The 68,896-nt window shown below is 51.4% G+C and overlaps 2 protein-coding genes across 4 annotated transcripts in view; both read left to right on the forward strand.

The window, feature by feature from the left end:
• Positions 1–1,101: 1,101 nt before the first annotated feature.
• On the forward strand, positions 1,102–21,205 carry LOC102088949 (hexokinase HKDC1). 2 transcript variants are annotated; one of them, XM_005512758.4, is made up of 19 exons: positions 1,102–1,310; positions 1,438–1,637; positions 5,384–5,546; positions 8,146–8,294; positions 8,383–8,502; positions 9,286–9,381; positions 10,417–10,516; positions 11,142–11,325; positions 11,884–12,039; positions 12,806–13,039; positions 13,240–13,544; positions 13,849–13,997; positions 14,085–14,204; positions 15,901–15,996; positions 16,087–16,186; positions 17,157–17,340; positions 18,081–18,236; positions 18,928–19,161; positions 20,657–21,205. In XM_005512758.4, exons 2-19 carry the CDS (start codon positions 1,575–1,577, stop codon positions 20,799–20,801), a joined length of 2,754 nt encoding a protein of 917 aa, XP_005512815.1. In that variant the 5' UTR covers positions 1,102–1,310; positions 1,438–1,574; the 3' UTR covers positions 20,802–21,205. The 2 variants fall into 2 exon arrangements, with proteins under 2 accessions (XP_005512815.1, XP_064924041.1); XM_065067969.1 differs by lacking the exon at positions 1,102–1,310 and having other exon boundaries at positions 1,348–1,637.
• A 14,838-nt stretch (positions 21,206–36,043) lies between these two features.
• Positions 36,044–68,896, forward strand: part of HK1 (hexokinase 1) — a 33,442-nt gene continuing 589 nt past the window's right edge. The window contains exons 1-18 of one of the 2 annotated variants that reach the window (XM_005512757.2): positions 36,044–36,213; positions 42,841–43,003; positions 47,187–47,335; positions 51,451–51,570; positions 53,988–54,083; positions 55,270–55,369; positions 55,465–55,648; positions 55,731–55,886; positions 57,491–57,724; positions 59,146–59,450; positions 59,834–59,982; positions 60,082–60,201; positions 61,354–61,449; positions 62,326–62,425; positions 64,600–64,783; positions 66,007–66,162; positions 66,810–67,043; positions 67,663–68,896. The exon at positions 67,663–68,896 is cut by the window's right edge and continues 589 nt beyond it. In XM_005512757.2, the coding sequence (XP_005512814.1) occupies positions 36,151–36,213; positions 42,841–43,003; positions 47,187–47,335; positions 51,451–51,570; positions 53,988–54,083; positions 55,270–55,369; positions 55,465–55,648; positions 55,731–55,886; positions 57,491–57,724; positions 59,146–59,450; positions 59,834–59,982; positions 60,082–60,201; positions 61,354–61,449; positions 62,326–62,425; positions 64,600–64,783; positions 66,007–66,162; positions 66,810–67,043; positions 67,663–67,807 (2,754 nt within the window). In that variant the 5' untranslated portion in view covers positions 36,044–36,150 and the 3' untranslated portion in view covers positions 67,808–68,896. Of the gene's footprint in view, positions 36,214–36,437; positions 36,614–42,840; positions 43,004–47,186; positions 47,336–51,450; positions 51,571–53,987; positions 54,084–55,269; positions 55,370–55,464; positions 55,649–55,730; positions 55,887–57,490; positions 57,725–59,145; positions 59,451–59,833; positions 59,983–60,081; positions 60,202–61,353; positions 61,450–62,325; positions 62,426–64,599; positions 64,784–66,006; positions 66,163–66,809; positions 67,044–67,662 lie in introns of those variants that run through there. The other variant, XM_065067966.1, reaches the window with a different exon arrangement.

Raw genomic sequence — 68,896 nt, forward strand, 5'->3', positions numbered from 1 at the left:
TCCTTTGCAGAGGCAGTTCCCTTCCCCTCCTTCAGCTCTTTTAATCCTTCCTCGTGATCAGAGGCTGAAGACGTAACCCGTGAGCGCGGCTGCGGCTCCGCAGGGCCGTCTCCTGCTCGGGCCGCCCTGGCGCGCTGTGCCTGTGCAGGCAGCTGCGTGGAGGGAGCGCTGCTTTGTGTGTCTGCATTACCGTCCCGGTCATACGGCCCAGCATGACGACCACTCATACTTTTTTACAATAGCATGAGGTCGGATCCACTTCAGGCTTTGAACTGATACAGCCTGAGATCCTTTTCTGCTCACTGGCCGCTTCTGCCGCACTCGGGTCTGCGTAGATCGTTTCCCACTTCTGCTCAGTAGTTCTTTGTGTTTCCTCCCCTTGCTTGTCACCCCTCCTCCCATCTCCCTCTTCTCCGCCTGCCCCGGACCTGTTTTTCTAATTCATCTAAATAATTTTTAATTGTAATCTTGTTCTGCAGAGTTTTGGGTGGCAGTTTTCTGCCAGTGCGGTCAGTTTGCTCAGTTCCAGCTGAAATGCAGTGGGGGAGCACACCCGAGTGTAGGTGTAGTTTGACAATAAGCCTCTAACTACCCCATGAGAATGCTCTTTTAAATAAACTCTTCGTGTGGTTTTCTTTCAGTGGTGTTTCCATAGTCCCTATCGCTTCATACACTGACAAAATCCTGGAGAGACCTGTGCATTCAGAATGCACTTTTGACAGTGATGGTTAAAGGCTGTGTCACTCGGCTCCGATGGCTGAGGAAACTGCTCTTGCTGCGGGCACTCTGCCGCCTGTTCAAGGCATTACCAGGCGAGCCTGTCTGATACCAGCACTGCTGGCTGCCAGGTACATCTGTCCCCTCCCGAGGTTTGCAACACCGAGGATCTGCGTTGCCTGAAACTTTGTCTTCAGGAGGGCGAAGGAGAATAATCTCTACAAACCCTCTCTGGAAACCGCGTGAGAAGTGTTTCAGTGGGGGCAGGGGTCTGCGTCTGTTCCTCTGCGCGGCCGGGGCTTAATTGGAAAAAAGCCGTGGATAAGGGCGCACTGTGTGGAACTGGAGCGGCGTTAATTCATGCGGAAGGGCTTGTCTCGCAAGTGGGAGCGCTGCGCAGAGGAAGGAACCTCCTGGAATCCCCTCCAGCTTCCAGCCTCCCGCAGCACCTCGTTGCGTGCTGTGCGGTGGGAGCCCGTGGGCCCCCAGGGGCGCCGCGGGGCGAGCAGCGCGGGCTGCGCAGCCACTGCGTGGCCGAGCGGTAACGGTTCCGAGGGGGCAGGAACAGAACCTTCAGCTTGGCAGCTCTCCAGGTGCCTGCCCTGGCACAATGAAGTGTGCGGCTGGGGAGGGAGGGACTCCGGGTTGATGGGGGCGTGATACAAAGAGGCAGGAGTTTAATCATTGAACCGATCACTCTGGATGGACTCAATTTCCCAGGAACTCCACTATCTCGCCCTCGGGGAAATGCCTCAGCTGAAGTACCTCTAGCTCCAACTTTGTCAGAGAAGACCTGTTGCTTTGGAGTTACTCACAGCAGCTCTGTCGCTACTGGCTCATCCATCTGCTTCAGGACAATGTTTGCCGTCCACTTGCTAGCTTTCCATTTCGCAAAGCTAAAAGAGGATCAAATCAAAAAGGTACGTAAGATACACTGTTAGCTGATTCCTGTTTTGAGAACTGTATTACTCTGGTACTGTGGGGTCTGCAGTACTGAACGCAGACTAGATAATGGCATTATCGACTAGAGCCCTACCGCCAGATGGGGTAAGAAGTACTTGGACCCCGAATTGTCTGATGAGTGTGAAAATAGGTCGAGTTAGTGCTTTTCCTCGCACGGTTATAAGTTTTCTTTCAGTAATGGAGTAAATGATCTTCAGTAAGGAAAAGTGGTGCTTGGACGTTATCTGGCAGGGTGCGGTGCAGTCCAGAGGGCAGAATGGAACCTCTTGCTGGATCGCTCTGCGAGTGCAGTGAGAAGGACGGGATTTCTAAAGCTGAGTAGGAATCCGAGTCACCTTGTGGCAGGGACAGGGAGAACTCTTGGACTCCTCGGGCCAGGTCTTCTGGGACTCAAGAAACAGTTGCAACTAGTGTTGGTGTGGGAGAAGTGCCTGTGCCTCCTCTCTGCTTGTCCAAACCTGGCTGATAACTGATGTTTATAGATGTGACCTTTAATTACAGTCAGAAAAGCTCCAGATGGCCCAGACCTGAAGCCATCAGTACTGGGAGCGAGCTGGCTAATGGTTGCTCTTCCCCAATGCTCTGTTATGGCAATGCTGCGATGAGTTTTTGGCTCTCCATCATCAGACTACGTGGGACCTGTAAGCTTCTTGGGTGAGAGGTCCTCTGGTTTCCAGACACGTCCCCTGCGGGTCCTCCGTCCCCCGGCATCTCTGGGTGCCGTGTGGTGGCCACTGCCGCCAGGCTCTGTCCTCTGTTTTCCGCCAGCTGTGGGGCTGCCCGCAGACGCGTGGCCGTGCAGGAGAGCCGAGGTCCCGCCTGCACCACCCGTCAACAGAGCAACAGGGGCTCGTCCTCCCTGTGCCCTTGCTTGAACATGGAGTGTTCTTAGTGGGGCTTCTTCCACTAGTTCTGCCTTGAAGAGAAGCTTTCCAGGAGAGGTCCTGGGCTCTCAGCAGTCAGATGCCTCCAGCTTTGTCTCCCAGTCACAGTCCTTCTATTCCCCAGGGTTTAACATGATCAGAAGAGGGCCCCAATGCCCTTTCCTTGTGTAAGGATCTGATCTAAGATCTTTCATCTCCACAGCGCTATTTATTCATGCTTGTGGCCTTGTGGAGCAGTGCTCAGGTGCAACGGGCGGCTGGGGGACTTCCCTGAAGTGAGGGGGTGCTGGAGGGATTCTGGCAAAGCCATTTACAAAGTGAAGTCTTTCTGCTAGGCGCAAACTAGCCCCTCCTGACAGCAAGAAAACCTCTTCAGAGGTGTCTTTTAAGAGGCCCAGGGGAGGATGTTTGGAGCAGAGGTGATTTTTCCCTAATTAGAAAGAAAGAATGTCTTCCCACCTTTACCTCCCTGGGTTTATTTGCTCCCTGGTGGCAATAACAAGCGCCTCCCTGCCACGAAAACAGTGCTGTTCCCATGACTGAGGCAAGACAATTAGAAACAAGGGCTGTCCTTAGGGAGGGAGGGAGCAGCGAGGCAGAGTTTGCTGGTGCATGGCCTGGCCGTCCCTGTGTTTACAAGCAAATGGAATGTGAGCAGGTCCTTAATCTGGTTGTAAATCAGAGTCAGCAGCTTTTCCTGGACTCTGCCTTAGCTAGTTCCTCCAAGAGGACTGTCTGCTTCTGTGGTCAGGGGTAAAAAGCGTGGGGAATGCAATTTCTAGGGGAGCAGGAAGCTCTAGTGTATGTTCTCTGCAGACAGGCACGGTCATTTTTATTACTGTTCAGGTTTTTTTTCCATGGGGACTTCTGTCACAAGGCTGTTTGGGTCTATGTGACGGTACCCAAGTGCTGTGTGTCTCCAGTCATTGGATGGTTTGTGTTTCTGTATGCCCAAAGCAGCAGTGCTGGTGCCCGGGCCGAGGCGGTGGGTCCTGCTAAGTGATGTGGGCTCAAAAGAGCCTTGGAGGAAATCAAGAGCTTGTGCAAACCAGGGCTGCAGAGAAAGACCTAAATAATGTCCTGTTCAAGGCACAGCTGTATCCTGAGGCAGCTGCTGCTCCTTGCCAATTGTGTCTCGTAGTGTAAGGCGTTCCCCTCTGTGTATGTTCTGCTGTCAGGTAAGTGCTGGAGTTACTTTCAGGGTCCTGACTTTTTCAGGTGGGTCATTGCTGACCATCAGTTTAAAATTGGACTGTGGATAGGTAATTATTTTGTGCCTCATTGATATAGGTGACCAGTGCAAATTACAGAAGAGGCCAGTTTATCTACAAGCTGCGTTCTTCTCATTTTACACAACACTACCTTTTAAGTTCTGCCTTGTTGCTGGTGGGACTTGTTTTATGTGTGTTCTCCCAACCCTCCAGACCTTCCTATGTAAATGGGAGTGACGAAACGCCCTGAACAGTTGAAGCAGCATAATAATGGAGCCCAAGGTGCAAGAGCTGAGTGTTTGCACTGGCGAAGCGTTGGAAGCTGTCCCACCTCTCTCCCCAGCCCACCGCCCCTGGTCCTGACCCGCGTGTGGTGGGGAGCAGGATGTTAACAGGGATTACCTCCCAAGGGACGTCCGGCTGCTTGGAGCACGTTTGTTCGTACAGCACCCAGGTCTGGCTCCCCAGCAGAAGAGCGTTCGGGTGCTGATGTGTTAATCCTTCATCGTACGCAGCTACATAGTTCCTAGGCCACCTTACAGCCGCGTATCCAGCCCTGCAGGTAAATAAATGTCAGTCCAAGCAGAGTCTCATCCTGAAGAAGAAAACCTTACATTTTCCCCTAGCAAAGCAGTACGGAAACACTGGTTGTCTTCTCTATCAGTTTATCTGAATGTGTCTCCTACTTCATAGATGGTTTTGATTCCCTTTAAATTCAACTGGCTTTTATTTTGATTGTATGCTGTGAGTTATTGTAGGTCCTTAAGAAAGGATATTGGCTGCACCCAAAACTGTGTTTAGATGTAATCCTGAAACCACAAGAGAACGGAGGGTGGTCGGGGTGAGGGGCAGGCCCTGAGCCCCAGCCTGGCGTCCCTGCAAAGCTCGCTGTCTGTGGGGTGAAGCGGTGGCCGAGGAGATGTCTTCAGGCTGTGGCCGACACGGTGTCTTCTGGACCTGGCTCGGGAGGTCAGATTCTCACCAGGTCGAGATACTTTGCAGTTTGAGTTCATTACATGTACAGGACAGGATGGTGTAGAAACAGCTTGTCAGGGTCTCAAGCAAGTCTTGTGGGCTTATGTCTATTGGCAAGTTCCTGAGCCATCGGGAGACATGGCTTGCTTTTTGACAGTAATTCACCAAAGCTGCATTAAACTCTTTCAACACAAAGTTCTCTGTAAATGTTCTGATGATGTCCTGGAGTTTGCTTGCAGTGGCGATTCAGGTGCTGAGGTCAAAAACCCACTTGTAGAATCAGAGGGGTGGGCTTTGCTCAGCTGGTGGTGCGCTCACCGTCAGCTTGTTATGCACGTGAAAGTAATTCTTGTGTCTCCTTGGGATCCGTTCAGCCTCATGTCTGTCGGGTGGGTGGGAGTGAGCAGGGTGATTCTTGCCCAGCACAGTGCAGGGGTGCTGCTGACATTGAAGGTTTTCCAGCTCCTTCATTTCCAAACTGCACCCTCGTGGTTAGAAAACCAGTGCAAGTGGCTGGGGAGCTCCTGCGTCTTCTCTGCTCGCAGGAAGCGCCCCAGTACGCACAGGAGAGTCCTGCAGCGCTGAGCACGGAGCAGCCTGCGTGCTCCCGGGTGACACCTTTCCTCTCCCCAGGTTGACAGGTACCTGTACCACCTGCGTCTCTCTGACGACGTCCTGCTGGATGTGATGACTCGCTTCCAGGCCGAGATGGTGAGGGGCCTGGGGAGAGACACGAACCCCACGGCAACAGTGAAAATGCTGCCGACGTTTGTGCGTTCGCTTCCCGACGGCTCGGGTGAGTTCCCCCGCTCCATTGCAGCAGTGCTGCTCTGGGGAGGCGATGGGTTGTTGTGGGCACTCGGGGACAGCACAGCAAGGAGACAGGGCAGGCAGTGGCTTCGAGTCGCTGCCTGTCTCGTGTTGGGAAAGCAGGCATGTGTTGAGGAGGCGACAGCTTCTGGGGGTGCTGGCAGAGCATTTTCTCCCCCTGCGCTAGGTGGTTTTTGACCTGGTGCTGCTTGTTTGAGGAAAGGACTTAGAAAATGCTCAGAAGACAGCCAACGTGCCAGTGCTTAGTGCCGGCCTTGCGGCAGGAGCTGAGGCTGCACACGGCAAGGGCAGCCCCTGCAGCCCGGACCCCGCAGCGCAGCGTGCCGGGAGCGCGGGCAGCCGCGGCGTGGCGGGGCTGGAGAGCAGCCAGTCCAGCCCACCTGCTGAAGCAAGTGCCCCCGAGCAGGTGGCACAGGAAGGTGTCCTGGCACTATAACCGCTCTGGGCAGCCCGGTCCAGTGCTCTGTCACCCTCAAAGTAAAGAAGTTTTTCCTCATGTTCAGATGGAACCTTCTGTGCTTCACAATCATGTGCCCCACAGAGCTACGGGGAAGGCAGGATGCCCTGAAGTGGCAGCAGCGCCGTGTTCTCAAAGCCGTGATCCTCTCCTGGCTTCTGACAGCTAACTCTGCACTGCTTTCTCTGTTGCCCCCAAAAGTGATCCCTACCTGCCCTTCCTTGCCCTCTGCGCTGGGAAAATCCGCTTCCCGATGGGGTCTGCCAGGAGCCAGCCTGTCTGCCGCTGAGCGGGACCCTCGCTCCCTCACAGGTGCCCCCGGGATTTAAACAGAGAGGGGCGGGGTGCCATGGTGTCCCCTGGGAGGATGTGGGGTGAGGCGGGATCTCAAAGCCTCTCTTGTTTGGAGAAGGGTGCTCATCCAAACACCTCTCCTGGCCCCTGGCAGTGCAGGCTGACAGAAAATGGTGTTTTTCCCAGGTTTAACCAATTCTCTGAATTTGTACCGGACACTGTGTCTGGCCTAGGTCAGAGCTCCGTGTATAACAGCGGTTCATGCAGAAAACTTCAGAGAAATGTTTGCTTTTGTACCTCATTTCCACAGGACTTTATTTCCCCCAAAGTAATTTTCCTACAATTAAATGAGACATAATGGCTTTAGTGGCATAAGGGGAACATTTGGACATCCCTTGAAATGAGGGATGTCTGACAGGAATCACATACAGCCCCCTCAAACCGCCTGGCTGGAGCTGGGCGCCCTTCCTTCTGCTGCTGTATTCATCAAAGAAAAAGAAATATTAGCTTAACCGTTGCTATCTCGGTGACGGTCACTGACCAGTTCTGAGGTCTGACATGGCATTGGCCTGTCCTGAAGTGGCAGGGACTCCGTGAGGTCAGGAGACCTGGAAATTGCATGGAAGGTCATCAGCGTTGCGGGACACCGCGCTCCTCAGGGCCAGCTTTGGGCAGCGCTCTCGGGCCTGTGCGGCCCCTCCCCTGCGTCAAGGGCGCGCTGCAGGCAGGCTGGGCCGCGTCTGATCGACACACTGCCTTTGTTTAGCCATCGCTTCGATTTTTCTATTTTTACTCTCTTGCAAAATCCTTTTTGCTTATTTTGTTTCCAGAGAAAACTTCCAGCTGGTTTAAACACCTTAAACTTGGCTGGATTCTCCCATCTGCAGTAGCAATGAACTGTCAGACATTTCAATGCCCTCAGCGTTGCTGCCTGAAATGACCTATGTGGAGCATCATCAGTTTTTCAATCATTTAGAGATTAATGGTGTGACTAATGTCACAGTTTACTGAGTAACCCCGTTTGCCTCCTCACCTTTGTGATACCTGACGGTGGTATTACAGGTAGAGTTTCCTGCTTCCTTCCCTTTCAGGGACAAATTTGATAAAGCCTGGTCAGGTGTTTGGACCGTGGAACAAAGATCACACGAGGCTGCGCACATGCCGCTGTGTTTTCCTGCAGGGCAGGACCTTCTCCTGCGCGTGGGATGAATAGGTCGTTGCTTTATTGTAGCAGCGAGACCGAACTGTGGTTCCGTCTGGGATCCCCTGCTGGAAGAGAACGTGTTCGAGCTGAGAGCGGTGCTGGCAGAGAAGCAGAATGTTTTTCAGAGAGATGGACCCTGTGTGGTACAATTACACAAAAATTTGTGAACGGTTTAATGAGTTATCAAGTTTCAGTAACTTTTTAATAAATGCTCTATGTTCCCTCCACCTCCTGTCTGGACAACATCGAGACGGTACTTGGTAGTTTGTGATTGCAGATATACAATTATTTCGAATTGGGTCTGTCTTTTTGAAACACGCCGTACTTTTACAGAAACACCTAAAGGCATTTGAAGCACTCGTGTTGGTTGACTTTGAATGGCAGATTAGTCTTGCCCCACTTGGAAACTGGCATCTGCAGTAGGGTCCTGGGCTGTGACCTTCGGTGTGCCATCTGGGCCGTGACCTTCGGTGTGCCATCTGGGCCGTGACCTTCGGTGTGCCATCTGGGCCGTGACCTTCGGTGTGCCATCTGGGCTGTGACCTTCGGCGTGGCATCTGGGCCGTGCCTCTCGGCCATCCTGGTGACAGCTGCCCACTTGTGTTGCAGAGAAGGGTGAATTCCTGGCTGCTGACCTGGGTGGCTCCCAGTTCCGTGCCCACCAGGTGAAGGTGTCTGATGACGGGAAGCAGAGCAGCCAGCTGGAGAGCAAGTTTTACCCCCCGCCCAAGGAGGTCATCCAGGGGAACAGAGCCGAGGTAGGGCCTGTAGGACCTTCTGTGGCGGTGCTGTGCTTGGGCATGTGCCCGCTGGGTACAGCCTGACTGTCTCTCCTTTCTCGTGCAGCTCTTTGATTATGTTGCTCACTGTCTGTTAGACTTCATGGAGACCAACAACCTGAAGCATAAGAAGTTACCTCTTGGTTTTACATTTTCTTTTCCATGCAAACAGACCAAATTAGATGAGGTAAGATGCAAAAAGAAATATTATTGGCAAGCATAGATCCTTGCAGAACCTGGAGAAGCTCTTGCATGGGAGTGTTACCCTGTGGGTTTGTGTGGGGTCATGGTTACGTAGCTCTCTGAAGAAGGCATGGATGACCATTAGCATTTAATTGGACTTCACTATCATTCAAACACTCGTTGCTGATTTCAAGGCAACGTGATACTTAAGCTAAAGCTGTTCTTTTACTTAATCAGTGCCTAATTCCACAGTAACTGTGTGCCCTTGTACGAAAACCATCAGACTGTAAACCACATACTTTTGTGTCCTGAAACATGTTTCTTTTTTAATCGCTATCATTCAATTTCATTTTTACAGTTGATTCTAAATAGGGAAGACCTGTAGCTGAGCTGAGAGGCCACATGGGAAGTGAAGGGCTGGCTGCAATTGTTTTGTGGCCTCTTATTTATTTCCAGGGATCTGTGCTTTGGGTCTCAGCCCTGCAAATGCTTTATGCTTAACACTGTTTCTGATGAGCATCAGTAAAGCCACGCGTGGTTTAAACAAAGCACAGGGATACACATTTGCAGGATTGCGACTTAATCCACTGCACCCGTTCAGTCATGTTCGCGCTGACAGCCACCCCAAGGTGAGATGTTCTGCTCTGACTTGTTTTGGTGCACATTTTATTGATAGTGCATGGAGAAACACAGCAGGCTTCTCCCCAGGCTTTGGTCCGGGCTGACTCTGCGGCAGGTTTGTATGCTAAACCTGGAGCTTTTGGGTCACTGGGCCGTTACTTTGCAGGGAGTCCTTCTTGGCTGGACGAAACACTTCAAGGTCCGAGGGGTTCAGGACACGGACGTGGTCAGCTGTCTGCGCAAGGCCCTCCAGAAGCATAAGGCAAGTTTTGTACCTGCCAGAGGTGGACCTGAGGGGCCTCAGATTGTCCCCATGGGAGATCAGCTCTTGGTGCGTGGGCTGTTTTGGGAGCTGTCAAACATCACCTCACACTGGCACTCTGAGCTCTCCCAGGGCTGGCCCCTCCACTTCACTCTGCGGGATGGAGCCGTTAATGGAAATTAAGGTCAGCAGGAAGACGTGATCAAATCTGCCCTTGAACTAGTGTATGTCTTTGAATAGCATTGTTTTAATGTTTCAGAAAGCCTCATGTTTCATGTGCGTTGCTATTGGTAACACCATCTAAGCAGTACGAAGCATCTTTCCATGTCCTGACATCTTTGTAGTAAAGAGGAAATTCCTCTGCTTTTGCACATGGTAGAAGTCCAGCCTTGATTTTTGGTTTGCTTTTTTCTCTACGTCAGTCTCGCTGTAGTTAACAGGAACAAAGGACCTGAGAACTCCTGGGTGAAGCCTGCCCCCCGCTAGTGGTGGCATCTGACTTACAAGAATCCTTTGGTAACCTTGATTATCCTTTATCAAGTTACCTCAGCATGACAGACAAACGGCACCGCTCCGATCGCAAGGCGTTTTACTGGGGTGTGACGCTGGTGCGCAGCCTGGTGTTTAATAGTTGCAATTATATTTGTGTATTTTCTGCCCCATTTGGTGGGATCTGCCTGGGGGCAGGATGGTGTCCCAGCATGAGCGAGCTACCAGAATGCAGGGCATAAAAAAGATACGTGGGTGCTGGCGTATCGCAAAATTCAAACCGATAATGCGCTGCTTTTCTAGCAAAGGAGGGTGGATTGGGGCAAACCAAATCCTGCAAGCAGAGATCCTGGCTATCCGGGCGCTCAAGGATCCAGAGATGTCGGTTACTTTACTGGGTTTCGGAGCAGAGCTACAGAAGTCAGTACCGTGTGTTTCAGCCGAAGGGCTTTCCTGAGCCAGGCCCTCAGAGCGCAGCCCTGCCGCGTCTGCCCCAGGAGACCTCCTAAGCCTTTTCCTTTTAATCACCCGCCTTTATGCTGTCAGGACATAGACGTCGATGTTTTAGCGCTGGTCAACGACACCGTGGGAACCATGATGACCTGTGGATATGACGACCCGCGCTGCGAAGTTGGACTCATAGTTGGTAATTTTCTCTGTTCGCTAAGTATTTTTTCCCCGTCATTTGTTTGATCCTGACAACTCCGGACTGGAAGGGGGTGTCGGATACCGGAAAGAGCAGGAAGAAAATGGAAAAAACAATGGTGAGATTTTCAAGCCTGACTGCCTTCTGTGCAGCAGCTGTTTTCATGCTGATCACATTGCCGTCAAATACCACAGTCCCCATTTTGTCTGGGCTCAGTTGTGACCAGCATACTAAACTTTTCTGCTGACTCTATAGCACATTACCGTGTGTTTGTCCAGAGAAGGCTGAATTCCTCTCACGTCTGGTAGTTAGGATCACTTTCCACAGTGTCCCTGCTTTGTGCACCGTGGTGGCTTTTTCAAGGCGTGTAAAAGCATATTTGAAAAAGAAAAAAATGTTTTTTAAACAAGTCAAGCCTTAGATCAACTCCTAATGCTTTCACTTACTGTGAAATAATTATTTAACAAGTTCTGGTGGCTTGATATCAGCATCCTGGACCGCAGGGTATTTGTATTTTCTTCCAGAGACAGTATATTGGCTTATTCCCAAACACGTGGGCTTTGTCCCAGGTTTGCTTTTGTTTGGTGTAAGGGGTAACATCTCCACACTGGTCCAACTCTCACAGGCACCGGCACCAACGCCTGCTACATGGAGGAGATGCGGCACATCGACCTGGTGGAAGGGGACGAGGGCAGGATGTGCATTAACACGGAGTGGGGGGCCTTTGGAGATGACGGTGCTTTGGACGACCTCCGCACAGAATTTGATCGGGAGCTGGATCTGGGATCTCTCAATCCTGGGAAACAGCTGTAAGTGATGCCCTGGCAGATTTGCCTCGGCACTCTGGGTTCTATGAGCGCGTTTCCAGCGCATGCCGGGACCCCTTTGGAACAGGAGTTGGGTTGAGGGAACCTGAGGTGACTTATCCTGGTCCTGTCCTATCCAGACCTTTCCCTTCTGGGAAGTGCGGGTACCTCTCGCACCTCCCTGCCTCACAGGCCGAGGGATTGCTGCTGCGGTTGCTGCTGTGTTGTTAAAAATAGTGGTTGCTCTGGTGTGGTGCCACAGAGGGGTAAGGAAGGAGGAGGAAGGTAAACAAAGGGCATATTTGAGGCCTGGTTCATCAAAACTGCTTCTGCTGGCCGAGCTGCTCACAAGTCTTTTGAACATTCTCTCTAGTCACTTGAGGGGCTGTTGCTGGGTTGCAGGACCTCAGGATGGCATCCTGTCTACCAGTTAGCTCCCCGACGTCTTTTGTACATGCTTAAATGCGATCAGCCCCTGTACGAACATAAGATAGTCATACTTGAACCTGTAGCTCTGGCTAGCTGGTGAACACCTGTAATCCTTCCTGTGCTTCGTTCCAGGTTTGAGAAGATGATCAGCAGCTTGTATTTGGGGGAGCTTGTAAGACTTATTCTCCTAAAAATGACGAAGGAAGGTCTGCTCTTCAATGGGAAAGTGTCAACAGCTCTGCTCACGAAGGGCAAGATTGAAATGAAACACGTGTCTGCAATGGAGAAGTAAGAACCCCCAATGTGCTGTTTGAGAGTGGCTATTACTCTCTCACCACCACAGCAATGATAATTAACATGTAATAATAATCTGTGAGTACTGGGAACAGCTCTGAACTGTTCAACTTGATTTTGCTTTTACCTAGGAGAAAAGTTTGTATTTCAGTAAGTAGGAATTGGTGGAAGATAAAGTTTTAGCAAAGGACCACGGCAGCAGATGTATCAGCTAACCATCAAGATGCAGGGTGTTTAAAGTAACCCATGTGCAGATCTGAGCACGTGGGATGACGGGTGCAGTTCTCCGCTTCCGTAACGTGGGAATAGTGGGGTTGTGGAGATGTGGTGCAGTCTCTGGATCAGCTAACGGATGACCATATGCAAAACTGACAGATTCTGGGGTTTTGTTTCTGGTCATCACTATAAATCCAGGAATATTTGCTTTGTTGTAGTGAGAGAAGCTGTACGTCTATTCCCGTGCTCTCCTTCTGTGGACTAAACGTTTTATCCTGTTGTCTCCCTGGATAGCTACTTGGTTTGTCTCACCAAACACTGAGCTCTGGGAAGCAGCCTCTTAAAAGCCTGGTCTCACTCCCCACGCACTTTTGGGAATAGCGCAGGAAAGACACTACTGGTTTATGGGAACCAGTTATGATGGTGCTTGATGGGCTGTGCTCTGGTCTTCTCTCATTTCTTTTTGTGTCAACGTGAAGATATTGATTGACGTGCTGCATTAATGTCCTCGCATTAGATTATGTGTTCCTTTCCTTTGGGGTAGATACAAGGAAGGTCTGAGCAACACGAAAGAGATCCTTACAGAGCTGAACCTGTGTCCCTCTGAAGAGGACTGCGTTGCCGTTCAGCACGTCTGCACCATCGTTTCCTTCCGCTCAGCCAACCTCTGCGCGGCCGCCTTGGCAGCCATACTGACTCGGCTGAGAGAGAATAAAAAGCTGCTGAGGATGCGAACCACTGTTGGGATTGATGGAGGGCTCTATAAAACCCACCCTCAGTAAGTAACAAACGGGATTTAGTAATTGCTCCCCACATGTTGATGTTGCGAACAGGCTCCATCTGCATACGTGTGGCTTTTCAGAGAACTGCTGGCGTTGCTGCGGGGTTGGGGTGAGATCCACTGGAGTGTCAGTGCATGTGGAATAAACTGCACGCGAAGTGCCTGTGAGGGTCTAAAGAAGCCCTTTGTTCCTGTAGATATGCCAAGCGCCTGCACAAGGTGGTGAGGAGGCTGGTCCCAAACTGCGACGTTCGGTTCCTCCTCTCCGTGAGTGGCAGCGGGAAGGGGGCTGCCATGGTCACGGCCGTGGCGTACAGGCTGGCCGCCCAGCGCAGGAAAATCGACGCTGCTCTCGCACCGTTCCTGCTGTCCCTGGACACCCTCAGAGAAGTTAAGAGCAAAATGAGGACCGAGCTGGAATACGGGCTGAAGCGAGAGACGCAAGCCAGTGCCACAGTGAAGATGTTGCCCACGTATGTCTGTGGGACACCAGATGGAACAGGTGAAGTCATTTCCTGGTCACCTGAGGCGGTGCAGGGAAATTGCTTGTCTGTTTTCTAGGGGGAATATGCCAGTTATTCTGGTAAATGCCAGGGTGATATCTGTTGGCAAACCGGCGCTTTGTGCAGTGTTACCTGGCTGGTCCTTCAGCCCCATCCTAGCAGACTGGTGGGATAAATGCCATAGGGAGCCGTGTGCTGTCACTGGTCCAGATGAAGTTTCTCGGGGATGGACATAGTGGGCCATCCTGACTGGCAAACATGCTACAAGAAGCACCAAAATGAATTTCCCTTCTTCTCTTGCAGAGAAAGGAAAATTCCTTGCCCTTGATCTCGGTGGGACAAATTTTAGGGTTCTGCTGGTCAAAATCAGAAGCGGGAGAAGAAGATCAGTGCAAATGTATAACAAGATCTTTGCCATTCCTCTGGAGATCATGCAAGGGACGGGGGAAGAGGTAACCTGTAGCCAATGTTTGACTGGTCCAGCCAAGGCCCGTTGCATGGAATTACTGTGAGATTTACATGCCTTTTCTGTGCTTCAGCTCTTTGACCATATTGTGCAGTGCATAGCAGACTTTCTGGAGTATATGGGGATTAAAGGTGCTCGACTGCCTCTGGGCTTCACCTTCTCCTTCCCGTGCAGGCAAGCCAGCATTGACAAGGTAAGAACTGCAACACCAGTGGGTCAAGTGGCAGCTGGGCATCTGCTTGGTAAATGACATTATTTTGGGTGAGGGTGACTTGTTGGTTGGGAGATTGCAAGCAAAAAGCTGTTCTTCTCAATGTTTTCTTCCAAGTAGAACTTTACAAGGTTCATAAGATATACCTGTATGTATGTGCGCACACACACATGTGCACATCAGTCTTTGGAGACAGTATTTCACCTGCTTTATGGGGATTTTATTACTCTACTCTGCAAATTATTTGTTTCATGAGAAAGTTATCATCCTGTATGCATATGGGAGGTAGAACTTTCACCTCTTGTATCTGATAAGAGATGGATATTACTTACTTTTATTCTATAAAGATTAAGCCTTATGATAGGTAAATGACTACATGTTTTTAATAGCCCAAGAATTTCTTATGGTGCCTTAACTCCTCAATGGCCAGAGGGAGCAGACGCCTCCTCGGGGTGTTTTCCCAGCTGCTGCCCAGCTCTCAGCCGTGGGACTCCCGCGCTACTTCAGCCTCTTTTCCTGAGCGTCAGCGGGCAGAGCTGAGCTTGCTTGTTCAGCTTGGACTTGTGTCAGTTTGACTCCTATGGCTGATTGACAGCCTGTCTTCATCTTTCCAGATCTGATGCAAGAAAGAAAAATAGAATAAAAAAATCAAATTCAGGAAGAAATAATTCTCAGTTATTCTGATGCATTTATGAAGAGGGGCAGGGGAGGTTGTGCTGCTTAGTTCTAGTCAAATGTGTAGGACATTGGGGAAATGAGACTGTGTGATTTTATTGCATGTTTTTGTGTCCTTGTGGGTTTTGCAATAGCTTCTAAGTCTAGAAGCCAGTCTGTTCTCTCAATTTTCAGGTCCCAGTTGAGCGTATGGCAATAAGACTCGGCTGTTTGTGGGGGAATGGCTCAAAATGCTTCCCAAACCTATAGCGTACTATTTAGGTCCTGACAAGTGATGAGGAAACAAGTTCCAGAGCAGTGATGGTACCCTGAGCGGGACACACCTGCAGCCGGGTCCCGTAGCACGCTGCCCTGTTTGGTTTCTTACTGCTGCTAGAACTTGAGGGTGTTTTGAGAGCAGCTTTGTTCTCCCAGTTACTCTCCATTTCTTCTTATTTGGACAGTCCAGAGCCAGTTAACAAGTAGAAGTCTAGTTCACATAACTTGGAAAACTACTGTCAGGCCAGGCGTCTGTCCAAACAGAAACAAATTAGTGTTGCCTGGAGAACTAGGGTCATATCAAGTGTCCTTCAGTAAACGAGCCAAAAATTAACAGTAAGTGTTCATTAATATTTAATTATTCGCAGCAAAAGCATTTTTCAGTCTTTCCCGCCCAGACAATGCAGTGGCTGTGTGCGCAGAAAGAGCTGAGACGGGCAGGTTTTCCGAATGAGAAAAGAGCACGGGCACAGAGTGGGCAGTGTCTCGGTAAATAGCTGAGTCAATCTGGAGTCGCTGCTGTTAGCAGCTGAGTAACAAAGAGACGCGCACACGGTCTGCACTGGACACGCTCAGAAGCCTGTCCGGGAAAATCCATTACCTAAAGGAACAAAAGACCCCCAACAAGCCCACCTGAAAACCAAGCAAGGGGTGGGAAGGAGGGTGAAGACAAGAAAAGACCAATCCTTGGAACTCCAGTCTCCTCTCTGTCCTCACTTGTGGTTTTCTTCCTCCTCTGATTCAGGGAACGCTTGTAGGATGGACAAAAGGTTTCAAGGCAACAGACTGTGAGGGGGAAGATGTTGTTGATATGCTGAGAGAAGCCATCAGGAGAAGAAACGTGAGCTCTGATTTCTGCTCTTTTTGGTCTATTTAATGCACACCCCGTCTTCCTTTGGGACCCCGCTGCTGATTGTGTCTTGTCTTGCAGGAGTTTGACTTGGACATTGTAGCGGTGGTGAATGACACCGTTGGGACAATGATGACTTGCGGATATGAGGATCCAAACTGTGAGATTGGTCTTATCGCGGGTACGGTGACATCGAATTGGGCACTATAAGAAGGAAACATGCATGCAGGTGTCAGGCTTCGCACCCAGTTTTGGAATTTGTAAACCAGCATGTTTTATTTGGGTTTGATACGTGCTGTTACTAGTCACTGAGAGTTCTCGGTGTATTTGTATAGTATTTAAAAGAGAATGTGATAGCACCTGTAGCACACAGGATCCTCAATCTGTTGGACTTTTGATCATATCTCTGATGGTGCCTAAAAAACATGTACGCAGTAGAAGAATATGGGAACGGCAGATATAGCATGAATCCTCATTTTGGCAAGTGTATTGATATTTACTAGCCAGCTCGTAGGCCTTGGAACAAGAAAACATTTTTTAAATTGGAACGCGTTCTGTTTGGGCTTTCTAGGTGGTTCTGCCAGTGGATCCCTCCATGTTTTCAGCCAGGAATACATCTGAGCATGTAGGATCTGAAACCCTGGTTGGGAAATGGGGCTCTCCTGGCTGGCTAAGTGCACTGGCTATCTCGTTTTGTTTGGAGAACCGCTCTTTATATTAGTTAACGTAACCCATGTTGCAAGTGATGCGGACCTGTTCACCAAACCATTTCAGACTTGGCAGCTGCTCGGCTGGGCTTGCTTTCGGGAGCACGCCGTCTTCGAGACGGTGCGTGGTGCGACACAGCCAGGCTGGCAGCAGTGACCGACCAGTGCTTGCAAAGCCACGTCTGTCCTGTGACAGAGTCCTCGTTCCTCTGTGGTGGGAACTTCCTGAGTAGGACCTGTTTTACTTGGCAGTATTCTGTCGTGATAAATTGCAGCATTCCTAGCACTGCTGTCTAGCACTTGCTTCTGAAAGATACGGAGAGATCTTTGATATTTGGGATATGGAGGAGAAACCTTTAGAGACGATTGTTGCAGTCGTCTTCCCTGTGTTTCAGCTGCTGCTTCACCCTGCTGGTTGAAGCCTTGTCGTTTCTTCACTCCTAGGAACGGGCAGCAATGTGTGCTACATGGAGGACATGAAAAACATAGAAATAGTAGAAGGGAATGAAGGGAAAATGTGCATTAACACGGAATGGGGAGGATTTGGTGACAACGGCTGCATCGACAACATCAGAACGAAATATGATAAAGAAGTGGATGAAGGCTCACTAAACCCAGGAAAACAGAGGTAAATGTGGTGGTCCCCATGCTAAGACCCTGATGAAGTCAGTTTCCGACACACACTGGCTGCTTTTTAAAATGTACCGAATGAATGGATGAATAATCAGAAAGGAGATTTTAGTACCAAGTGTGATTAGTTGCGTGGTAAGCAATGCAGATAGCTGGACAAAAGCCAAAGACGTGCATTGTTTCTATTGTTTCTGTTAACATAGCACTGTTTTCACCTCAGGGCGGTTACCAAACAGTGCAGCTTTTCAGCCTTGCTGTGTCCCTCCTCTTGGGGTGTTTTTTCAAAGGTGAAATACACTTTGTGCAAGAGGATAAACTCAACTGACGGTTCTTCGCTTGGTGAAGATGGCATCGGTTATATATGAGTCACCAGTGAATACATGGGGGGACAAGGAGTTGTTTCACTTCAGTGTCGATTGTGCCATTAACACCATCTTCTGTTTAATAGTGCAGTATTTTTTCCCCTAGTTCTGTTATCTTTCAGCATAGATAAATATGTTGTAATTAATGTTTGCACTTGAAATCATAACAGCGTATTTTTGATGGCTGAAAGATGGAGTTCAGTGGCCATTGCTTTGCCAGTTTTACTGGTTTTCCGAGGGTTGACAGGGCACGTACCGCTGACACTGAGCACAGCCACCTCGCTGCCTGACAGGGCACGTACGTACCACTCGCATTGAGCACAGCCAACTTGCTACCTCTTTAAAAGCACGTTTTTTTTCTTTTATAACCTGACAGGTATGAAAAGATGACCAGTGGAATGTACCTGGGTGAAATAGTACGGCAGATTTTGATCGACTTAACCAAACAAGGCCTGCTGTTCAGAGGACAGATTTCGGAGTCACTCAGGAAAAGAGGCATATTCGAAACAAAATTCCTGTCTCAGATTGAGAGGTAAAGTTGTTAGATGTACATGGTTTAAATCCTTGAGGTCTTCTGTGACCTCCTTCAGTAAGTCAATCACAGCTTTCCTCTTCGCACACCTCCTCCTCCAGCCCCAGAATAAAGCCAAAAGTGAGGAGCTGGAGGAGTTCCAGAATTACTCTGTAGTTATGTGAGTTACCATCTCCTGTCCACACAGCTGTGTTATCTTGAATGCCTTGATCATCAAGCATGCTCATACTTGGAGTGTTTCTTTTAGGACTTACTACTTATTTAAATTTAAAAAGTCAGTGTTATATGAATACCCCATGAATATGTGCTTACCTGCATATCTGTGCATGATGCAACAGTGTTCCAGGCTATTGAAACTCTTTGTACTGTTGAAAACCTTAGAAGGCAGGGTCTGAGATCAAAAATCACCCAGTCGGGTGGCTGATCTGGCTCAGCTCCCTCCTGACTTTGGGAGTCTGGTGAATAACTGCTGCCCGTGCCCTCTGGAAATACCGTCTAACGTAGCAAAAGGCATGCCAGCAGTAAGTTTTCAACCCGAATTCAGGCTGGAATCTGCCTCAAAGAACTGGAGAGTTAGAGTTGGAGAGGTGGTCCCGGTTCCCCTGGGTCGTGGCCGGTGCCAGCGGCAGGCCCCTGGCGGTGCCGCCGCGCCGCCCTGACGCCTCGCTGCTGTTCTGTTTCCCTGTGCCAGCGACCGGCTGGCTCTCCTGCAGGTCCGGCGCATCCTGCAGCAGCTCGGCCTGGATGGCACGTGCGACGACAGCATCATTGTGAAAGAGGTGTGCGGAGCAGTCTCAAAAAGAGCCGCCCAGCTCTGCGGGGCAGGACTGGCAGCTATTGTAGAGAAGAAGAGAGAAAACAGAGGCGTGGAGCGCTTGCAAATCACCGTTGGAGTAGATGGGACTCTGTACAAGCTCCATCCGCAGTGAGTACCTTGGCACCACTTCCCTTTGCTGTTTGCTCATTTACACTGTGAAAATGTACGGAGCTGTACCAGCTTTCTGCTGAGAAGATGAAAAATGAGAAGGGATAAAGATATAACATGCTTTCCTGCATCCTTTTGTTTCCCTTGCCTAGCCAAAGGTTCAAAATTGCAAAGCCAAGTCCAGTTACCACTGGGAAACTCTCCTCTCTGGAGTGTTGAGCAAACTTACTCTTCTAATATTTATTTTAGAATCATAGAATCGTTTCAGTTGGAAGAGACCTTAAGGATCATCAAGTCCAGCCATAACCTAACTCTAGCACTAAACCCTGTCCCTAAGAACCTTGTCCAAACACCTTGTAAGCCCCTCCAGGGATGGTGACTCCAGCACTGCCCTGGGCAGCCTGTTCCAATGCCCCACAGCCCTTTCTGGGAAGAATTTTTTCCTAATACCCAATCTAAACCTCCCCTGGCGCAACTTGAGGCCATTTCCTCTTGTCCTATCACTTGCTACTTGGGAGAAGAGACCAACACCCTCCATGCTGCAACCTCCTTCCAGGCAGTTGTAGACAGTGATAAGGTCTCCTCAGCTCCTGTTCTCCAGCTGAAACCCCAGGTCCCTCAGCTGCTCCCATCGCACTTGTGCTCCAGCCCCTCAGCAGCTTTGTCACATGGTGTGCTGGCCACACCATTCCTCTGCACTCTCTCTTGTGCCTCAATGTTCTTCTTATGATGAGGGGCCCAAAACTGAACACAGGATTCAAGCTGTGGCCTCACCAGTGCTGAGTACAGTGACACAATCACTTCTCTAGTCTTGCTGGCCACACCATTCCTCATACCAGCCAGGATGCTGGTGGCCTTTTTGGCCACCTGGGCACACACTGGCTCATGTTCACCTGCTGTCAATCAGCATCCCCAGAGCCCTCCCTGCCAGGCACCTTCCAGCCACTCTTCCCCAGCCTGGCGCGCCCATGGGGTGGTTGTGACCCAAGGGCAGGACCCGGCACTCGGCCTCGTTGAACCTCAGACAATTGGCCTCAGCCCAGCGATCCAGCCGGTCCAGATCCCTCTGTGTGGCCATCCTGTGTGGCCATACACGAATGTATCTCACTTTTCCAGTGTTTTGAGGGATTTCTGCAATATCTGGGTGTCCTAGAGGGAAAGCTGTGGTGAGTTTTTTGAGTCGGGTCATTAATTTGTGAGCAAGCACAATATTAGATTTTGAGTTGTGAGAAGAGAGCCACCTCCGTGATCTCTAAAGACAAAGGAGAGGGGGGTGTCTGGCATAGCGCTGAACAAAACTAAAGTGGAGAAATAGAAATTAAAATCTGATTGTGTACAGATATTTGTCTTTTTTCCTTAATAGGAGGAAAAGCAAACAGAAAGGGATGATGTGGAGAAGATGTTGGCTGAGGTTATGGTTCCTTGCTAGTAAATAAAGATCTCAGAGCAGAAAACAGTTGCTAATGTTTTCTGTCCTTCTCTCTTTTCCTTTCAGTTTTTCTAGGGTCCTGCGGGAAACCGTGAAGGAGCTGGCGCCTCAGTGCGACGTGACTTTCATGCTCTCTGAAGATGGAAGTGGGAAGGGCGCTGCCCTCATCACTGCAGTGGCAAAAAGGTTGCATAATATTGGACAGAAGTGAAGATAAGAGGTCAGGTCGTTTCAGCACCGCCAGCCGTGTGCACAGAGACTTGCTGAGAGGCGATCCCAGGCAGCCTCGCGGGACGCCGTACAGAGGACTCTGTTTCTAGGGGCAGCTGGTTTTTGACCAACCAGGATTGTGCGTTTTTGTCTTTTGATAACTTTTGATACCTGGGAGAATGAAAACAAACCAACCAACCAACCCCAAATGTGTGTTTTTACAATGGCTTAATTAAGCTGCAGCACCACAACTGAATTTATCAGCAGTTTCTTAGGATTTGTGTGTGTTTTAGTTTCAGCTTGGCCTGGCCTGAGGAATATTGAGATCCTGCTGTTGCGCGTGTCTAGTGGACATGTTTGTTCTGTGCTTCGCTGGGTTTGCAATAAATCTGCAAGTAAAATAAATTGATGAGCTTTGGTCAGTGATGTTCCCCACCACTGCTACACTGGCTGTGAGTGTGTTGTGCTGTAAGACTTCCCTGAGGACAGGAGGCATATTAGTAGATGAATGTAAAGAAAAAAACCTAATTCCACAAACTATCCATTTATATCAATATATATTAGTGCATTTGAGTGCACATAAACCTAAACCAGTGCTGGATGGACCCGAGTGTGACTGATTCTTTTGGCACTGGGGGAAGGAGAGAATGTAGAGGCAGCTACCGAGTCCGCTACGTGTATGTCAGGCTACCTAGAGACTATCAGATCTGTTCATCTTTAGCTGCCAAAACAGCTGTGTAGAGAGAGGAAAAAAAAAAAAAGCCTTAATTTCTGAAATTCTCTTGTTTTCCCTCAGTTACCTCCTTGCCCGTTCATGGGAGGGTAGTTTCCATTTTGTGGGAGTTCATCCCTGTTTCTCGTGTTCTGCTGCCCGCGGCTCTGCCTGTCTGGTCTGTTGTAAGCAGGTCCGTGGTGTGCGAGCCTTCCCTCCTGGCTTGGGAGAACACCAGGTGAGCGGGGGCTTTCTGTGACCTGCCTGTAACTACTCCAGCTGTGCTGGAGGTGCCTTGTGGATGGGGCCTGTCCAGTTGCAGCCAAACTGGCCTGTTTCTCAAATAGCACCATTTTATTTGATGGCAGCGTGCCCAAAGGCATGTGGACCCCAGGAACGTAACCCGTGCCCTTCTGTGACCAAATGTCCCTCACGTGATTACCCATCTCAGAATAAACTGAAACGGTACAGAGGAGCAGCAGATCTGCCACCTGCTCTTCTCTGTTCTCAGGTATTCTCCTGTCTCCTCTAATCCTCTCTTCTTGGATGTTCGCTTCCTTTAAGGCCGGCAGCAGAAAGTGGGGCCAAGAAATGTACTGTAAGCCTGGTTAAGTCAAAAGTAACAGTGGTGCAGGGGGTGAGCGGTTGGGTTTGTGTCATCATCCGTAACAAGGCTGGCTGGTTTAAGTTTAGCAGTGGCAAGCGCAGAATTTGAAGCTGCAGAGCTTTTCTGGTTTGCAGTGTTCAAAAGAAGCACATCAACAGCTCCGTGTCAGATGGACTGGGTGGTGAAAAACACTGTCGGAAATAATCTTCACTTCTGAAGGGATTCCTTGTGGTGCTGTGCTCACCATACTGACAACTGGGAGACATAAGTTGTGAACTCATCTGATATTCAATGTTTTTCTCCTTTTATCAAGGAACTTAGTATTTTCCCTTTTTATTTAGAATGGACAGAGCTACAGAAGCCAGGGGTGGCTGTGCAGAGGGGCAGGGCTCTTTGAAGCAGAGAGGGTTTCCTGGTGATGAACAGTCTAAATTGGAGGGACTGGGTATAAAAACCCCAAACCTTGTGTCCTGGGGCTATGTGAGGCCTGGAACAGCTCTTCTGCATTGGCCGCTTCTCCCCTTGGCGCTCTGAAATCTTGTACTGTCTGTGCAGATTTGGGCTCTTTGGGACAAGTGCCGTGTGTTTCTCTGCACAAATTGCGTCTGTGGGTGAAGCGTGTCCCTGCGTGGCTGGGACGAGGTGACGTGACTTGCCCCAGGGTGGCCGCGTGACTGTGGTGCACTTCTATTCTAATGTCTGTTCTGCACAACCGGAATGAAAATCAGCAATAAAACAAGGCGAGCCCCACGGATCCTTGCTCTAAGTTTAAAAAGAAATCCTATGTTGCTTTGATTTTTATTTTTAGTCTTTTTTTGGATGCTAAATATTTACAGAGTCAGTTACACCTCAGCTTGCAGTTGACATTAGGCCCACACAATCGTACTTTTTTGCATGTGCAGTTTTTTCCAGCGAGTCCGTGGGTGCTGTGGAATCCGATCACGTGGGCCCGAAGCTGCTCCCACGTGGCCGGCGCCCCACGGGTCCCGTGGCGGTCCGCGGGGCCCGGGGCGCGCGCTGCGCTCGGGGCCGCTCGCCGGAATCGGGCGCTCCCGCCGGGGCCGGCACGCGTCTGCCGGGCAGAAGGAGCAGGGGCGCCCGGCAGCCTGCGGCGAGGACGAGCTGGCTGCTGTGCGTCTTATCCACAGACTTCACCCGTAAGGTCCCAGGGACCCTGTAAGCACACTGACACTTCGCTGGCTCTACAGCAGAACATCCTCCATCTGGGTAATGGTGCAGCATCGTGTTCCTGGTGATGGCGACATGTGGAAACTCAAGGACAGTTGCACGCTTAAAGTCTCCCTTGCGTAGATTTTAAGCTGCTGAACCAAACCCCTTTTCTGTGCATCACATGTAGTGATTTAGTTTAAAGCCCCAGCTTAAAATAAAAGTAGAGGCCTCCCATTAAATTTAACACAGCATATCGTACATCGAAAAATACGTAGTACAATTGGTCACGTGAAACTGTTAGTCACTTCAAAATGAGATTCTTCCAGTTTCACACCTTAGATGTGCTTTTCTGCTGCTTTTTGGATAGCTTTGTGATGCTTCCTTTCTGTTCTGTGGGTTTTGCCTCCAGTCAGTATGTTTGGTACTTCCTGAATTTACTGATTTTGGTTTGATTCTTCTTGAAGAAGTCAACACCCTTCTTCAGATCACGACCGTACATTTGATTTGTGAAGCTGGAAGATCCGTAAGTCACAGGTGTGACAGAAGCATTGCTGGGCGGATGCACCAAGGTTTGTGCTTCGCAGAAGCTCCTATAGGTGGTTGCAGTCACCCTTTCATCTGAGGAGGAAAGATGATCATAAATGTGTTGGTTTGCTGCTAGAGAGACATTTTGGAGGGTATAAGTTTGGACAGCGCTGGAGCTTGACTCCTAACGAGAAAACACGCAGTGGTGACCTGTTCCCTTTGTCGCTCTGACAAAGTTCAAAAGTAAATATAGGATCATGTGTAAATCCTTCAGAAATCCTGATTAGCATAATCTCCCTTCTCGGGAAGTCAATATTATATAGGATTAGCAGATTAGTGTAAAGGAGTTTGAGGCCGAAATGCAGGTAATACCAAAATGAAAGTACTGTTGTGATTAGTTTGTGTTTGGTGCAATGAGCTGGCTTTCGTTCGGGGTGTCCCAGGTGACACGTCACCACGGCGGGAGGTGGGAAGGGAGCGGGACCGGGACCGGGAGATGTGGTGAGTGTTGTCCAGCTGTAGCTGAATCTACAGTTTCTCTAGACAGGACCTTCACTGCCTGGATCATCATTGGGGGCTTATCCAGAGCGTTTCTCACGCTTGTCGGGTAGGTAGCTTGTCAAGTTGTATGTGTGTGTGTATATATATGTATGTACACACATATATATATTTATTTTACTTTATTTTTTATAATTATAAAAGCAGACTTATTCCTTTACATGAGTATGGATGGCCTGTTGTGGTGGGAGTGGGAAGGGAGATCAGATGTGTGCTTTGTGCCAGCACTGCATGCACTCCGTAAAGCTGGTGTAAACCGAGATACAAACACACCTAAAGTTAATTAATGTTTTCCCCCTTCTCATTGATCCTATCACATTGCATGTGCTGTGGGCGTGATGGGTCATGTCTGTCTGAGAGGGGAATGCCCAGATAATTCTGATCTGTTTAGCGTCCTCCGGATGCCAGCCCCTTCCCTGCTCAGCCTTAGGCTGCTTCTGCACTGTGTGTCCGCAGCCAAGGCACCGCCAGAGACAGTAAGAGCTGTGTGCGGTGCAGAAACAGAACAGATCCGGTAAGAAACGAAGATGCCCCATGAATCTGTTACGACATACCAGAACAACTTCACGCCGTAAGAGCGGGGAAAAGGGACAACAGCAGTGCCAGGTGTGATACACTGAAATGCTGAATTACAAGCACTGCTTAAGGACGTGACTGAGTGAACTGGTCCATCTTTTATTGTTCCGTGGGCAGGATAAGAGGGAGGCGATGGCGATACTGCTTTACCGACATCCATTTTCTTTGGACTTGGAGGCAAAATGTAGCTCCCAACCCCATCCTCAGGCATTTCAGAAATACCAGGGCTCAGTTCTCAAAACCACCCGTGTTGTTGATCCAATTTACTTTTCTGGAGGGCTGGGTTTTTTTGTGCTGATATTCCTGCTCGCTATTTTGGATACTCAGCTTGCTAAAGGCCTCTGTGCCCCCGGGAAGTCGCCGTTCCTGCAGCTCTGGCTCGGCCCGTGCCGAACCATGCAGCGCTGCCGGGCCACCTGTTGGCTGTGGGCCCGGGACGGCTGCCCGCAAGCCGCGGTGGAGGGCTGTCCCCGCGTGTCAGGCTGCGTGTGTCCCCTCCTGGGAGCGCAGAGCTCTGTCCTCTCCTGACACGGAGCTGGGGAGCAGGGGCACGTGCAGGGGATGGGACCTGTGGGTGAGCCGAGATCCTGGGGCGGCAGCGTCTCTGGCTGCGTGAAGCGTAAATACAGTGTGGCTAGGGTGAAGAGCAGCGGGGGTTGGAATGTAAGTGGTTAATGGGGGGTTAGCTGGGGATGGACAGCTTGGCTGTGGAGGGAGCTCTCTGCAGGAGGGGAAAATGAACGGCACGGAGGGCGAGCCTGCGAGGGTCCGAGCAGGGGAGCAAGGAAGATGCTTTCCCGGCATGCGTGTCCTGAGCACTTCAAAGTGGAAAGTTGCGGACGCTGATTTGGAAGCTGCAGCTGATTCTGGAAACAAATGGAAATCAATACTGGCATGAGAAAAAAACAAGTTGAAATGCCTGAAGGGCACATGTGCTGTGGCCAGCGATTCTGCAGGAAATGCACTGAAACCAGGGAGCGGAGGAAGCAGGACGTAAACACGGTTCCCAGCGAAGCCAGACGAATGGCGGGCCTGAGGAGCGACAGCGACAGCGTGCCGAGGACCTAGCGCTCCTTCCTCGGCCCTCAGCGCCGCGGCCGTGTTCACCGTGGGCCCGAGCCCGGCCGCGCTGGGCGAGTTGTGAAGGTGTTTGGCGCTCTGGGCTCGGGAATTCTGCTCCACAGACTCTTCTGTTGCTTTGAGGCTGTGTGCTCAGAACAAGTGAGCTGCGGGTCCAAAGCCCCGTCTGTTAGTCTGAAATTTGAATAACTGCGTGGTCATTAAATCTGCACAAAAAGGAATTGACTCTAAAAGCAGCTGATATGTTATCGCGATTAAAGCAATAGCAATGCCTTCTTTCATCACAATGAAGTTACATTGTTACAGAGCATAATTGACATTTTTTATTGAAAGATTAAGAAGAATTTGTTTACAGCTTGCGAACAAAGAGGTTTTAATTCAACAAAGTGCAGCAGGAATAAGCAGCAAGTGGCGTTGTCATCTGCTGGCCGGGCAGCGCTTCACTGCAGAATGCTGCGCGGAGAGAAGCATGAAGGAATTTGCAGCTCAATTTCTGCCCAGTAAAGCGAGCACCACGCTGGCAAATGCCAGAAAGCTAACAGGAGAGACCCTGAGTGCAAAGAAACACGGGGCTGTAGTTAACATTAGCACCTTTTGGGAAGACGCTACAGGTTTTGGAGATCAGCTTCATGCCGCCCGCTGTGCAGAGGTCAAGGTGCGGCGCTTCTGAGGATGGTTTCGCTACGGAGCCCTCGGGATAACACCTGTCAGCTCGGCTGGGCACTAACGTAGGTATCCAGGTTCTTTTTGTTTCTCTGGGTTTGTTTCTTCATGGTCTAATGGATTTAGGAGCTAAGTGGTACTGGCGTTTCGAAGTGGCATGTTGTGATTGGGAGGGGGTGCTGTGCGAGTGTTTGGAAAGCAGATCCAAATGAAGCACCATCGTCAAACAGCTGCAGAGAGGCTCCTCAGAGGTATTTGGAATCCCGTTTGTACTGGTGGCTGTGTCTTAGTGTGCAGACTGCTCTCCAGGTAAAGCCAAAGGGTACGTGAAAAAAGCGGGTTTATTTTTAAGCAAATTCCTCTTTTGCACTTGGAAATCGTTTGGATTTATTCTCGCAGCTCTGGTCGAGGTTTAAGGAGCCCAAGCTGAACCCCGTTGTTGTGAGCATGCGGTGCTGCCGAGAGGCGAAGATCCACGCTCATGCGGTGCAGACGAAGCTCCGCATGGGGGGCGCTGGCCCCGCCGCCCAGGGAGCGTCTGTCCAGCGCCGTGCAGCCGCACGGCCGCGCCGCGGCGGGCAGGGACGGGCCGCGCTGGTACGGAGAGCACGAGACCCCTCACCTGCGCCGTCCCTGCAGGTGACCTCAGTCAGGAGCCTCTGATGCTAAGGGCAGGTGGTGAAACAGCCGAGGGCATTTTCTGGATGTTGAATGTTGACCGGTCGATAGCCACAGGCGGCTGTTGCCGTTATCTGTGTAAAACAGAGATAAAACTTGTGATTAAAACACGTTTGTAGCAATGTCAGCTGTCAGAGCGGGAGTATCTGTAACCCGCTGGGGACAGAGGTGCCCAAGTGAGACCTGTTGGTGCTGCGTCAGGTCCCAGACGGGGCTGGTGAACTCATGGCAGCCGTCAAAGGGGCTACCAGGGATGAGCTGCAGTGGCCCGAGGTACCAGGGCTGTTGTGAGGATACTTTTGCTTTGCCGAAAGTTGCATCTTCCCCCAAGGAAGGAAGGAAGGAAGGAAGGAAGGAAGGAAGGGCAGAACAGGCGGGCTGGGGTTATGTGCTGCTGCTGGGTTGCCCGTTTAAAGCACTGAGAGGACAAGAAAAGCTTCTTGGTTTAAATAATTAAAAAGAAGCGATTCTCTATGGCCCACCTCTCATAGCTGTGCTGTGAAGCCAGACTCGCAGGTTTACTACCAGGAATGGGTCGGAGGGATGGAGAAACCTATTTCATTACAATAAGAACCTTCTTTCTGACTCCTACGTGAATTTTTGAAAATTGTTTATTCCTGCTCTACTTTTGTGTGTGTGTGAAAACCTGAGAATTAAAATAGGGGTTCAGAATCTCTTGTGGGTTTGTATTTGATCTGATGTGCTGGGTCGACCTCGTCCGGCTGCCTGACGCCCTCCCAGCCACTCTCACTCCTCTTCCTCAGTGTGACTGGGGAGAAAACAGGAGGAAGGAGCTGGTGGGTGAAGATGAGGACAGGAGATCACTCACTGGTCACCATCACAGGCAAAACAGGCTCCACTTGGGGAGTCAAAATAGATTCGGATGGTGAGAAACAAAGGCAAAATTAAAATGTCACCTTAGGGTTATTAGTGTGCACCAGCGTGGATACCGGCCCCACTGCAGCCTCCCCATGGGCACTCGGGAAGACCCGAGAGAGCCAGAGAGGACTGAGGGATAAAATACTGGAGAGGGGAGAGAGGGGGACCCCAGACAGGCCACACAGAGTTTCTGGTCCTTCTCTAAGCTGTTTTGTGATGGCAGCTTGTAAAACTGCAGGAGCCAACGTCTTCCCCAGAGGCACTGTTTCCATCTGCCCCCAGCCTCAGTGAGGCAGGTCAGAACCTGGGCCAGAAAAAGGAGTCAACGGATTATCACAGAGCAGCTCAAAATCTGCAGTTGCTCCTGGATGATGCTCAGCATCGGTGACTGTCTCCTTGTACTGATTATTAATGGGAATATTTTGTATTTTTAAGGTTTGGTGGGTTCTTCTGGTTAGGATAACAAACCTTTAGGAGGACTCAGGTGCTTTACCACGCAGCACTTTCTTGCTGAGCCCCGTTCCCTGTGTGTGGCAGGAATCCCAGGGCACTGCTGTGTCTTGGAGCCGTTCAAAATCTAGAGCTCTGCCCGCACATTCCCCATTATTCTGAGTCACGGTCGTGGTCCGCAGCCTGCATGGCCCCGCTTTCCCTCTCCTTTGGGGGGATGCTGTGGCGCTGCGGCTGCTGTGTCCCAGCTGCTGGGTGGGTTTCTAAGAGAAGGCCTGTCTGCGGGGTGTGTGCCTTTCAAAGACACCCTGAGGTTGGGAGGGGGACATGTGGGCACCTACAGCTCTGCTTCCGTTCCTGTTGACAGCCCTGTGCGATGACGATGTGACATGGCAAGAGGCGCCATGGCCGTGCGGAAGGAGCCGAACGCCCTGGACATGCCCGGCTGCTGCTGCTCCCCGCTGTGCAAAGTGAGTACCTGCCTTGCGCCCCTCTGGGCTACAATGGGGGGGTCATTAACCTAATTTTGGAGAGAGCTGCATACCATGAGGATATTAACCCGGCCTGCACAGGGGGCGTTTACACTGGGTCTTGCTGGAGAAGGAGCATGAACCAAAAGCCTCTTCAATTAATGTCTGCACCCCTGTGGCTTGGGAACTAGTGACGCAAACTGATCTTTGCGATCATCAAATGCTGGATCAAGGAGAAAGGTGTATGCTTAGTGGAAAATGGCCTCCTAGCCTGTGTTGAGAGGTATTGCCGTGTTTTGTGGTAGTGGAGAGCTAAAAGAGTGGCAGGTGCCGTTCTTTATGCTGAAAGTACATGCTCTTCACTACAGTTTTACTGTCACATAGCACAGATGGGTAGTTAAAAGGCACCGGTTTGGGCTCTGCCGTTCAGAGCTCTTGGGGCGGTGCACGCCCGTGCGCAGACACCGGCTGTTGGCCGGAGGGTGACTGCGGTTCATGGGCACCACCGGGTTTGTAAGCGACTGTGCTGGAGCTGATTTGGACAAACGAGATCTGCGACCTGCGAGGAGCTGGCGGCAGGCTGGGGAAGCTGTCTCTATGCAGTACACCAAGTTAGGTTATATTTTCATTCATTTAAATAGTTGTAACTGCCTCATCGCTTCAGCGAATTTCTGGTTATGCAGACATCCTTTAATTGGTGTTGAACTGCCTCTTCTCAAGACAAAAGATTTGAATCAAACGACTGCAAATACTTTAAATTTAGCCCTTAACTTCTGAAATTTCAAACCAGTTTGCACTCTATATTTTGCCCTTTCTTTTGGTGACGTTTCTTTTAACGTGTTTTACTAGCACTGGAGATTTAGTGGAGTATCAGAAATCCGCATTTGTGCCCATTTCAGTTTGCTGCAGGCAAGAGATGTCCTAAGAAATTAAAACATCCTCCACCTCTGGGCCAGGAACGGCAACTTATTGACACTAAGTTCATCACCATAACACCACCGCCCTTCTATTGCCATATAAACCGAGTTTGTTGATATGGTTATGTGTGCATATAAATATATGTGTGGGTATGGTCTGTTTTACGTGTACATGATCTGCAATAATAATGGGTATGGTCTGTTTCACGTGTACCCGATCTGCAATAATCATGTACTACCAATGCACTAGAAAAACTGGTTGCTCGATGGGGCAGTTCTCACCTCAGAGGAATAACCCATTAAACTACTGCAGGGCCCCGAGGCGAGTCAGAAAACAGGATGGTAATTGCTTTCCTCTGCAGACATGTAAATGGGCTGTAATCCTGGCACTGGGGAGAGAGAAGCTGCTGCGGTGAATACCCGGGACAGGAGGGGAAGGAGAAAGAGATGGGTTGGGATGGATGGCGCTTCCATTTCGTGTTTAGTGTGTAAGGAAAGAGCAAAGTGAGTGGACTTGCACGCAAGGTGCCCAGGAATGTAGGCAGGCTGGGTCTGTGCTGGAAAACCACAGTCGGCTGGAAAACCTCTGGCTTAGTTCATTGTAACTCGCATTAATACAAGACCCAGCGCCTTGCACGGACAGGAGTGCGTTGTGTTCTGCCTCGGCTGCTGGCTCGACGTCGCTTTGACCACGGGTGTCCTTGGCCGGGCGGGCGGCGGCAGCGTGGCTGGTGGCAGCGTGCGTGGGCACGGGAGTGTGCCCGCGCTGCCGTCGCCGGGCCGGACGTGTCACCGCGGCTGGGGACTCTTCTCTGGGGGGACGCCTGTCATCATCCACAAAGCGTTTTAGCACAGCACGGGGGTCACTTTCTCTGCTGGCAATGAAACCGGTTCCCTGCAGAACTGCTGCATGTTGGAGCTCATGCTGGAATGAGTCCAGCATGGGACAGTATTTGGGCTTTCAAGTTGTTTCTATACAGTATAAAGTACCAGGAAACAGGTTCCTCTCCATACAGCAGGGAGACGCCTCCTTGTCCCCCTTCACCTCCGGGCAGCAGGGGCGGCTTGGACACAGAGCTGCCCGTCGCCCCACGAGCCGTGACCCTCCAGCTGCGCTGCCCATAGTGTCCTCTCATGTGCATTGAGGTTTTTTCTGTCTTAAAACAACGCACAAGAAACCACTAAAGATCACAGGGGTTTTAGCAGCCTCCTCAGCTGCACAGAGTAGCTCTGCTGTGCGATGCAGAGGTTAAGTCTGGTGGTGGTGTGACTCCAGGGGGCTGTTTCATCTTTTTCCCCGCGAATATGAGGATTTGGATAGAGTCCTTTGTGGTGTAGCTCATGCAGCCCACAGATTTTGGAAGTTATTGGTTAACTAAAGGTTGAGTAATTGGGTTTGCCCCCAGTTTGGTGAAGCTTGCCGTCACCAAGAGGTTCCAAAAGAAATTGTCAGCCAGGCCTCCTACATAGTGGGGCTTCATCGTAGGCCTTAGGGTTTGGACTTGTGTTTATCTGCTTTCTGGTACCGTGGAGGTCATGCTCTCTGCATCCCTCTGATGCTGAAGAACAGCGACTACTTGAAAGAAATAAAAGCAAACACAGCTGCCCGGTGTTTAGATGTGGGGAGCTGAGACAGGGAGCATCTCCATCTGCCCCAGCAGCCTCTGTTCCCATTGAACCAGTGGACCACGCTCCTCCTTTGCTGTCTTGGCTTCCTTCTCCGCTCCCCTCATGGCCACAGTCTGGACATGGCCGTTCGTGACCCTCAGTGGTGCAGTACGCAGCTTCCAGGTGTCGCTGCGCTGTCTTTGGAGATCTCTGGGATTTCAGTCTTGAAAGCCATAGCCCTGGGTAGCATCGTTTTGCCCTCAAACAAACGCTTAGCTCAGTGAATGGTGCTAAATGGTGCTAAAATCCTTCCAAAGGGATTTTTATCCCTGCAGCAACTCCAACAAAACAGGGCAGACCCCCTGTCAGCCTCGGTGCGTGTGGCAGGGCTGGGTGTTGCCCTCTCGGGAGGCAGAGGACAAGGGTGTGGGACATTTCCTGCGTTATCCCCAACGCTGCGCCCAGTGGGTGCCCTGTCCCCTGCGCGGGGACCTGGCGAGGCCGGTGTGTGCTGTGCCGCTGCCGCAGCTCTGTCTGCATGTGGTGCGGCCTTTTCCGAGCGGAATGAGCTCCCCTCGAGGCATTCCTGGCTATTTTATCTCCTCAACAGGGGAAAGGTGAGATAAAGCATCCCGGCCTGGCTATGTGGCGGTGCTGCTTGCTGAGCCTGCTGGCAAGGGGAAATCGCATGGTGCGTTTAACCTCGGCTGGCTGGACTGCTTATCAAATCGATAGCTCTGCTGCTTGTAGATTTTCTTAGTGGCTTCTGCACCAAGTTGGGCACAAATGAGCAGTGATTTCTTTTGCAAACACGTAGTTTCCTACCCTGAAATGGGAGCTTCAAAGGCTACTGAAAAATTCCCTTGTCAGAGGTGCTGTCACCAACTGGGAACTTACTGTTTCTCAGTGATGGCATTTTCTTTTACTTCGCTCTGAGTATTGTGGAAGGAAAATGCCATGTGGGGAAAGGTGGACTGGTCATTTTCCAGACACTTAAAAGCAAGAATAACAAACACAACTACACCTTTGTTGTTTCTTTACAGAAGTAGGAAGCACCTAGTGGCTGTGTACACCAAAACTACCCGATGGACATGGTTAAAACCAAAATCCCCCCATTGTACAGGAGTCAAATCTGAATGAGACTTGTATAGAGCAGTAATCATTTATTGAAGAAATAGACAAAGCAGGAAAAAACACACCCAAGAGACCTGATGCACCAAATCACTTCAGTCACTTAAAACACTTCAGTACAGCTAAACCTGGACAATAAGATTAGAGCACAATCAAAATAGCTGCAAGTTGTCAGGTGTCACGTTCAGCCTCCAGTAATTTGTCTTAAAGGACGGTGGCTTTCAAAATAGCCTGCAGGCTGCCTGGCAGCGTACATTAGGTGCTGGTAATTAATTGGCTGCTGAATTGATCTCTTCCAGTAAAGCAGAAGGGAAAAGCCAGGGTTAGATGGAAGGAGAGACTTGCCAAGATGAAGAGCTGGTAGGGCAGGCTGGGCTGGGCAGGCTGGGCTGGGCTGGGCTGGGCAGGGCAGGCTGGGCTGGGCAGGCTGTGCAGCCCCTCACTGCTGGCCTGGCAGTGCAGAGAGGGCTTGCAGATGGTTTAGGTGTCCATAGGGACATTTAGCCGCCCTTCCAGCTCTTTGGTAGGAGGAAAGCTCGTTCAGCCGGTGCTGGTTAGAACACCGAAGCTGGCCACGTGCTCTTACTTGTCCTTGCAAAGTGCCATTTAAAAATACTAGTTGTGTACAGAGCGCGGCTGTTTTGCCTTGGATGGACTGTCACTTTTTCTCTAATGGCTTTTAGGTTGTAGAGCTCATTTTTCTTTTTCTCCTGAATGCCACACGCAGCAACTGAAGACAAACCAGATTATTTGCAATATTTCTTTAACTGTCGAGTGAACCACCTCCTGTTTAAGTGTATAATTTGTTTGGGGGGTTGTAGTGTGGGTGGGTTTTATTTTCATCACACAGAACCAAGGGGGCTCCAGAGTAGTAATGTTTTGAACCTCTTGCTTTTTGTGGCTTAAAAAGAACCTGACTAGTTTTTTCTGGTGAGTTTGAAAGATGCTGTAATACAAATGGTCAGTGGAGCCAAAAGCCACCTGAAAGATCTGTGACATTTTTAGTTCACTTCTAAGACACCATTTTGGCAGGTGAAGAAGACAAACTTGTCCTCCTCTTGCACATTCTTAAGACAAGTGTCATGCTAAAGAGAAGACCATTCTTATTCATAAGGCCCTTCTTATTCACTTGGATATTTTGGAGTTCCCAAGCTTTTATCTGGCCCATTCAAATTCCTTGAGAGCCAGAGGAGATGTTTTGAATTGCTTCATTTCGGTCAAAGATGAGTTGAAGAAAACATGAGCCTGTGTCCAAGCGTTTTAACTTAGTGAGCATTCCTGCAGCTGAGTGTTTCTGTATTCGGGGGGTGTTCGGCTGTCTGAGCTGGAGCAGACTGGGAGTGGGGCTTGTAGCCTGGGGCAGGGGCAGCTCAAACACAGAGCCCGTGGGGGCTGAGGTGCCAGCCTGCGTTCACACCGGGCAGAGGGCAAACGTCAATGCAGGTGTGCACGTAGCGCCTTCGTGCTTTTACGTTTTCACCTGGGCCGCAGCGGGACGGTTTTTTGGCGAGGACGTCCCTGGTGCTCAGGATGCCATTGGCCACGCTGGGGAACGGGAACAAGGGTGTTTTTCGGCGTGGAGTAGAAGGTCTGCCGTCTCCTGGCAGTGGTGGCTGATGGTGCTGGGGATCCTGGGGTACAGGTTCAGCTCAGGAGCCTCGGGGTTTGTGCTTGTTAATGGGAAGGGGTTTGGGAAGATGTTTCCAGAAGGAGAACAGTGAATAACTGAGGCAACTCTAGCTGCTGCGTTTGATAAAGGTGAATTAGCACTGGACTGAGAGCAGAAAAAGGCTGCTAAACCAGCCTGGGCATTTTAGGGTAAAGGGACCGAAGAAGAGCTAGATCTGTCATACCTAGTGAAGCAAAAGCTGAGGATGCATATGGTTACTTTCCTCTGTATTTACAGAAAGTGAACATCTGAGAGTGAGGAGAGCAGTTTCAGCTGAAAGATAAGGTTTAGCAGGTGACAGTCGGATGGAAAACAGGAGCAAGCCTGGGCTGGGAATTAAAGCAGAAGAGGAGGGGCATGGCCGAACAGTGAATTATGCCTGAGTGGGAGCTCGGTCAGGCTGTGTGAGGGATGGGGCGACGCTGCCGGACGCTGTGGGATGGTGCCGCTCAGCTCCACGTTTCCGTGCCCCGCGAGCTGCAGCTGCGCCTGGTCACAGGGCGATGCTGCGGGGGGGCGCAGGCATGTTCGCTCGTTAGTTTGCCAAACAAACGAGCAGGAGTAACACATGCAGAGCAATGAAACGCTGGATGGAAATCTCACTGAGAATGAGCTTAACGCTAATGTGGTGAGGTGGAGAAGGAAATCCTGCCCAGCCGCCTGCAGTGATGAGGGCAGTCCAAAGGAGGATGTTCCTGCCAAAGCAGTGCTTGATTTTGTCTGGTGCAACCATTTAATTAAAGTAGCACTGGAAAGGAAGCTGGAAATTCCAGAAGCAGGTTTTTAATCACTTGGACTTTGATAAGACAGTCTGTGCAATTCATGCCTCCAGCATCACTGCTGTTTGCATAGACGTGCGCTCCTGCCCCCGTGGACGGACGGGGTGCGGGCACACACCCCGTGGGCTGCCAGCATCTGCGTTTGGCCTCCGGCTCTCGGAGGGGCACTGTGTCTCTGTTTATGTGCGTGGGGGGAGCTTTCAGAGGCTCTGCAGCGCTGCACGTCTCCTTGGGCGCTGGAGAACGCACCCCAAAGTGGCAAAAATGTGGGCAGTGCACAGGGAGGAGAGGTCCTGTCCGCCAGTCTGTTTGATGTGGGGATCTTGTGGGTGGAATATGAATGTGGAATCCCCCAAATACAACTGCCGTAGCAATTGTCTGCTTTGGGGGGCTCCCTGCATGGCTCCCAGCGGCTCAGCCGCCAGCCCAGTGGCTCCAGGCTGGGTCCTGCTCCTGCTGGCAGGGGATGCTCCGTGTAAGCGGAGGTTCCCACGGTTTTGCTGTTTTCTCAAAGATTTCTGATGGCAGAGGCTTTTCTGGAGACACCTTTGGTCTGGTGTTTCGTTGTTGTTTGTTTTGTGCGTGCTGCTCCCGCACCGCAGCAGAGCTCGGGGCAGCCTCCGGCAGCCCGTCTGGGGTGCCCTGTGGGGTGCGGCGGCTCATCGCCCTCCTCTTCCTTCTCCTCCCCGCTCCGCCAGCCAGAAATCGCATCGAGAGGGCTTCGTGCCGCCACGTCCGAGCGGGGCTGCGGGCGGGGCCGGCCCGGAGGAGGAGGAGGAGGAGGAGGAAGGGGAGGCGCTGCGAGCGGCGCGGCCATCCCGGCCATCCCCGGCCGCCGCATCGCTGCGTGCGCGGAGCCGCCCGCTGCAGCCGCCAGGATGATCGCCGCCCAGCTCCTGGCCTACTACTTCACGGAGCTAAAGGAGGACCAGGTCAAAAAGGTAGATGGAAATCTCGCAGCGAAAGGCTGCGCCACCCCCCATCTGCCCCGGTTTTATTTTTTTAATTTTTATTTTTCCTGTTGGTTTTGTTTCTTTGTCCCCATAGCTGTGGGGGCAATGGGGATAAACCCGTTTTTGAGACCAGCCAGACGGGCCCCTCCCAAGCATCCCGGTGGCGAGCGGGGCGGAGGCCGCCGGGCGCGGGCGATGCTGCGGGTCAGGTCGCGGGATGGAGCTGGTCGGAGCGGGGCGGGAGCTGGGGGCTCTGCCAGTGGAACGGTGCTGCTGGCCTTCCGCGGTTTTCCTAGGCACCAGCATCCCTGCAGGGAAGACTTCATCTTCCCCAGGGTGCCTGTGGGCATCTGGCACTCCAGCAGCGGGTGACGAAGACGATGAGCAGGTAGTTTTTACATGATTTGAATTTGTGTGTTGCTGCAGCTTCTGGATTACAGGAAGTGGTTGTCAGTTGCGCTTAAAAAGAAGAAGTATTTCTGTGAGCCTCTTTTCCTTTAGCATTAGGTGGCTGCTGCTGTGTGGTTGTTATAGCCCTGGGATTTAGCACTGCCACAAGGAAACGGGTGCAGAGCACAGGATAAATAAAAACATGGCAGTTATGTCCCGGCTGAGCATATTGCTGAGCTGTAGGGAGCTGAGGGCTTGGGGCTACGGATGTGGGGACACCAGTTGGGAAAATAATTGCAAACATGACAGGGCCGGGCTGACGTCAGTAGCAGAGCTTCCCTGCCGCCTCCTCCTGCGGCCGTGCTGGGTGACCTGCCGGGGCGCGTGGCTGAGCGCCTCAAGGCATCCCTAAGGTATTTTTGGGAAGCCTCAGTGACAGCATTTGCAGGGGCGATTTGTAGTGGTCTCGGGGCTTGTCCCGGTGGGAAGAGAGCACCATTCCCTTGAGGCTTCTGGCTGTGCCTGGGGAGACCTCCGCTCCTGTGTGCCCTGCTTGAGACGTGCTCACCTGTGCCCACTCTGCTGGACAAAACCTGAGGCAGCACCCATATTTTCCACATCTTCTTGTGTGGTTTAGGTCTTTTGCTTTTCCAGCCGGCAGCTCTCACGAGGAGCTGAAAGCTGCGCCCAGCCTGCAGCTCTCTACATCTCCTGGCCCTGTGTATGTGGCTCTCCCTTTTCCCCAGGCCCCCTATTTTCCCTTTCCCGGGGGGTCTGTAAGTGCTGCTGGCGCCAGGCGTGCGTGCCCGGGTAAGGCCTTCTCTGTCTCGCTGGGCCTGTTATATTTAGCAACCCAAGATAAGCACACGGGTGCGCGCTGGCGGGGAGCGGCAGAAAGCCTGCGTGGGGAGGGCGCGGGGAGCGGGCGGGCAAGGGGCTGTTGCTGGGGTTATTTATCGCAGGCTGGTTTGGCACCGTGAGGCTGCTATTGTCTGACAGCACGGGAAATCATTAGGCCAGGGAGCTGTAAAGCATTTTTATGGATCCATCTGTTTTGGTCTGAAAAATAAATTAAAAAATCAAAAATCCAATTAAAAAGAAAAAAGCAGGCTACTGGTGTTGGACGACGTAAGACATCTTTTCCTGTTTATGTCCTTTTGGAACAGATATTGAGCCTTCTCCCTTCTGGCTGTCCTGTCGGCCCTGCAGCCCCTGGAGCCGTGCTCCGTTCCCGGGCACCCCCAGGACAAAGGGGGTTTGCTCCGTCTCGCTGTGCTGCTGGCGAGGCTGGCGCTGCATCTCGGCGTGCAGCTTGCGGAATACGTGCCTGCATGGCCGTGAGTCAGCTCCCTCCCTCTCCTCCGCTTCCGGAAGGGCAGCACTCGCTGCTGGCCCGTGCTGGCGGCCGGGGGCTGCCGGACAGAGCGCTGCCCCCGCTCGCCGCTCCGCCCCGGGGGCTCCTGGCTGCTCCTCCGCCTCGCTGGTCCATGGCAGCGACCAGCTCGACATGGGGTGGCACAGGTGGCAGGTCACCTTGAGGATGCTGCTGTGGGTCACCGGAGGGGTGTGAAAGGGTTAAAAGCACTGGCGAGCTGCATTTGGGAATGGGTTTGTTAAAGGGATCTCCGCTGCACCGGGGCTGGACATCCTTCTTCCCTCGCGATCCTGGGTTTTCCTACATTTTTGGGCGGGCAGTAATGCTCAGCGCAGCCTTTCTGTAGTGCGATCCCTGCTGAGGGGCACAGATTGGAGTGCAGGTTTCAGGCCCTCGGGACACCCTGAGAACCAGCGCGTGCTGCTTCCATACTGGTTTTGCTGGATTTTAGACACTCCCTGCAGTTTCAGAGTCATTTTTTTTCCCACTTTGCAGTTTCTGGAACATTTTTCCGGCTGAGTCGTGGTGAGCGGGAGGAAGAGGCAGGGTGGACGCGTGGTGTGGAACAAGTGGGTGGTTCATCACGCGTTGGCAGCCCCATGGTCCAGCAGCCCTGCAAGGAGGCATTTTCCCGTGAAAGCAGGCGTGTGCGCACTCGCACGTGACCCTCCGTGCAGGAGGAGTAAGCTGGTCATGTACAGTGCCCTGTACCACTTCAATAGGCACGTAGTTTTACTCCAAGCAGGATAAATTATCCGGATGTTTTTCAAAACATCCGTTCCGTGGGTGTTTATGGTCTTCCAGGGGCGGCTGGAGCTGAGCATCCTGGCGGTGAGAGGACCTTGCCCAACCCGGCCCGAGGCCCCAGCTTCTCCAACAGGCGGACTCCCACCGCAGGGGCGCGATGTCGCGGGGCATCCCTGGCGCATGTGCCGCTGGCCTGTTTGCAGAGCTGTTGTACAGCTGCCTTTGAGCACCTTGGTTTCCAGCAGGTTTGTACCTGCAGTAGCTGGCTCCGGCAGAAGGAGCCTCTAGGTGTTGCAGTTTTCTGTCTGTCGGGAACAGTATCTTTGTGTCCCGTGACCTGACCAGGGAACAAAAAAGTGACATTTAAATGTAATTTAACCTTGAAAAGAATGTCCTGGAATGGGGTGTAAAATACAGCAACCGGCATCAAAAAAAGCCCTTGTAGAGTTGACTTGCCAGTATAAAGGCATTTTAGGAACCAATCTGATAAATCATAAGTAAGCGCAAACAGTTCCAGGGTGTCTAAGGCACTTGTTTTAACACGCCTTGGCTCCCGATGAACCTCCCTGGTGCCGAAAGGAGTGCGGACTATGATTAGCTCTGCAGAAAAATGTTTACGTGCTGAAGGGTTTTCACGCGAAGGCTGTCGGTAAAATGGGCTCTAATGGTTTCTGAGGTTGCTGTGGGAGTGCTCTGTGCCTGGACACCACTGACTGTTGTCAGTGTCCAGGGAATGAAGCACGTGTTTAAGGAACGGCCCTTAGTGCTGCCCGTTTCATTATGCGCTGATAATTACTCACAACTTCCCGGGGATGCTGCTGGAATTTCAGAAACTTCTTGTACATAAGTGCAAAAAGAGTCTTTCCTACACGACCAAGGAAAAATAGGTGCGCATGGCTTGGATTACGACATCCTATTAAATAAAAAATCGCTCACAGATTCTATCTAGCTGGTTTTTTAAGGATAAAAAAAAGAGAAAGAAGGGGTTGATGTCCTGGAGGGTCCCGCAGTGTCACCGTGGGAAGATGCCCTTCCTGGGGGTGGCTCCGAGATGACAGCTGAACGAAGGAGCGCTTTCTGCTCCTTGCCCACGCAGCCACCTGCCTGGAATGGCTCCTGCTCCGTGTCATCCCCCGGGAAGAGCTGCCGCCTGCCTGCCCCCGAGCCTCAGCAGGGCTGTGCGTCTGTCCTGCCGGGTGTCCGCCCGTCCCTGGCCCTGCTGGCCCCTCCGCTGCTTCCCTTCGGATAGGCTGAGATTTGCTTTCTGATCGGCTTTTATTGCAGGCAGAGCAGGGTGTTATTAAACCTCCATCCCATAATCCACATCCAGCCCTCCCTCCTCCCCCAGTTATTTATGGCTGTTTGCTGAGGTTTCTCCCTCAGAGCGCGGCCTGTGTCGCCGGCACAGGGCAGCAGCGCTTTTCCCTTCCAGCTGTGCCGCTGCATGGCCGGCCCTTTTCCCACCCGGAGAAAAAGTTAAAAAGCTGCTGTTTTTTTGGTTATGGAAACTGTAACACACAGGAGCGGTACTGTTTCAAACCCAGGTTTAGTCCCCGGCTCCCCTGCTTCTTGGCCCTGTGGTGAAGGTGGCCTTGATGTGAAGCACGATGCATTGACGGACCGCAATGTGACGATGCGCTGCACGGTGATGTGACAACGTGCCGCGATGTGACGATGTGACGATGCCTTGCGATGTGACGATGCACTGTACGGCGATGTGACGATGCCTCGCGATGTGACGATGCACCGACGCACCGCGATGTGACGATGCACTGTACGGCGATGTGACGATGCCTCGCTATGTGACAATGCACCGATGCGCTGCAATGTGACGATGCACTGCACGGTGATGTGATGATGGCCTGCATGGCGATGCTCCCCGTGCGCAGGAGGGTCCAGCCCCATTATGTAAAGGCGCTGACAGTGCTAGTTGGGTTTTTCAGCGGAGGAAAAAGAGCCCTCCCTCCCGTTCTCCGTCACTCCTGGGGGCAGCACAGGGGCAGCACTGGGGAGAACAACGGGCTCGTCTGGTTCTGATGGTGCAGGCAGCAAAACCTGCGTTTACAGCAGGGCTTTTGGTGGGGGGGAAACCTTCAGCCCTGTTTTTGGGAGAAGGATGTGCAGAGGGGTATTTTAATTGCACCATGAAGCCTGACTGTGTGAATGAGGTGTTAGTGTAGCTGGGAGATGTGGGGAATGGGGCCTCTGAGCGGCAGCGCGGGCTGCTGAGAGCTCAGCCTCAATAAGAGGTTCCCCCCGGCTTTAAAAGGGAACAGCCTCATGCTCTGACATCATGGCCTGACTCTCTGCTAAAAAAAGCCATGGCAGGGCTTACCGCGGAGGAGAGACCTTGCTCAGCCCGCTGCAGCCTCTGCTCCATCCCCGCAGCGTGGGGATGCACAGGGCGCGCACCCCGTGCAGGTTTGTGTTCTGGGGTGACATGACAGCAGCACTGGCTGCGGTGGTCGCTATGAGGAGGCCGTCAGCCCATCGGAGCGGCACAGGACACTGCTGGGAGGTGGCGATGCTGCCCCGGGTCTTGCGTTTGGCCCCCGTTGCGGAGAACCTGTGCTCAGCTCTTCTACTGTGCGCCTTCACCGGTCCGTGGGGCGAACACGGGGTATCATTTCATTGCATCGTAACGCCCCCCGAGCGTCTGTTTGATGGCTGTTTTGCTCTCGCTCTGCACTGAGCACAAAGGCCGGGTCAGGATCAGGCCAGGGAGCTGTGCCCAGCAGCTCTGTCCGTGCCTTCCTCCCCACCTGTGCAAATGCTTGGTCACGGTGGGAGGGCGTCTGGCTCGGGGAGATATGCTGTCTTTGGTGCAGACCTCGACTGCGTGCGGCAGAAGTACTTTCTGCAGGGGCAATTAAATTGGTGCTGGTTTTACTGTCAGTTTAGGATTTAATTACATTTTCATTGTCTGCATTTCCTTTGCAAATGGCATTATTCATCCCTTCCCGTCTCAAAGTCCTCTGCATACATACTTTTCTCATGGAGTGTTATAATGTTGGTCCTCTTAGGACATAATGCGTGGCCCTCAAGGCTTCCAGAGAAGGGAAGGAGGCACAGATGGCCTTGGCACAGAAATGGCCTGGGCTTTAAAATGAGGCGACTTTTCCAGCGTCGCTGAGGACAGAAAACATGGGCAGGGTTTTATTTTCTCGGTCCTGCTAAACTGGAAGTAAAAGTGATCCTGAAGGCGTGGCTTTGGTCTGAGCTGCTTGCAACACCGCATTTCCAAGGCAGATAATGAAACAAGGCAAGAACAGACTGGCAGCTGAGGTGGAAGGGGTGGGACGTGCGCGATTAGCAGGAACCCCCCAAGGCCACGGTGTATTTTCGAGACATAAAGCTTCTCTCACTCTTCCTGATGCTGAAGATGGGTGTAATATTATGGAAAGCAGTATTATTGGAGAACCGAAACCACCTCCTTTTCCAGGGAGGCAAAGGAGGTTCCTGTCTTGGGAAGCCACAAGGGACAAGTCAACAACTTTTAATTTGATGTTCTGTCTTGAGGAGGGAGATGGTACCTGCCCACAGCCGGGTTCTGCCCCTCTGGCTGTGCTGGCTTTGGACTGGGATAGGAAGATGCTCTGCTACGTATAAAGGATTTCTCAGCCTGGAACGTGGCCCCAGAACTGCCGTGGCAAATCCTCCTCAATGAAGCACTTTAAACACAGGGCACCTCTGTGGCCCGCGGTGACACCCTCGTCACCCCGGCTGGGACAAGGTGCCACAAGAAGGAATTTTAGCTTCCGCTGTTGAGCTTGTGTGCAGTCAGGAGAGCGGAGGAGCGGGGCGAGGGCTGGGGCGAATGGTTTTGTGTGGAAAGAGGCAGCAGAGCGATGTGGGCTGGGTCTTGCTGTGGGAAGGCAGTGGGATGGGGTCCTAGTCACGCAGGTCCTAGCGCTTGCACGTTTTCCTTGATTTTTGACTCAAAAAACAAGGCATGAAGCGTGTGGCTGCGTCGGCAGCTGGGCTGGAGCCCTGTGGCCGAGCTGGGGCTATACGTGATTCTTGCAATTAAAGACAAGTGTAGCCCTCTTGGGGCATCTCAGGACAGTCTTTCACTCCCTGGTGGCGTTTGTCTTTTTCCCCAGATTGACAAATACCTTTACGCCATGCGGCTGTCTGACGAGACGTTGATAGACATTATGGCTCGCTTCAGGAGAGAGATGAAGAACGGCCTCTCCCGAGATTTCAACCCAACGGCTACAGTGAAGATGCTCCCTACGTTTGTGAGGTCCATTCCCGACGGTTCAGGTAAGGAGCTGAGTATGTGTTTTCTGTATTAAACATAGCGTGCTTCATGGGAAACCTGTTAGAAATACCCCAAGAGCAAGAGCAGTTTGCTTTGCACGAGCCCAGACAGCATCCCGAGGACAGCCTCCCCCAGCAGCGGGTGTGGGGGCGATACGAATGGAAGAGCCAGCCCTTCCTAGCAACGGGTCCCCTAAAAGTCAATACGTTTGTGCTGAGGTTTGTCTGATGACCATCAGTACTTCACACAGGAACATTTTTGATTGATGCAGTTCACACTCATGTGATTTAGCATCTCAACAAATACAGCGGCTTTTAGTCATTTGCTGTTTGACTCAACATCTCCTCCTTATTTTCCCCAGTGGAACTATGAACTCTTACATGCCGAATGTGAGTTTCCTGGCGCTCGTTTTGGTTTTTGGAGCCACCTTGCTGGCCGTCTCAGGGCAGACCCGCAGAACGCCAGGAGGCTGCGGTTTGTGGACTGAGCTTCTCCCACCCGATGGAAATGTCCGTGCCCACTGTACCTGATAAAGGTGGCACACGGAGCTGTCAGAAGCCAAAAAGATGTGTTGGTGTTTGAGACCAAGATTGCCCCTGTGACTTATTTTAGTGTTTATTTTAAATATTATATGTAGAGTATATAAATATTTATAAACAGTGAGTAACAGTGTTTCTTATTTAGTGGTAACACTGAATTTCCTTCTCATGTAGCACAGCTGGTTAACTCTAGTTTGGTGCCTATCACAGCTTATGTCCCTGATGTGCAGAAATGGCATGGTTGTAAGAACTGCACAACACAGTTACCTGTTTTGAGGCTTTTTTGAGTTAAAATCAATGATTTATTGGGTGAAAGGGCAGGAAGGTGGTGCTTTGTGTTACTTGGTGCTGTCTGGCAGGTGGGAATATTTGATAGTTCTGCTTTGCTGTCGCTTTCTGCCACCAAACCAAAACAAAGAGAGGACAAACTCAAACTTGAATCCCGTGTTTCCCTTCACTTAGCTCTGCTGGCCGTCATGTTGAAATGAGAAAGCCAGGCAGCCAGTCCCGGGCAGGGGCTGCTCGGAGGGGCCGCGGGTGCGTGGACACGCGGGCTTTGCGTGGGATCCCATCGTTTCCAGTGGCCGAGACCCCTGTCTTTCCTCCGTGCGTGTGGAGCCCCGTGGGCGCAGCCCGTCCCCAGCGCCCTGCTCTGCCAGCCACTTATGGGGGCGAACTGGGGCTGCTTGCCGCGAAGTCCAACTGGTTTGCAAATTGCTCCGTGGCACAAGCCAGGCAGCCTTTGAGGTGCCGTACGGCACAGGCAGCCAGAGCAATGCTTGATCCTGGTTGAGCATAAATCTGTATCGAGGCATTCATTTCAGATCATGTATTACACACCTGCTTAAAAAAGCAACCTCGTGTGTTATGTGCAGGGTGCTCAGCTCTTGATCCCGAGCCCGTTTGGCTCAGGGTGGACACAGAGCCCCTTCCCTCTTCCTCCAGGGGCCCTGGGCATGTGTTGGTGTTGCTGTGCCTGAAGAGCGGGTTTGGTTCCCATTCCTGCCCTCGTCCGTCCCTCCGCAAAAGCCAGAGGCTGCAAGCCTGCCCCTTTCTCTGGCCCGTCTCTAATTACTGCCCCGTAAGCTCTTTCCTCTGAGTCTGATTATTATTATGAGAGCTGACTGTTCAGAAAATACCGTTGTTTAGTTTCAGAGCTGTGCCTGCGTACTTTATTAACAAGCCGCTCCCGGGTAATAATTCGGGAGGCTCTGAGACTTTGGTGTTAGCAGCGTTTTTGCTTCATTCGGAGTTGCTTAATTTTAGAAAGTCAGAAGGTTTTTTGTCCAGAGTGCCTGGAACGGTATCTCAAGCTAATTCAAAATGCTTTCAAAGGATCTTCGTCAATTAATTTACAGCAGGTTGGATTGCATCGTGGCGTTACAAAGCATAACTTAAATGCTGCTACCTGGGTTTAGTTACTGAAGTACGTGGAAGGAAAACGGCTGCTTTGTGTACAGGAAGATTACATTCTAGTCCAGAGTGCTTTTTTCTTATTAACTGAAAAGGATAATTTTTAATAACCAATCTGAGCTTGATGGTGCTTGAAATCAAACATGCTAATTTGTCAGTTTACTGTCAGGGAAGATGTTTCTGAAGTGCAGTGTTTGTTTGAGGAGTGCACCAAGGTGTGTGTAGGCTTGAGAAAGGGCCATCTGGCCCAGTGTTGATTTTTGTGTTATTCATTGGAGGTAATGGCTTGCATGTGACAGACGATACTCATATGATAAAGCTTATTCAGGTATTTGCCTTAAGGAGACACTTGTGGTGAATGCTTTGCTTCCAGCCTGTTGCAGTGGAGGGGTACGAGGTACCGAATTTGTTATGCCGAACCCGATAAAGGGAACTGCCTCTTCCATTTGGATATGTGCGTGTTTCAAATGGCATTTGCACGGGAGCAAAGCGCTATTTCAAACCACGCTGTTCAGAAACAGGCGGCGAAATGCTGCAGGATCTGTATTGTGGCAGACTCTGAGTTTGCCCGTGTCTTCAGCAGCAAGAAGGAAAAGTTACATTGCGATGCAGCAAAATTAGGAGGATTGTTAAGAGTTGTGGGCTCCCGCTGTTGTTCTGATACGTTTTTCTGTACCGTCCGTATTGTTGTTTGTGTTTTTTCCGTGACAGCGTTTTTGTTTCTGTGTCACGCCACAAGCTTGGGCAACTCTAAGGGCTTCTGCAGTGCTCCTGCCCCTCGTGGGCTGGTCCTGCCCCTCGTGGGCTGGTCCTGCCCCTCGTGGGCTGGTCCTGCCCCAGGGACGCTGCATCAGCTCCTCCACTCTGCTCAGCAGGATGGGGATGGGAAGGAGCCGCTCGCTAAGCCAGGCTTTAGAAGTCCTGGTCTGAGGCTGGGCAGGGTGATCTCAGAGGCAGCTCTGGGTCTGGAAATCCTCGTGGATAAATTGCGTACCCGATGCTTTGGTGACGGCGTGGGGTCAGGAGGAAGCCTCTGAGACGCGAGTTGAAGTTTGAGGTGACACATCAAAACGGAGGTCTTCCCGTGTTGGATACAGGTAGAAATGGAAAAACAATGATGGTGGGAATGGCTTCCCCGTGGTCACAGCTTAAAGTCGCAAAGCAGAAAGAAAAGAGGCCGAAGGGCGCTGCCGGATGGGCCTGGCAATGCGTGTTGGTGGTGCAGGATGTCGGGGAGGCTTCTGGCACCACAGCAAAGTGCAGATTCCTGAGGAAAGCGGGGGAGAAAGCACCGTGTGCCTCCGCTTCACTGCCCTCCCTGCGGCCTCGGCCAGCCCGGGCTGCCCTGCGCGGACACGAATGCCCACAAGAGCCTCGGTGATCAACCGCAGCCCCAGCACGCGTTCCTGGGTGATACCCTGTGCACACCGCTTCCCTAAATATTATCTTTTTGCAAGCTTTAACAGCTGCGGTCTTTGTTTGCTCCCTCTTTGATAAGGTGAGATAGCGTGAGCGGTTCAGTCAGATCTGTTTGCTTTGCTCTCCAGAGGCTGCTGCAAGTGTCGTTCACCTGAATGACTCCCTGAAGTGGGAAATGGAGGCATCCTAACTCTTTCCTTGGCTGCGGGGAGTTATTTAGGAGCTCTGTGTGGGGGATTGCGGCTTCTGAATAGCTCCTGCAGCACTGTAGGGCTGCCCCGCGGTTTTTCAGGCAGTTGTTTCCCTGGCTTGTGTTCTCTGACTGCAGTTTGTAGTGACTCAGTGGCTCCTGCTTTAACTGCACCCGTGCGTAAAGTGTTGGTTTTAGAGTAGCGCTCAATCCTGCCACCATTCGCTGTTATTTGCCAAAATGGCACAGGTTTATTTACAGCACAGGGCTGCTCATCAGTGTCTGGCATCCCTTCATTTCACTGTCTCTCTTTTCAACATCTTTCGGCTTCCTCCTGAGGTCTTCGCCAGGTTCATCACGAGATGTGGATACAGACCACCCTCTGTTAGTCCATTCTTCTTTGACAAACCCTCGTTGCAGTTGCCTGCCTATCAGTGACGGTGTTGCCATTGTAGCGGCTTCACGTGAAACTGTAGGGGCTGGGTCTGTTTCGCTGGGCGCTTGCAGCTGAACTCTGGCTGTAGGCGCTGGCGCTGCCTGTGCGTTGTACTCGACAGAGCGCGGGGTTTCCCCGATTTGTGTCGCATACACGTTCTAATCGCTTGTGTCTTGTTTTCCACATAGAGAAGGGAGATTTCATTGCGCTGGACCTTGGCGGTTCATATTTCCGAATTCTGCGGGTGAAGGTATCGCATGAGAAAAAGCAGACGGTGCAGATGGAAAGCGAAATTTATAACACGCCTGAAGATATCATGCACGGCAGCGGGACACGGGTAAGCACCTCGTCCTTGGGACATCACTTTAAGTGTTAGCTACTCTCATGCTGCTGCTTTAGAGAATCACCACAAGAATGACCTCAGCACCTCAACAAGTAGCACCCACAGTGTGCACAGACTCAACTGCAACTCTTTGTTGATACTGAAAATAAATAAGCAGTGGTTAGTGTAATACAGCATGCATGGGTGCTGCAAGTCTGTTGGCATTGCGTGTGGGACCTTTGGCTGAGGTAGGGAAAAAATGGCCTAGAAATAAAAATTCTGACTTCTATAGTAAAGTTACTTCCTGTAGGTGGGAGCGGACAGCAGGAAAACAACCCAGTATTTGCAGGCAGCAAGCATGACCAGCCCTGCCATCGTAACGTTAGAGGAGGGGTAGGAACACCCATGACTGTGATTCTGTGATATCCGTCCTGGCGGTCTGAGCAGCTCAGCGAAATGGAACGTGCAAGGACTTCAGAAAGTTACAGGAGGCTGATAGGATGTTGTGGCACAACTGCAACTTCATTTTTGTTGAATAAATGACGGGGTTTGGTTTTGGTTTTTTTTAGTCCCCATGTTCCCCGAGTAGAAAAGGTTTGGATCCGTTAACCCAATTTCAAATTGGGCTCTGTGGAAGAATTTATTTTCTTGTTACGATCAGGAAGTGGATTGCAATGAATAGCTTAACGACAGATTTGTCTCATGTCAGTGTATGATAAACTGGTAATTTCGTTGCTGGAAACAGGACGTTTTTTACACTTTTACTGGGACGGGGCGCTATCCAAGAGGCAGGGCCGGCTGGCTCAAAGAGACTCGGTGCAGGCTTGATGAAGGCGGTAAGGAGAGCCAGGAAGGAGACATCAGCTCTGCATCCTTTCTAGGGCTTTGCCACATTTGCATTCTAATTTCCAAATATCTGAGGCCATTTGGCCATGAGGACCAGCAGCGCGGAGATCGGGCCGATGGGGTTTTCATGGCTCTTGAACTGTGAGGGGTGAGCAGGGCTCCCGGTGACCCTGAGGGGACACTCGTTCAGGTGTGTAAGTACCAGGAGAAAGAGAACTGAGAGAATCATCAGAATTGCATCTGGATTCGAAGTTGTCCCCTAACAATACCCAGCCATGAGTAACATGTTCGCTGTGGGACTTGCCGTGGTGGGTGCCCGGGAGCTGCGTGGGCAGGTTTGATTTGGTGCTCCTGGCTGATGTGTAGGCTTGAGGTTCCCTGAAATCCCTGAGCCAGATTAGTGGAATACTTGGACTGAACTGCCCACATGGGCTAGGCTACTCACATGTTTTTCAGCAAGCCGTGTCATTAACTTCAGTGAGTTACGCTCCTAAAGCCCAATACATAATCAGCTGATTGAAGGGATTGTGATTTGTGGCTTCGCGCCTCACTAGCAGGGTTCGTTTTGGTATTTTCTACTTCATTGCACTCCAACTTCTCTTTTCGCCCATCTGTCAGGCACAGGCTGACAGCTTTGCTGGTAGGAAACAGTTCCCTGTCAAAGTCAAGGGCAGAACTCTCATTGACTCCAGCAGTGTAATAGCAGGTCTAAAATTTGTAAGAAGTCTGTTTCGTGTGTCAACTCAGTGAATGGGAGCGTGCCCGGGGGGTCGATTTGCTGTTGCTTTCTGTGTTGTACCACCGCTGTGGGTAGGCTCTGGGTTTGTGGCTGTTCTCCCAGCCTGAAGCTGTGCTTTCCTTGCTCTTTAAATATTGCCTGTTCAGGGGCTTGAGCCTGAGCTCGGACCTTCAGCCACCTGCCAAGAATTGCTGACTGCAGCCAGGTGCATCCTCATGGAGGCTCCTTGGAGCCCAACCTGAACAGGCAGCTTTGTGGCCAGGGAAAGTAATGAAGCTTGAGGTCACATTGCTGAGTGCATGGTGGTTGCATCGCTTCAGGTCTATAAATGTGCCAAACCTGGCCGGCCGTTGCCTCCTGGCTGCAGCATTCACTCTGTCCGCCTCTGAGACACTGGGTGCGATAGAGCTCACAGTGTTCCCATCACACACCTGGGGGTGGGCAAAAACTAGAATTTATCTTCGGTTCACCTGCCCTGCTTTAATGAAATCCACAGAAACTTTGTAATGCTGCCTCCGCTGTCCTGTGAAAGCTATTTGGCGTTTGTAAGGTTCGGATGTTAATGGACACGGACAAATGCTTCCTCGAGTCTTCTTAGGAAAAATGTTGTGACTGTCAGTGGCAGCAAAATCAATAAATGCCTCTGTCTTCCTTTTCTCCTTCTGAGCGTTGCCTTCCCTCTGTGCTTTACTGCACAGCAGCGCAGCGGGCAGCGCGTTACTGACTAGACGTGGCTACGCGGGGTCGGGAACGCGGCTCATCGTTAACCGCGGTTCCGGCGCACGCTGCGACCCGGCTGCGCTCGCCTGTCCCGCTGCTGCCCGCAGACCCGCTGTCCGGGGCACCGTTGTGGCGATTGTGCGCTCGCTCGCAGAGACGAGCTCCAGCACGGCGTGTGGCACCGCGCGGGCTTTCCGGAGCACTCCGGGAGTGCCAAGGGCTCCAGCAGGGGGATTGGACTGGATGATCTTTTGAGGTCCCTTCCAATCCCAAACATACTGTGATACTGTGGCTCCTTCGCAGTCAGACACAACACAGGTCGTGATTCGGTATATGAGAGGGATTTTTGTGTAGCAACATCCACGGTCAGTTATTCTGCTTCCTGCTCTATGAATTCCTGAGGGGTTTATGCTTGGCCCCTGGTTATTGTCTGTAATCCTGGGAGCAGCTAAACCAGGACATAGGATTGAGTATTTAGCAAGATACTTTGAGATGGAAGGCATATTAAAAATATCCTCTCCTGTTTTTGTCTTCGTCCTGGAGCAGTACTGATGTTTTGTCACCCAGCTCTGTCTCTCCTGTTTGTAGCTCCTCTCCTCTCCCCGTCTGACAGCAGAAAGCAGTCCCGCAGGCGCGGCGGTGCCGCCCGTGCCGCTCCCGTCCCGCGCTCGCTGAAGTGCCCTTGATTGGCACAGGAATGGCACAGTGAATGGCAACGTTTTCCCTGGGACGCTGCTGAACTTCTGACTGATCAAACCTGGCCTCATTTTAGGAGTGTGTTTAAGGTGCTCTTTTAAATTGTGACACCACACACACCACTTCTTGACCTGCCTCCAATGGCAAAATAGTTCTCTTCGGTTTTAATAATTGCTGCAGCCTGTCTGCAGCGCTTTCCCGTCTGTCCAAGACTCTGTAAATTGCTCTTAATAAAGCTGCCCAGGCTAATTGCAACCAACAGATATCTTGTTGTGCTCCCTCCCAACTGTCCCCAATCTTCTGGGCACTTTTCCTGGCTTTTGTCCCACTGATGTTGCAGGTTTTTCCGGACAGTTATGTTAAAATGTGAAGCCCAGTTGTCTGCTGGGACAGGTGGGGACTTGTTAATGAATTTGACATCCATGTGTGGTGCGGGTCAGTTCAAGGCATGTCTCGCATTTCGGTACTGGTAGATACCAATGGATGTTTTTGTTGCTGGTGCAGGCTGCCTGCGTCGTTAAAAAAGGCAGAAAATTTTCACATTTCGAGTTCTTTCTCAAAGCACGTAAAGTATTTAGACAAATCCCCCAAGTCTCCTTTTTTGTGTATTCGTTGTGTGCCTTAGGCTAGATTTGAGATGATGTCCTTTTGGGGGCTCCTGCAGAGCCCTCGCTCCCTGGGCTCCGCGGCGCTCGAGCGGAGCGGGTGCTGGTGCCTGCGCTGCCACGAAGGTGCTCTGCCCATGCGGGGCTGCGTCCCACACGCTCCGTCCTGTTTCTGGGAGGTTAAAAGAGCGTTTTTGTTCCCATCAGATGCTGAGCAGAAGGGTTGTGGCTCCACAGCCACGTGTGGCTTGTTTTAGGAAAAGCATGTATCTGTGGGTGTAAAAGATGCCATGCGCGATTAGGTGCACAAAAGGACAATGTATTTCATAATTTATTAATAATCAAGGTGCTAATACACACTGCCTAAGAGTATTTTCACAGCTGTGTCATTTGTATATCTTTAAAAGTTTGGAGCAGATATGTTCACTTTCCCCTCACCCAGCACGGTTTTCCTATGCTGTTTGAAATATTTTCTCCCTGAAGCTCTGTTTCTGATTGTGATGGTTTTATACTTTTTCTTACAGCTTTTTGACCATGTTGCTGAATGCTTGGGAGACTTTATGGAGAAACAGCAAATCAAAGACAAGAAATTACCAGTGGGGTTTACGTTTTCATTCCCTTGTCGACAATCCAAGCTGGATGAGGTAAGAAGATTTCACCATTCCTTAATATGCAAAGAGCTATCGCATTATTCAAACACTGCTGTGAAAGCAGTGTCCCAGACAGGTGTCGTTTTTGGGATGAATGAGAGTTACATTTCACTGTCGGGCCTCACGTTGTGTTAATGTTTGTGTCTGACCGAGCTGGTACCAGGTGATGGAGAGGCACCCGGTGCTCTGTGCCGAGCTCCTGGCTGCTCTGGTTCACGCTATGAGCACGGCGGTGGTTCTGCCTGCCTCTCCTCTCGGGGGGTTTGGCTGGGGAGGGCCCAGCCCAGCAGCGTTGGCTCAGGTTTTGCAGAACTCCACAAGCGCACCACACGGGTCTGGACCAGGACCGCTCCCGAGCAGCGGTGCTGAGCCTCGGTGCCCAGCGCTGGGGGTCTGGCCGGGCAGCAACACGCTTTAGGAAGGGATGGAAATAGCCAGCGTTGTGTGAAGTGCCTGATGTGCTTCCCATGACAAGGATGCTACGGTATTTTCCTTCTTGTGCTCGTTATATCACCGATGACTCAGCAGCCTCCCGGTACAGCGTTGCTATGGCAACGGCGTAGCAAAGTGATGGAGGGAAGTTAAGTCATTGCTTTTCATACTTGTTGAGCGAGGCTGAGACCTGAAAGCAGGGGCGTTCAGTAGCACAGAGTCTGAATGTAGCGAAGAGCAGAGCGCTGCCCTTTCCTGCGTCATCCGAGAAGGTGATGCTGGTGCAGCGCTGCGATCTGGCCGTGGAGCACGGCGAGGCTTGGGCTGCTGACTGCAGCACGCTCCTTCTGAGAATGAAGTGTGGGTGTTGGCTGCCCTTGCGAAACCTTGTGGTGCTGCATGGAAGGCACTGGTGTGCTCAAGCCGGCAGGATGAAGTCCTGGCTGTGTGGGGCAAGGGCAGGCAGGGAGCACAGGGGATGGGCTGGGGACACCTGCAGAGATGCTTTGGAGATGAGCAGTCATGGACTCTCTTTATGACAGTTTTTGTGATATTTTGGGCATTTGAAAAATCTGTTTTTCTGGATTCTGTGGGCCAGATTTGATCGTGGATTTCTGCTTCCGCGAGGCTGTGCTTGCCCAGGTGCTGGTTTCTCATGCTTGGCAAGCAGGAGGAGGCAGAGCGGTCACTGATTTCTGCAGTAGTGACAAGGTGGCACTGCACGGCTGGGTCCTGCTCAGCCTGGCTGTGCCCCAGGGACTCCTCCTGCCACTGGGGTCTTGCCGGCGAGGCGAGAAACCCTTCCAGCGCGGTGGCTGACACGGAACAGAGCTGCTCTTTACCAGCGTGGTTTGACCAGCTTCCTGAATGATAAACGTTACATGCACCAAGGAACCTTTGTGACCATTAAAGCTGTGCCTGCAGAGTGGGCTTTGCCCATGGTCGTCCTGTGCAGCAGCACAGGGCTTTGCTGGGTTTCTAAATGACGCTAACGAGGACGGCACAGTGGCAAAATGTAGGCAAACTGAGTTTGTGGTTTAGTGGTAGGAATGCCTCCTGGTCTGGAAAGAGCTGCCTGGATCCCTCCATATCCTGGAGCTTTGGGGTTGGATGCTGTCCCAGCTGGGAGGGTGAATAGGCGCCAAGACGTGGTTGATTTTTAAGCTGAGGTATGGGCAAACATATATTATACCTGGGCAATGGCTGCTTGTGCCTATAGGCTTCAGCTTTTCTGGTTTGTAGCTTCTTGGGCTCCTGTTGTAATAGATGTGAATATTGTGGTGGGTGTGAAAGGCTGAGCTGATTTGTCTTTCCTATTGACTACTTTCAATGCTCTTCTCTTTCTTTTCTTATTACTTATTCACTGAAGGCTCTGATCAGCGAGGCATTCTCTAACCAGAAAACATCAGATGTGGTCATTAGATTGAGGGATTTGCGGGCTCTCTATGGCGGTTTGCAGACAAGCAATTCAATAGCAGATTTTTCTTTTGATGCGTGCCGTGAGGGACATCCATCGCTGCATTTCCAGTATTCCTGTTTACTCCATCCACACACACGGCCCCACGGGGACCGTGGCCGCCTGACCCCGCTGCGGCCGGGGCTGGGGCACCGGCACCGCTGTGCGCAGCCCTGCGCCGTCAGCGCTTTGTGAAAGCTCTCCATTTCCATGGCCCAGAGAGGATTTAACGGTTTTCCAAGAAAAACCGTCGAGGAGTAACTGGGAGAAGAGCGGGCTGGAAATACAAACTGCAGACAAACAGTTTTCTAGCAAGGGAGGGGACAACCATTTCCCACCTTTCAGCTTACTGTGGTGAGAGTCAAAGACCACCAGTTTCACAGGTTGAGCAATTAGGTCGTATAAGAAAACTGACCTGAAGATGCATTTGAAGTTACAAAATCTTGTTTTTAAGAGCAAAACAAAAAATCAAATTGTGTGTTATGGTGTCGTCCTGTTGAATATTGCTGTCCTGTTTCATCAGGGCATTCTAATAACCTGGACGAAACGCTTCAAAGCAAGTGGAGTGGAGGGAGCAGATGTTGTGAGGCTGCTGAACAAGGCCATCAAGAAACGTGGGGTAAGTTGCATTTAGTTCTTTTTTTAACCCTGTACCACAGCAAACTGGTGTTTCTTGGTCAGGAACCGCCCTTCTCGTCTCTGTGATCTGAGTGAACGGTGCAGCTCTGCTTTCTTGCTGTTCGCTGGGAAACGGAGCGACGTCAGAGTCGCTACATGGACGCTGTGATTTTCCTCGCAGCACAAACCCAGTTACCGTGTCGTGGTTTGTCACGGGCAGACCCACAGCAGTGTTATCGCTCTCCAAAGCTGAGAGAGTACCGTGTGTGCGGGGCGCAGCCGTCCAGTGATACCGGCACGTCTCGTTCCTGCGTTCGGCCGAGCGGCGCGGCCGCCTTGGCTGGGCACGGGCAGCAGAGCAGAGGAGAAGGGCATTTCGGGCTCGGTGAGCTGTGCTGCACCCTGCAGCTGCTCATAGATGGGGAAGGTGACCAGGTGGCTGATTTAGACAAACAGAAAGGCCCTGACCGTGAGATGGAATTAATTTGGGTTTGCGTGATGCTCACGGGCAGCTGGTACGTCGATTACTCAGCATCTAAATTCATTGCAAACTGGGCGCTATCTGCTCAGATTGGCTCATTGTGGACTCTTAAGAAAACTTGAATTTTGCTGTTACTGAACAACATTACTATAGTCAGTTACTATCGTCAGACTTGGTATCAGGTAGAATAACACACTGAAGAAGCTAGAAAGAAATGAATGCATGTCATTTAGATAGCTTTTAAAATTGCACTATTTGCATATATTATATTAAAATCTTAACTTAAAATAAGACTCCTGGATGTTTTGGGTCAGTTCTGTGAGAAATACGTAGTTTGGGAATGCTTTCTCAATTGACTCCTCAAGCAACGGCATCAAATTACTCCATGACATTTAACTGCAGAGTCCCTCATGCACAGCTCGAGTCCCTTTTCTTCCCTGCCCGAGGGGGCTTGTGTGAGAGCAGGTCTTGCTCTCTAGAGTTACAGATGTTCTACTGGTTGCATGATGTGTTACTCTGCTCTCATTGTCATCTTGGGTACGCGGGATAGGGAACTGGCAATAGAGAAGGTGATATTCAAACAGGTGAGCTGTGGTATTCAGACAGGTTATTTGGCTGCTGTTCCTTGTGAAATTAGTTGATATAAGCAAACTGGTGACAAACACAGGAAGCCATATGGTCCAAGTAACGTTTTGTTCCCTATCAGGACTACGATGCAGATATCATGGCTGTTGTGAATGACACTGTCGGGACTATGATGACCTGTGGCTTTGATGACCAGCGTTGTGAAGTTGGCTTGATCATTGGTAACGCTCATTGCTGCCGCGGCGTGCTCGTGGCTCTTTTCCCTGTGCCTGGCCCGCTTGGTTAACACCTCATGTTTATATGTTTTTCTCTAAAGGCACCGGCACCAACGCCTGCTACATGGAGGAGATGCGGCACATCGACCTGGTGGAAGGGGACGAGGGCAGGATGTGCATTAACACGGAGTGGGGGGCCTTTGGAGATGATGGCTCCCTGGAAGACATCAGGACTGAGTTTGATCGAGAGATTGACCGTGGATCCCTTAATCCTGGGAAGCAGCTGTGAGTGAGGCGGTTATTTGTGAGCTCTGCTTCCTTTGTTTTCCCATGGACCAGGCGTGACTGCTGCTGTCCCCTTCTGCAGGTTTGAGAAGATGGTCAGTGGGATGTACATGGGGGAGCTGGTGAGGCTCATCCTGGTGAAGATGGCCAAGGAGGGCCTGCTTTTTGAGGGGAGAATCACCCCCGAGCTCCTCACCAAAGGGAAGTTTGAAACGAAGCACGTTTCCGCCATAGAGAAGTGAGTACCTCTCCTGTGCCACCGCCTGGGCTTCACAGTGGCTCTGAACGTTCATTTCCTGCATCTCCTTTCTCTTTGTGGGAGATGTTCTGCCGTGGGCACCCTACAGCCAGCGGCAGAGCCAGCACGTCGGGATCCCCAGCAGGCAGCCTGCGCCATCCTCCCTGGGATTCCGTCCTTTCTCTCTCGGGAGGGCCTGTATTAGCCGACCAGCCTGTCCAGCTGCAGGCGCTGCGCAGTGCTGCCTGTCCCCTGCTGCACTGCAGCTGAACGCGGCGGCGAATTGGCTTAGTGCCTCCCACCTAACACTTGCGTTGCTCCTCGCCATGTCCCCGGGACCGCTGGGCAGGAGGAAAACAAGCGTGACAAGGCAGAGCGTTCGGTCTCGTGGGCAGCGCCGGGCGCCGCGTGGTGACCTCTGAGCTATGCGCCAGCTGGTGTCTTCTGGTGTCATCACCCCCTTGGGCCGTACTGACCGGTTCTCCCCCTGCGTTTTTAAATCTGCGTCACCGGGATAGTTTATACCGTGGTCGCTGGGCTGGCTTTTCTTCCCAAAGTGCTGCTGATTTCGGTGCACCTGTGTAGATGTACTGACGATTCTGAGTTCAACACCAAGGGAACAGCCTGTGACTTCTGCAACGCGCCCTGTTCTACTCCTGGCCCTGCAGACCATCTTATATGAACAGCTTTCCGTTAAATGTGTGTATTCGTCTTAACCACAGAGGTCCGTGTGGTGCAGCAATCTGATGTTGAACAACAATGAGAAAAATGCAGTTATTAAGAGCAGAATTTGCCCTGAAATCCCACCCCACTCCCTGAAGAGCACTTTGGTTGTAAGTAGAGGGCACATTCCTGTGCAGCTTCAGATTTCTAGCTGGCACCAGTGAGACGCAAGAGTCCTTAGGAAGATGGATGGGGTGCAGTTAATAATGACAAGATACACTCTTGTGTTTTTGTCTGGGAAGCGAGCTCTGACGTGGATAAGCTTTGCCAGAACCTTTGCTGTCAGGGTGTTAATGTGGGAAAATGAAGGGCAAGAGCAGAAATTCAGCGAGGCTGGAAAAGTCTGAAAAGAGACCCGTTAGGATGAAATCACTTAGGCAACCTCACTCGGGGTTTTGTTTTTTGGTTAATTTATTGAGACACATGAGGAAGCAAGTGTGGGATGAGTTGTATGCTCAAGCCTGAATTGTGGGGTAGGTGTTTCCTGCTGCAGAGAGGAGAAGCTGTTCGCAGTCTAAAGCATCAGGGTGATGGAAAAGCATTTAGTTCCTCCAGCTCTGTACAAGTGCTTGGAAGCCGTGAACTTTCTTGGGGGTGCACAGGAGGAGCTGTTGTGGGGTCCACTGCTGTTAGACGTGCAAGTACATGGTTTGTAGGAAGGATGTGTGCACCAAGCTTTAATGGGAAGTTGTTTTCTGTCTGTGAATGAATGCATATTTAGAGCATTCTATTTCAAGCATCACGGAGCTTCCCAGTCCAAATTCCCTGAGAAACGTTCTTTCTAACCCCTTTCTCAAACTCCAGGCAGGTTGGATGTGACTCAGTCCTGCGCTTCACAGCTCCCGCACTGAGAAGCACCCGTTACTCCTCTCTCTTTGTAGGAGCAAAGAAGGTTTGAACAAAGCCAAAGAAATCCTGACGCGCCTGGGGGTGGAGCCGTCCCACGAGGACTGCATCGCCGTCCAGCACGTCTGCACCATCGTGTCCTTCCGCTCGGCCAACCTGGTGGCCTCCACGCTGGGCGCCATCCTCAACCAGCTGCGCGATAACAAAGGGGTCGGCCGCCTCCGCACCACCGTGGGGGTCGATGGCTCCCTCTACAAGATGCACCCGCAGTGAGTCCCCTGCTGCCCTTGTCACTTCACCTGCCTGGCCTCTGCTCTGCAAAGGGCTGAGCCTGGAGCCCCCAGACGTCACCCCGGCAGCGGTCTGGGTGTGAGATGAGGCACCACGGCCGTAGGGGTTTGGTCTCGAATATGGGGAGCTCAGAGGAAAGGAGAGGTGTCTTACACTGAAGAACTAGGGTGAGATTTAAAAAAGCAACCAACCAACCAAAGAAATGCAACAAAACCACAAAAGAAAGAACCCAAAAGCTGAGTAACTGGATACCACAATATCATTGAAAACTGTGGTGGCTTGAGTACCTGCCTTAAGGGGTCTCCATAGACCTCTTGAAAGGAGAATTCTTACTACAAAATATCACTTTGTGTCCATGGGTGGGCGTTGAGAGACCTGCAGTAATGCGCCTCCACCTCCATTTTCCATGTAAACTTAGTTGTTTGGAAAATTACTGTGCCCAGCCCTATTTCTTTCAGTCTTTTCTGAAGAAATACTTGGAAACCAGGGGAAAAAAAATGGTGCTTATATTTCCATGGCCTTTTAAAAGCTGTCTTTGTCTTGTTTTCCCCGTATTGAAAGTTCTATTTTAAATCAAAGAGCTGTTCAGATTTATGTAGAAATCAGAGGAGCCAAGCTCCTCTGCTGTGGATGTGGCGCCTGCGAAAGGGTTTCCAAGTTCTGCGTAAAGAAATGAAGAGATGCACGGTGTGCAGGTGTGGTTTCTGCACACACCGTAAAATGCTTTTATTTAGTAAATAATACCTGGTGATAACAAGTCAGGTTCCAGCCTGGGCTGTAGGACTTGGCCGTGGGTGCCGAGGGGAACAGAAGCACAGCGTGCAGGGTATATTATAACACCTTGGCACTGGAGCTGGCTGGGAGGGCAGAGTCTTTCTTGTTCATGAGGAGACTTTTGAAAGGAGAAATACGTTTAACATTTCGTTTTCAGTTTCTCATTATTCTGTTGGAAAAAAAAGATACCCTTAGTTAAAGAAAACCACAACATTTTGGCAAACAGATTTCCAAGAGTGATATTTCGACCAGCTTTTCCAGGGTGTGTTAAGATAACATGCACGGGTGATTTCTGTTTCTGAACCATTTTGTTTCCTCACACCACCTAAACCGTCGGGTTCAGGGAGGGGACCGGGGCAGCCTTGGAGCCTGGAGGTGTCTCCCATGCAGCGCTGGGGTCAGGGGATGACGCTCTGATGTTGCACCTTGCTGGTTGCTGGCTTTTTGGGGGAGTTTGGGAGAAAAGAGGCTGTAGGGAAGTGCTACGTTCTCCCCTGGCAGCGGGGCTGTAGCTCGCTTGGTGACAGTGAGAGTCCTTGGTCCCCTCATCGCCATCCTGTTCCGGGGGCCGTGAGGAAGGTGATGCAGCCAGCGTGCAGCCTCCCCTCCCCTCCCCTCCCCGCAGGTACGCCCGGCGCTTGCACAAAACCACCCGGCGCCTGGTGCCCGACTCGGAGGTTCGGTTCCTGCTGTCGGAGAGCGGCAGTGGGAAGGGAGCGGCCATGGTGACGGCAGTGGCGTACCGGCTGGCGGAGCAGCACCGGCTCATCGACGAGACACTGGCCGAGTTCAAGCTCACCCACGAGCAGCTGCTGCAGGTGAAGAAGAGGATGAGGGCAGAGATGGAAGCGGGGCTGAAGAAGAAGACTCACGAGACTGCCAAGGTGAAGATGCTGCCCACGTTCGTCCGCAGCACGCCGGACGGGACAGGTACAGCGCGCCCGGGCTGGAGCGAGGGTGCGGGCATGGCGGCGGGGCACCCCAAACGCGCTCCCACGATGGGCTTTGGGCTCGTAACACAAACCCTGTCTGTGAAGCCTGGGGAGCTTGTGCATTTCGGGGTGGCTGGCCAAATTTCTGCTTTTCCTCAGGGAACCGTCGTGTGGGTCCTCTTTGGTTTTAAACAAAACCAAACCCAAAACCACAAAAAAACTGGCCAGAATAGTCAGAGCAGCATCTAAAATCCTCCTTTGGTGAAGACCTTCCCAACTGAGAGCTCCTAAGAGATTTTATGTCAAAGTGCTTTCTGGGGAAAAGCACTTGTAAAGATTTTGATTGCGGTTCTTTAAATACACGCAGATATTGTTTTACAGAGAACGGAGACTTCCTGGCACTCGACCTTGGAGGGACAAACTTCAGAGTTTTGCTGGTGAAAATCCGCAGCGGTAAGAGGAGAACGGTTGAGATGCACAACAAGATCTATGCCATCCCCATAGAGGTGATGCAGGGAACGGGAGAAGAGGTATTTGTGCTTCTCTTTTGCAGCACTGCGACTTTTTAAATACCTTCTTAAGCGCACGCGACACGCGTGACTTCAAATGCGTGACTTTTCTCTTTTAAGCTGTTTGATCACATCGTTACCTGCATTTCTGACTTCCTGGATTACATGGGCATAAAAGGCGCACGTCTTCCTCTCGGCTTCACGTTTTCCTTCCCTTGCAAGCAGACCAGTCTGGATGCCGTAAGTTCCTCAGTACCTTTTGAATCTGCTTTTGTGCTTGTGCTGGGCCTGATTTCTTCATCATCAACGTGACACAGGGAGGTTGTACAAGGGGAGGGTTCATGCTCTGACCCTGACCAGCTGCTCCTATAAATAGTTCCTTTAAAGGCAGCGATGCAGATGCTGCTCACCCATGGCTGTGACAGACAGGAGCAGTTACATTTTCCATGGTGGCAATATCCCTTTTTTAAGGCACCATGGTGTTTTCCAGTCGTATAAGTCAGCTGGATTGGTTCTGCAAGCGGTGAGCAGGGTCCGTCCGTCCTGCCGGCTCCGGTTCCCCGGCTGATCTGCTCTTGGCCCGCTCGGCTTTGTGTAACCTGCAGTGTCCCTGTTCTTCTCTTTGCTTTCATGTTTAACTCCTTCACTGCCACACACATCCGCCAGCTCCGTCCCTGCAGCTGTTAGCAGTTTCCTGTCTACTTAGCGCTGTTCTTGAAGAAAGACGCATGTTCTGTCACCCTTTTCTGAGTTTGTTGTTTCTGTCACACTTTTGTTGTTGTTGTGTTGCTCTGGAATTTGGAGACCAAGTCTGATTTAGTAGTTTTAGAAGCAATTTCCACATATATAACGAGATACTCACTTTCATAGAGCCTCTCCTTTCAACTTCACACTAAAGCACTTGAAATGTCAGGTGTAGAGAATAACCTCTGAGTCTTGGTGAAAATAAGATGAATGTTCATATATAAGGAAGGAGGAAATAGGCGGTGATGTTAGGAGCAGCATTCAAATGCTGTCATCTTCCTGGTGATAGGAGGCTGGGTCAAGCCAAGGAGCCTTTGGGGTGTGACAGAGAGGAGACAGGTTGTTCAGCAGAACGTGGCACCCGTGGTGGTGAATGTGGGAGAACCTTCTCCTTCTAGGAGTCTGTGTGCTGACGGGCCATGAATATTCATGGCCGTTTGCTGGGACCGCGGGGTCGGAGCTGCGCTGTGCGATAGATAACCTGTGGTCACCTCTGTGAAGTGTTGTGATTTCTGCTTCTGTGGGCTGGGAGGTGAGCAAATGCAGGAGGTATCAGATGGAAATGCTCAGCGATCATCCCTTAGGGGACTGCAGGATTTTTGGGGCAACCTGTAGGAAACTTGATAACCTATTTTCTTTCTTTCTTAGGGTATCCTTCTCAATTGGACAAAAGGCTTTAAAGCTACAGACTGCGAGGGAGAAGACGTGGTGTATTTACTTAGAGAAGGAATTAAAAGAAGAGAGGTGATTTATTTTTCCTCTGGTTTTGTTTCCGTTCTCTCCTCCTCCTTCTCCATCCTCCCCTGGCCCGGCTGAGCGCCTGGGTCACGCCGGGTCCCTCTCGCTGGGTTTGGGTGCCTGGAGGAAACGGGCAGGTGCAGACGCAGCCCCAGCCCTGGCGTGTGGCCCGACTGCACGCAGGATGGTCCGCAGGGTGTGCGGGGGAAGCGGGAGACTTCAGCCACTCAAAACCAGCCACACGGGGATTTTGTTTCACCGCTTGTTTTGTTTTGTGTTTTCCCCGGAGATGCCTAACTTGCTAAATTTAGCAGAACTTTCAAGGCTTCTTTCAAACCCTGTGGCACTTTCACTGCACCGGAGCATGGAGAAGGCAGGCGCTGTCAGCGGAGCGACTGGGGAGCCCACCTCGGCGCACCCAGACGAGTTTCCCCCCCCAGCGCTTGTTCTTGAAAAGGCCTCAAGCAGCTTAGCTGAGTCTTTCTAGGAAGGAAGAACAACAGCCTGAGGAGAGCGTTGGCTTTAGCAGAGTTTCATCAGCAAGTGAAGAAAGGATCTTAAACACTCTTGCTACTGGATTTGCTACCACACTGTTGTAATACAGAATGGCAGTAGCGCTCTGCCGTGTGCCTAGATACAAGATCTGTACTTAAAAATACCTAAACCAAAGAGAACAGCCAGGAATAGACTTTCTTCTGAAGACAGTCAATTGTATGTAGAGCATGTGAGGAGCCTCCTGGTAGTTCCTATTTGTGTGTGTGTAAAATCAGGCTGGTACTTCCAGTTGTCTGTTTTCCAGTGTGTGGTCCTTTAGTGTCCCCTTTGGTGCGAGGGCTTTCCCCAGACACAGAGTTCTCACTAGGTTGTTTCTCTCTTCCAAAGGAGTTTGACTTGGACGTGGTGGCCGTGGTGAACGATACGGTGGGCACAATGATGACTTGTGCTTATGAAGACCCAAACTGTGAAATCGGACTCATCGTGGGTATGTGTCAGAGCTGCTTTTTACTTGGCACTTTTGTATTAAACAGCACACAGACACACGTGTCTGCATTCTCATGGAGAGATCCCTGTGGCGAACTGAAGATATAGGTGGAGTGTCTGGGAGTGAAAGATTTTCAGGTCAAAAAGCTGTCCCTTCGGAAACAAGCTGCCTGAAGGAATTGAGAGCAAAACTCAACAGCCAGCTTAGTTCTGTGCGTGATCAGTTGAGATAAGCATAACCTGTAATGCTGAGCAAACCCTGCCTGTTGTAGCTGGGTAGGTACTTGGGAAGCGAGCAAACACGGGCTCGCGTAGTCTCACCGGCTCCGGGGTGTCTGTTAGTCTGTCCTGTAGGAGTTTTCCCCACTCGGGTGTTCAGGGTAGCCCACGGCTTCGCTTGAGCATGTGTTCTTTCAGAATGAACACAGTTCCCGAAAGGCACGTGATGGAAAGCTCTGATGGACCAAGCGCAGTGACTGACAGCTGGAATAATTCCACAGCCCACTACCGGAGCCTCTGCAAATGCCGTGCCTGGGGTGCCTCTGGCACAGGGTAGCGTCAGTTCCCAAAGCTCCTCCGAGAAACGGATTTTCAGTGGGAGAGAAGGGGATGAAGCACCTGTGCAAGCTTTGGGGATGTTTTTCAGTTGCGAGGTGGCTGGTAGGAAAATAAAGCGCTGCTGCTTTCTTCCCCCGACAGCTGGAAATGCCCGGGATGCGTCAGCACGGTGCCCGCGTGCGGGCAGCCTTGTCTGTGCAGCTCCGTGGGTGCTGCGTTCGCAGGAACGCGGCTCCCTGCAGCAAGGATGGCGTGTCCTTGGGTGCTGCGAGCATCCTCGAGGAGCGTCTGCTGCGGCGCTGCCTGATCGCTCCCCAGCCAGCGCGTCTGTGCGCGGAGCAGGGGTCGGGGTGGCCTGGGTACATCTGGCATAACGAGAGCAAGAGCCCCGGGGCTCTGCCGGCTCCCTCTGCCTGAACTGCCTTGGCCAGACCGATGGTGCTTCTGAGCAGCCGGCGGTCGCCCTGCTCTCCCAGTTGCAGGGAGGTGGGTGAATTTCCCTGCTGTTGCTTGGCAAGGAAAAACATTCTTGCACAGGCGAGTTCAGGTCCTGCTGGTGTCCTGTCTGCGCGCGGTGCCGCCGCTCCTGCCCCGGAGAGCTAGGTTTTCTGTGTCTTCACCACTGTTGATGAGACCAGGTCTCTGCTTTTCATGGGCTGGCAACAGGAGATCATCTAAAAGCCTGTCAGTCTAACAGCCTATATTTAATAGATACCCATGTATTCAGGCAGCTCGTTCTGGACAATGAGACTTGTTGTTGGGAGGCTGGCCAGTGCTGATGGTCCACAACTGGGGTTGGTCTGGTTTGGTCCTGCAAAGCTGGGTCTGAGTCTGCAAGCCCAGACTGTGCCCCTGTGGCTCGGCTCTCCTGCAGCGGGGAAGTACTGCGGGAAAGTTTATCTTTGCTCAGGCTCTAATGATATAGTGCCCTGAAGAAATGGCAGTGGAAAACAGACTTGCCGATATATTAATAATTGGTGCAGAATCTGTGACGCAGAGTTAAATGAGAGTTTGCTGGGCAACTTCAAGAAAGCTTTAGCCCCAGGCAGCAGCAAAAGCTGCCTCTGTTTGCTAATAAAGCTGTGGTTCCTGAGGCCTCTGCGGACAAGAAGCACTTTGTCATTGCCGTGCTCCTGAGCATCCCCTTTAGGCGGAATCAGACATGGCATCGTTTAAACATGAAGTAACCTTCCTGCCAGAGAAACTGTTTCAGCAATTTGGATCAGAAAAAACAGACAAACAACAGCAACAAAGCACCACAAAAACCCCCAAACCAACCAACCAACCAACAACCAACAAAACCCAAACAAACAGACAAACAACCACCGAAAAAACCCCAAACAAACAACAACAAAACCAACAGCCAACAAAGCAAGAACTGAAACATACCCTGCAGTTAGCTGGTAAAACCCCTGGGCATTTCTTTCCCTGGTGCCTCAGGACTTGCTGAGGTTCTCAGTTCAGCAGTTTTCCCCCTGAATTTTGTTTCAAAGGATGATTTGACTTCATCATTCAAAACAAGCACATTCAAGCTCCTCAGAAGGTTTTGTTGGGGCTGTCATCCTCGTTCTAGTGTTTTGTTCCAAACAAAGAGTAATCTCCGTGTTTTCTTTTCAGGAACTGGCAGCAACGCCTGTTACATGGAGGAGATGAGGAACATAGAGATGGTGGATGGCGAGCAGGGGCGGATGTGCGTGAACACGGAGTGGGGAGCGTTCGGAGATAACGGATGCCTGGACGATATCAGGACGATTTATGACAAAGCGGTTGATGACTATTCACTAAATGCTGGAAAGCAAAGGTACTGCGGGATGGATGGCGTGCAAAGCGCAAGCCAGGCTGCCTTAAATGCTTTTAAGAGAGAACCGGGTCTCTCCTGGTTCGAGAAGGGAGAGGTTGGGTCAAAAATGGCTGCAGCTGTGCTGTCCTGCGGGATCTCCCTCTTCTGTGTTTTTCCTGCTCACTGCTTGTTTTGCAGCTTATTTGCTGCCATGGGACTGCAGCGTTTTTTTGGTGAGAACCTCTTGATATCACCAAGAGACCCTTTTTTCTCACCGTGTTGTGCTGAGGGGTTGCAGTGGCTCGTCGTTCTTTTGCTCTTGGTCTCTGGGCTGGAACTGCTGCGTGCCCAGAGCACAGGTTTTCATCATTTCTCTGCAGCAATACTTTGATGCCAGCAGCTTTTAAAATGATTTTATTGCTAGAGCAAATCCATCTGAAAACCTGAGGGATGCAGACAAGTGGGCAGGTCCTTTGGGAAGCTCTTTAGAGATGGGAGTGACACTGATGGACCCTGATGCGGCGCAGAATTGGCATGGAGGACGCAGCCAAAGGCAGTAGAGGAGACAGCAAGGGGAATAATTTACTCCAGAGAGTCAGGCTCCCAGGAGGGAGGACTCTTGCTGGGTACAAGCCCAAGAGAGGTCCTGGTATTAAATGGGCTGTGTGGCCGGCTTCCAGGGGATGGCGCTGGGCTTTTGCTAGATCCAGGGCAGAAAACCCTGTGTGGACCTTCAGGAGGTGAAATAAATGCATCACTGGATGCGTTTTTTAAAATACATGGAGAAGCGTTTAGTTCTCATTACTTCATGTAGCCACGGAGCTTTTTCTGCGGAAGGTCTCAGCTGTGCTTGTGCAGTGGAGACGAGTTTTCCCTGCGGTTTCCGTGAGGGGTGCACGGCAAATTTGGCTTTGATGTGGGCACTGTGCTGCCCTCCGGCAACAGGCTTGAATTTCTTCATCTGGGAGAAATACCAGCCGTGATTGACAACAGCCTGGCTGGGGACCGTGGGAGGGAGGAAGGGATGGGTTGTTTGTAGGGGTGCTCGCAAGGCTTCCCACTGAGTCATCATGCTTTTTCTTGCCCAGCTTTTCCAGTAAATGGCCATTCTGTGTAAATTGGGTTGTGTATTCCATGTCGCCAATGCGTGCGGGCAGGACACCTGGCTGATAATGCAGCTGCGATGCCGCCGTGGCAACCGCGAGCAGCGTCCCTCTGAGCCCTGCTGCTGTCTGTCGTTGCAGGTACGAGAAGATGATCAGCGGGATGTACCTGGGGGAAATAGTCCGCAACATTTTGATCGACTTCACCAAACGGGGGTTCCTGTTCAGAGGCCAGATTTCGGAGACACTGAAGACCCGACATATCTTTGAAACCAAGTTCCTTTCTCAGATCGAGAGGTAAGAAGGCTGTGGGGGAGGTTCAGGGTGAAGTAATGCGGTAGCGCTCATCTGGTAGCGCTGCTGGAGGGGAGGACAGCTGGAGAGTGTCGCTTGGCTCTCCAGAGAAGAGATTGGTCTCAGCAAGAGCCTGTGCATGTGCAGAACAACTTTTTACAGCTTTTCCTGAATTTATAGTGATGCTCACTGCTAAATCACGGGAAGGACTGTCAAGGATTCCCGTACCGTATCGTTTTATTTGCTTGCTTGGAAATCAAGCCATTTTCCTGTTGCCCCTTGTGTGTATCTACCTATAATTTGTTGAACTGAACGAACAACAGCTGAACGAGCACATCTTCTCTGGATATTTTTGTATCTTTATTGCCCAGACTCTGTATTTTAGTAATCTCAGAGTCTGTTGAGTCTATAGGGTAGAAAACCCCAAGCTGGTCATTAGAAGTATTTTCCTGGAATGCCCTTTGGTTAGAGAAGAGAAGGGGGCTGTGCCGGGGTCTCCCTGGCTGCCCGTGCCCTGTCCAGTGCTGCAACGTGGCGCAGGAATTTGCGCTCCCCGAGCTCTCTTGCGGGGCTGCTGCCTGGTGGGGGGGTGCAGTGGGGTTTGTGGCACCCCACAATTAATTTAACACCGTGCCCTTCTGCTTGTGCAGTGACAGGCTGGCCTTGCTGCAGGTGCGAGCCATCCTCCAGCAGCTGGGGCTCAACAGCACCTGCGACGACAGCATCATCGTCAAGACGGTGTGCGGCGCCGTGTCCAGGCGAGCGGCGCAGTTGTGCGGTGCTGGAATGGCTGCGGTTGTAGATAAAATTAGGGAGAACAGAGGATTAGAGCGCCTGGAGATAACGGTTGGTGTGGATGGGACTCTGTACAAACTGCACCCACAGTGAGTATTCACCTCCTCAGCGTTTGTTTGCCTGCGATCTGGAGTGCGTTGCTTATGCATCCTCGCTCCCGGTGCACCATACTGGTCTGTCTCGCAAGGATAAGAGCCAGAGGAAAGGTCTGAATCAGGAGCGGTCAGGGCTTTCTGAAGGGCAAAGAGAGGATCAAGTACTTGGTGAGGGTTGTTGGGGCCGTGACAAACTGAAGGGGACGCGGCTTGCCGAGCAAGTTGGGAAGCCGCTCAGCAAGGAAAGGGTCTCTTGGCTCTGCAGAAGCACTGACAGAGCAGTGCTGCAGTGCCCCATGCTTCTTTGGAGGCGTTTCTGTTCAGCGCACAGAGGAGTTGGCTGCTGAGAAGCAATGGCAGGCGAGCACAGGAACCTGAAAGAGCCGGTGGCAGCAGAGGGGACCAGTGCCCCTCTCTGGTGTGTGTGGAGGGAGATGGGTGGGAAGGAGATGACTGTACGTGCTCTCTTCTCTCCCTTTGCTGTGTTAGTGCTCCCGGCATTCAAATCCACCCTAGTTTCCAGCACGTTAGCTCTTTCCCCGTTGCAAAGGGGAGCACAGCTCCGCGGATGCTGCGGGACCTCCCTCACCACTGCCATCGTTTCCTTTCACAGCTTTTCGAGGATTATGCACCAAACAGTCAAAGACCTGGCACCCAACTGCGACGTGACCTTCCTGCTGTCCGAGGACGGCAGCGGGAAGGGGGCCGCGCTCATCACGGCCGTGGGATGCAGGCTGCGCGATGCCGAGCAGAACTGAGCCCCGCAGCCCGGCCCCGATTCTGTCTTGTGAGCACTTTCCATAAAGCAGCGACTGCGTAGTCAGAACTGGTGAAAAAAACCCAGAACTCACTGCTTTATCGGGGAAAAAAAATACAACTAATGACATAAAAAATAGGATACAAGATAGAATGTGTGCTGTTAATAATATCTCCTGTTTCTGGACCCCAATCTGCATGTTTCTTATTCACCTTGTTGGTACCTTCCCCATCTGTAGGTCATGGAAAAATCAGTCTATAATTTCTGCAGCTGTCAAAAATCAGTTGTTGTCTGAGACGAAACTGCCCCGAGTGACGTGCGTTGGGAGCTGCCGTTGCATCGTCCCGAGTGTGTTCTTTGCAGCATCCCTGTTAGGCGCACTGCCAGCACACTGACCACCGACGGGGGTGTTGATGCTTTAGCGAAGGGGAAGCAACAGTTCCCTCCGGCACATCTACCTGCTGTTGTTTCGTATAAAGCGATTGTGGAAGCATTATGGTGTGTCAGCACTGTGCACGCACATAACTCTATAGCAGGACTTGACAACGCGACGTACTTGCTTCCTTGATGCCTCTTTTGTCACGGTAACAGTAAACGCCCCTGTCCCACAGAGCTGGTTCCACTGGTATTCCCCCGTGCTTCTGTGAATAGTGTTGTGTTTCTGGGCAAAATCTGTCACGGTTCGGCAAGAAGTCCCTAAACAGTAAAACCAAGTGGCTGGCGATTGGGGTAATCCAAATCTCCAGACCTGGGAAACCGGTAGATTTATGGTCCCTAGGCGGGCTGTGCTGTGTTCTTCTGTTCAAGAGCTCTTATTAAAAGTATTTTCTATCTCTTGTTGTTAGTCTGGATCAGAGCACTGCGGCTGCCCCTCTACCGAACTGCAGCTGGGCACTGTCACCCAGATGTGTACACTGCCGTCTCTCGCCTTAAAATGGGTATTTGCTTCCACATAAAGCTTTCATCTTTACTACTGTTCAGCAGCCACTCGAAACACAAACACCGAGCTAGAGTTAGTCATCAGAAAGGAATAGGAGCGTTTCATTTTGATCTTGCCTTTGAGGATCTGGGTGCATAAACTAAGCGAACT

Source organism: Columba livia, chromosome 6 (assembly GCF_036013475.1).
Source record: "Columba livia isolate bColLiv1 breed racing homer chromosome 6, bColLiv1.pat.W.v2, whole genome shotgun sequence".
Lineage (NCBI taxonomy): Eukaryota > Metazoa > Chordata > Aves > Columbiformes > Columbidae > Columba > Columba livia.

Excerpts from the sequence above, each read along its gene's own strand:
- LOC102088949 (XM_005512758.4), top strand. The coding sequence starts at position 1,575 with ATGTTTGCCGTCCACTTGCTAGCTTTCCATTTCGCAAAGCTAAAAGAG. Across the intron at positions 10,517-11,141 it reads CGAAGTTGGACTCATAGTTG|GCACCGGCACCAACGCCTGC; the intron begins GTAATTTTCTCT and ends CAACTCTCACAG. Across the intron at positions 18,237-18,927 it reads TTCCTGTCTCAGATTGAGAG|CGACCGGCTGGCTCTCCTGC; the intron begins GTAAAGTTGTTA and ends TCCCTGTGCCAG.